The sequence below is a fragment of the Sciurus carolinensis genome, unplaced genomic scaffold, assembly GCF_902686445.1.
Source record: "Sciurus carolinensis unplaced genomic scaffold, mSciCar1.2, whole genome shotgun sequence".
In the NCBI taxonomy this organism is placed as follows: domain Eukaryota; kingdom Metazoa; phylum Chordata; class Mammalia; order Rodentia; family Sciuridae; genus Sciurus; species Sciurus carolinensis.
In genome coordinates this window covers 1-72,089 of record NW_025920138.1, presented here as the reverse complement: position 1 = coordinate 72,089, position 72,089 = coordinate 1, and the positions used below count along the sequence as shown (strand labels likewise).

Sequence of the window (72,089 nt, the reverse complement as noted above, 5' to 3'; positions counted from 1 at the left end):
AAGTAGTAGAAGACAGGAAATAGTTAAAATCAGAGCCAAAATCAATGAAATTTAAACAAAAGTAACATTCAGAAAAATTAACAAAATAAATAGTTGGTTCTTTGAAAAAATAAATAAAATTGATAAACCCTTAGCCACATTAACAAAGAGAAAGAGGGAGAAAACTCAAATTACTAAAATTCGGAATGAACAAGGAATATCACAACAGACACGATTGAAATACAAAACAAATTTAGAAGCTATTTTTAAAATCTATATTCCCAAAAAACAGAAAACCTCGAAGACATCAACAAGTTTCTAGAGACATATGAATTACCTAAATTGAATGAGGAGGATGTATTCAACTTAAAGAAATCAATTTCAAGCAATGACATAGAAGAGGTCATCAAAAGCCTACCAACAAAGAAAAGTCCGGGACAAAATGGGTTCTCAGCTGAGTTCTAAAAAACCTTTAAAGAAGAGCTCATTCCAATACTCCTGAAACTATTCCATGAAATAGAAGAGGAGGGAACCCTCCCAAACTCATTCTATGCAGCCAATATCTCCCTGATACCTAAACCAGACAGAGACACATCAAGGAAAGAAAATTTCAGACCAATATACTTAATGAACATGGATGCAAAAATTCTCAATAAAATTTTAGCAAATCACATACAAAAATATAGTAAAAAGATAGGGCACCACGATCAAGTGGGTTTATCCCAGGGATGCAAGGCTGGTTCAACATCCAGAAATCAATAAATGTCATCCACCATATCAACAGACTTAAAGTTAAGAATCACATGATAGATGCAGAAAAAGCACTCAATAAAATACAGCATCCCTTCATGCTCAAAACACTAGAAAAAATAGGGATAGGGGAACACTTCTTAACATTGTAAAGGCCATCTATGCTAAGCCCATGGCCAATATCATTCTAAATGGTGAAAAACCGAAAGCATTCCTCCTAAAAACTGGAACAAGGCAGGGATACCCTCTTTCACCACTTCTATTCAACATTGTCCTTGAAACTCTAGCCAAAGCAATTAGACAAACCAAAGATATTAAAGGGATAGGAATAGGAAAAAAAGAACACAAACTATCCCTGTTTGCTGATGGCAGGATTACACATTTAGAGGAACCCGGAAATTCCACCAGAAAACTTATAGAACTCATAAGTGAATTCAGTAAAGTAGCAGATTACAAGATCATTGCTCATAAATCCAATGCACTTTTACACATAAGTGATGAATCTTCAGAAAGAGATGTTAGAAAAAATACCCCATTCAAAATAGCATTGTAAAAAATAAAATACTTGGGAATCAATCTCACAAAAGAGGTGAAAGACCTCTACAATGAGAACTACAGAACACTAAAGAAAGAAATTAAAGAAAAACTTAGACTATGGAAAGATCCCCCATGTTCTTGGATAGGAAGAATTAATATTGTCAAAATGGCCATATTACCAAAAGTGTGATACAGATTCAATGCAATTCCAATTAAAATACCAATGATGTACCTTATAAAAATAGAGCAAGCAATTATGAATTTCACCTCGAAGAATAAAAAACCCAGAATAGCTAAAGCAATCCTCAGTAGAAAGAGCGAAGCAGGGGGTATCACAATAACAGATCTTCAACTCTACTACAAAGCAATAGTAACAAAAATGGCGTGGTATTGGTACCAAAATAGACAGGTAGATCAATGGTACGGAATAGAGGACATGGACACAAACACAAATAAATACAATTTCCTCATACTAGACAAAGAGGCCAAAAATATGCAAGGGAGATAAGATAGCCTCTTCAACAAATGGTGCTGGGAAAACTGGAAAACCATATGCAACAGAATGAAATTACACCCCTATCTCTCACCCTGCACAAAACTCAACTCAAAGTGGATCAAGGACCTCGGAATCAGACCAGGGACCCTGCATCTTATAGAAGAAAAAGTAGGTCCAAATATTCAACTTGTTGGCTTAGGATCAGACTTCCTTAAGAGGACTCCCATAGCACAAGATATAAAAACAAGAATGAACAACTGGGATAGATTTAAACTAAAAAGCTTTCTTTCAGCAAAGGAAGCTATCAGTAATGTGAAGAGACAGTCTACAGAGTGGGAAAATATCTTTGCCACTCATACTTCAGATAGAGCACTAATTTCCATAATCTATAAAGAACTCAAAAAAACTCTACACCAAGAATACAAATAATCCAATAAACAAATGGACTAAGGAAATGAACAGACACTTCACAGAAGATCTACAAGCTAACAACAGATATATGAAAAAATGTTCAACATGTCTATTAATAAGAGAAATGCAAATCAAAACTACCCTAAGATTTCATCTCATCCCAATTAGAATGGCGATTAAAAGGAACACTAACAACAATAGGTGTTGGAGAGGATGTGGGGAAAATGATACACTCATACATTGCTGGTGGGTTTGCAAATTAGTGCAGCCACTCTGGAAAGCAGTGTGGAGATTCCTCAGAAAACATGGAATGGAACCACCATTTGACCCAGTTCTCCCACTCCTTGGCCTATACCCAAAGGACTTAAAATCAGCATACTACAGAGATACAGCCACATCAATGTTCATTGCTGCTCAATTCACCATAGCCAGATTGTGGAACCAACTTAGATGCCCTTCATTTGATGAATGGATAAAGAAACTGTGGCATATATACACAATGGAATATTATGCCACCATAAAGAATGATAAAATTATGGCATTTGCAGACAAATGGATGAAATTTGAGAATATCATGCTAAGTGAGATAAGCCAATCTCAATAACTAAAGGATGAATAATCTCGCTGATAAGTGGATTATGACATAATTGGGGGAGTGGTTAGCATTAGGGTTAGGTTTAGGTTTAGGGTTAAGGATGGTGGCAAGAATGGAGAAAGGAAGGACTGTATTGAGGGAAAAGAGGGGTGGGAGGAGTGGGGGGAAGGATAAAAACAAAATGAATCAAACATTACCCTATGTAAATTTATGATTACACAAATGGTATGCCTTGACTCAATGTACAAACAGAGAAACAACATGTATCCCATTTGTTTACAAAAAAAAATACCCCAATTGAGAAACAGCAATAGTTCCTTTCATCACACCCTTGTGACTACATCTGGCATGGAGTACAATGACCGGAGCTGCTAGAGCAGGTGCCAGCTGCCTAGGAGAGAAGTGTAAATTTCAACAAAGACTGAGGAAAATACAGAAATAAATAGGTATGCTCCTCTCTCCTGGGTAAAGAGAGTATTGAGAAAACAACAATATTGTATTTTAGGATTCAGAATATGAGTTTCCATAGTCATTGGCAGGTAGAAGAAAAAGTGACTTACAAGGATCTCTATTTTGTTTCTAGCCTTCTACCTTTAAACTTTCAAATGTATGGCCAGTACCTGTGCACAAACCCAACATCAGAGCATTTGGACATTCCTAACTCTTGAGTAGAGACTGAGATCTTGGAGAGGTCCCCTCGTCCATTCAGTGGGGAATTAGTGATCCAAGAGTAGCAGTTTATACATGATTAGCAGTGGTTGCTCTAAGAGAAATGAGTATGAAGAAACAGAATTTAATTTTTTCTATGTATTTTCTTGTATCATGTGAGTAACTTACAAAAAGTACACATACATGTGTTCCTTGTGTTTAAAAAGATAAAGGAAGAAAATAAGAAAAAAGAAAGAAGATTCTGATGACTATTAAAGGTAATTTAATTGGGGAGGGTGAGGAATTTATTTAGAGAGACAATACTGAAAGGCAGCCAAAGTCCTGATAAGATCCTAGGGAATAAACCTGGAGCTCTACACAGACAGCTGGGGCAGAGGAAGGTGATTTGTGCCCTGGACTAAGTAACCTCCCCCTGCAAGTGTCTTTTTCTGGAAACCATCCCCACCCTCTTCTTCTCTAAATGGCTCTCAAAAACACTTTCCCCTTCCTAAAGCTGGTCTGTACTTGTGGAAATATTATTTGACCACATGGGTTAATGATTTCATAATAACTTGACCCTATTTCACACATTAAGAATGACCCAGTCACATATAAACACAAGGGAGCACTTTGCAGCCTTAAATGTGAGAAACTTCTCTTGGAACTGGCATGAATATGGTATTTTATGTGAGAGGGGAAAAAAGCAAGGTACAAAGAAGTGTGTTAAGGGAAAAGGGGGTTATAAAATATTAATTAGATATATTGTTTCTTCAGGAGCAATAGTTTGCAGAAAATGGAGTGTTTTTTTGTTTTTATTTTTTTGTTTTTAATCTAAGGGTACATGGGAATGGATCTAAGGCATAGAAGTAAAAAGAACTTTCAGGACTGGAATTGTGGCTCAGTTGTAGAGCACTCACCAAGTATGTGCAAGGCAGTGAATGCATTCTGTTCTCAGCACCACATGAAAAATATGGAAAATGGAGATATTGTGTTCAACTATTGCTAAGAGTATTTTTTTAAATGACTTTTATAAGTATATCTTAATCTAGTGATTTTTAAAACCACAACAATATTTTATGTATCCAAAAAGAGTGGAAAGGATAACCTTAATAACAAAAGCAGAACAAATGAACAATATATCAAATAATAATATAACCACATAAAATTTAGTTCAAGTAAATTTTGAAGGCAGTTGTTGTCTTTCTATAGTTGAGTATATCCTGAGGACATCTTGATCTGTATTTAGTAGGTTTATTGGTGGCAGAGGAATTGGCTTAATAATTCTGGATCTGTTTTGTAAACCTTACAGGATACAGCAAATCAGTAAATGCTTTGAATTTTCTTTGGAGCAATGTTATCAACTTTGGCAGAGGAGGATGAAACTATTAAATGGGAAAAGTTAGAGAAGAACCCTATGGTGTTGGGTTGGAGTTGTAGATAGCTATGTCAATTCATGATACCCACTATTAGAGCCTTGAAGCAATGGGTATCCAAGCAACAGTGAGCATATATAGTGCCCACAGTTTGGCTTCTGAATACCATTTCCTACTAAAGGAAAGTCAGATTCCTTGTCTAAAAAAATAATCTGTGCTTTGGGGTTGTGGAAATAAAATTGCAAGATAAACTTGGAACACCTTCTTGTGCCCAGAGATTGATAGGGACATTTTCTAATGTCACAGATGCCAACTAGAAGTCCCTCTAGTCAAATCAAAGACCACTGGAACATCAAAAATATAATAACTATAAGGTATTGCAACATGTTGAATAAAAAATTATTCCATATAATATTCATGCTATATACACATAGTGGAATTCATGTAGCATCCTTACAGAAAAGAGGGAAAACTACTAAATAGAAGAATATCAGTTAGATCATGAAGGAAATCATAAGACTGTCTTCATTCAAGAATCCAAGCTTATAAGTAATGTTCAGGTTTTAATTTATTTTAGAAGCCTAGTGATAAACAGGATGCAACTGATTTTTTTAATTAACTGTTTATTTTTTTTTCTGTAGAGCATGGTTTACATGATCATTTGTAGTAGTGGTAGTCCAATTGGTTAGTTTTGCTACCCTAGTCCCTCTCTGTAGCCAAAATTTTATTCCTGAGGCATAGTTTCATTTACCTAAGTTTCTAGTGAAAGACCCTATGACCCCCTGTCCAAGGAAGAACTCACGTAGTCACTGGCTGCAAAAGCAAGAGGCAGTTTATTGTCACACAGGCGCCTGCGGGTGCTCAGCAAAAACTTCAGCCAGAGCTTCGGTGAACTGGCACACCGGGCTTTGGGGTACAGGTTTTTTATAGGGTAAAGGGGCAGGTTTTGTGCACGTGGTAAGCAGCAGGTTTCTTATCTTCAGGTTACCTCCCTTTCCCGCTGAGACCGCTGCAGCCAACATTTCAATGCAGGCTTCAGCAAGGCCAGGCAAGGGGGAGGGAGGATCACCCAGGACTTTTTAGCCCTTTTTCTTAGCAGCCCAGAAGTTTAAAACAGACACCCTTTCTTCTTTCTTTTTTTCCTTATGCCTCGGGAAAAAGACACAATTGTTGCTTGGTATTTTATGGTTCCCGCTTATCAGTTCCTGATTGTGCAGGCACTCCCTAGGACCCGATGATCTATGCTTTTCTCCAACCGCCCTATTCTTTTTCAATCTATTTATCAGTTTAAAGACCTCCGGGGAGGTTGTGCAGCCTCCCCTGTGTCATGGGTTTAAGACATGGAGCTGGGGCCTTTCATTTCCCCCCTTTTTCTTTATCATGGATAGAATCTTATATCCATTCATTCATTCTGCTGTGGCTATGGAGAGTATTCATGAGTCTGCTTAATCATTTGGTACTGTTGAGTGAGGACCATAGTCTGGATTGTGGAAAGTCGGTCCTTCATAAACTGCACTAGTCTGTTTAAGATACAGGGCCCAAAGGTGAAAATTAGTATTAAAATGATTAGAGGGCCAGCTAGAGTAGATAGCAAGGTAGTCAACCAGGGAGACTTACTAAACCATTGTTCAAACCACCCTTGTTGTGCTTCAAATTCTTTTTGCCGTTTGACTAATTTTTCTGTTACTTTTTCCATGGTTTCTCTGACTACTCCTGTATGGTCAGCATAGAAACAGCATTGTTCCTTTAGGGCCACACAAAGGCCACCTTTCTGTAGGAACAGTAGGTCTAATCCCCTTCGATTTTGCAACACAACTTCAGAGAGGGAAGTAAGAGATTTTTCTAGGTCTGTAATAGATTTTGCCATAGCAGTTAGGTCCTCATTCATGGCGGCCTGTAGATATAAGTATTGATTTCCCTGTACTATTGCAGCTGTTCCTGTACCGATTCCTGCAGCAATTCCCCCAACTCCTAGCAACAGGGCTATAGTTAGGCTAATGGGCTCCCGGGGGTACCTTTTTTGGCCTTCTAGGTGACCCAGAACATACTCTGATTGTAGGTAGGATATCCTAGGCCATAGCTGGACTAATACACAGAAATCGGTTGTTGCATTTAGAACGGCAGTGGACACACAAGGGGTTAGTCCTGTGTTACATGTCCAGTAGGTTCCATTAGGTCCCCAGATATATTGATGGTCGTTCTGAATTGGGAGGGTCTGATTACAAAGGGAGCGATGTGACCCAGGTACCTTGCCTACACATAGGCCTTGCCCACTGACTTCAGGGATCGTAAGTTTGGAGCTAGGTAGGGATGAACACTTACTATTAGGGGTACTACTATTCGTCCATCTAGCTGTGGTGGCAATTCCCTCATAATAAGGTGGGCTAGAGGCTAGACATAACCAACAGTCCAGGGTTTTATTTGGATAGGTGGTATTGAGGGCTTGATAGGCTCCCTGGACTAGATTGAATAGCCGATCTCCGGCTTCAGGAATAGTGGGAGATGGAGTTGAAACCACAGAAGTAGTTGATGTTATTGGGGCCGGGGCTACCTTGGGTGGTGTTCTGGGTGGCAAGAGAGCTTTCTGATCCCCTAGTACAGGATTTGGCCCTATGGGAAGGTTTACTTTTGGGAGATGTTTTAATTTAATTGTAAAAGTTACTCCTTTATCGGTCCCTGGTAAGTACCACTTAAGCCCCCATGTTCTTCCTGTAATCCAGGGCTTGAGTTTTGTTTTACCCTGGGGGGTGAACTGGATTTTAAGGGGAAGTGAGAGGCTCAAGGAGAATTGGGAGCTTGACTCGGCACAGGGGTGGGGGTCATTGTCTGAAAAACTGGGGTAATCTTGGGGGGTAGAGAAATTTTTGGTTACTCGTATTAGATCCCATGAGGAAGTTGGTGCCCAATATGCATCTCCAGTGGTTTCACACCCCCACTGGGCACAAAAATATTCTTTATATTCTCCACATTTATGTGCTAGGGACCTGCTCCTGCCGTCTCGGGGGCATACATAGAAATCAGATTGGGCCAACCGGCACCTGGCGGTTGGGGTTGAGCATCCTGGAACGGTGTCCTGTTGGGTCTTAGGGGCCATATTAGAACTGAGTTGATTGGGTTGCTGGTTGGGTATATCCCACCAGTCTATGCCCGCAGCTAGTTGACAAAAATCCGGAGTTAGATCAGGCCACCTTGTTCCTGGGGTATGGACTGCAGTAGTAGTCCAAACTATTTCTCCAGTTTGAGAGTAAACTTGCCAAGTTAGTTGCGTAGGGGTATGGGGACTACGGCTGGTGACTATGAAAGGAAAACAAACAATAAGGACAATTAAACGTGAGCAAGTCTTATCTTTAGAGGATTTTGAGTGCGTTGTAATTTCCATGTTGATTCTTGGGATGTAGGGATGGAGTCTTGTGGGTGTGCCGCTTTCGCGTGAGATGCGTGGATCCAGGCTGCAATGCCGTCTACCTTGATGGCGGTGGGGGTGGTCAGCAGGACGGTGTAAGGTCCTTTCCAGCGAGGTTCAAGGTTTTTGCTTTGATGCCTGCGGACCCAGATGGTGTCTCCTATCTTGAAGGAGTGTGGTACTGTTGGTTTCTCTAGTTGTTCCTTGTAGGCTGCCACTAGGGGTTTCCAGACTTCATTTTGGACTAACTGCAATGCACGTAAATGGGTCTGCAGGGTAGGGGTAAATAGAGCAGAAATCTCAGTTTCATAGAAATTAACAGCAGGTGGTGGGGCACCATACAGAATTTCAAAGGGGGTTAGTCCCTGAGGGCCAGGGGTGTTCCTGGCCCTGTACAAAGCTAATGGCAGGAATTGCACCCAGTCTCCAGTGCCAGTTTCAAGCGTTAATTTAGTTAAAGTCTCCTTGATAGTTCTATTTATTCTTTCTACTTGCCCTGAGCTTTGGGGTCGGTAAGCACAATGTAATTTCCAATTAATCCCCAATGTACTGGCCACTAACTGACTTACCTGGGAGGTGAAGGCAGGCCCATTATCTGAACCAATAGCCCCAGGTACACCATACCTTGGAAAGATTTCTTCTAGTAGCTTCTTTGCTACGACTTTAGCAGTCTCATGCCGAGTAGGATATGCTTCTACCCATCCTGAAAAAGTGTCCACAAAAACTAAAAGATACCTGTATCAATACATACCAGGCTTGATTTCTGTGAAGTCAACTTCCCAACTGGTTCCAGGCTTGTGGCCTCTGGCCTGGATTCCAATTCCAATTTTTATTTTACCTGCATTAACCTGAGCACAAGCTTGACAATTTCTTACAACTTGCCTGATGATTGAGTCTCTGTGGGGTAGGTATAGATTTTCTTCTCCACGATCCAAGAGGGTTCTCATCTTTTTAGCTCCCAAAGGAGTAAGTTTGTGCAAGGACCTTATTAATTCTTTGGTGTTTTTGATAGGCATTATAGTTTTTCCCTGGTATTCCCATGTGCCTTTAGCCGGGTTATAGGTGGCTTCTAAGTGTTGCACAATGTCCAAATCTGGGTCCTCATAGACCCAATGTTCATTGAAGTTCTCAGGTGGCTTTTTAACTTTTTGTGGCAATAGGGTGGTTACTAGGAGTTGTGGCCCTAGAGCCGCACTCCTTGCAGTTTCGTCTGCCAGCCTGTTCCCTATTGCCTCCAGGTGATTCCCCTTCTGGTGACTAGGACAGTGTATGATGCTTAGTTTCTTTGGCAAGAATAAGGCTTTTAGTAAGGCTAAAATTTCAGTTTTATTTTTGATCTCCTTTCCGTCTGAAGTTAGTAATCCTCGCCGTTGATAAATTTCTCCATGAATGTGGGCGGTGGCAAAGGCATACCTACTGTCTGTATACACATTGAGTTTTTTTTCCTTCAGCTAGTTTTAATGCTTGTGTTAAGGCTATTAATTCTGCCCGCTGAGCTGAAGTTCCTCCCGGTAATGCACTTGCCCAAATTACCTCTGACTCAGTGGTGATGGCTGCTCCCACCTGCCGTTCCCCATCAAGTAGATAACTGCTTCCATCAGTGTACCATACCAGCTCTGCGTCCTTCATGGGTTGATCTGTGAGATCTGGTCGTGTTCCTTGGGTTTCTGCAAGAATCTGCTGGCAGTTATGGGGGGTGGGTCCTCCTGGAAGGGGCAGGAGTGTTGCTGGGTTTAAGGTAACAACGGGTCCGAATCGGATTCGGTCTGTGTCCAGCAGCAGAGATTGGTAGTGGGTGAGCCGGGCATTAGAAATCCAGTGGTCGGGAGGTTGACGAATAATGGCCTCGATGGTATGGGGTGTTAGTAAAGTTAATGGTTGTCCCAGAGTTAATTTGGTGGCATCTTTAATTAGGATGGTGACTGCCGCCACCATCCGAAGGCAAGGGGGCCATCCTGATGCTACAGAATCCAATTTCTTGGACAAGTAGGCTATAGGACGCCTCCAAGGTCCTAATTTTTGGGTTAGGACTCCTTTAGCATAGCCTTGTTTCTCGTCTACAAACAGATCGAAAGGTTTGGTGACATCTGGCAGACCCAAGGCAGGGGCAGATAGGAGGGCCAATTTAATTTGATCAAATGCCATCTGATGTTCCTCAGTCCAAGTAAATGGGTTGTTTTGTTTCGTCAGTGGATACAAAGGGGCTGCAATTTCTGCGAACCCAGGAATCCATAGTCTGCAAAATCCTGCAGTTCCCAGAAATTCCCGCAGCTGCTTGGGGTTCTTGGGGACTGGGATGCTTGAAATAGTCTCTTTTCTGGCTGAAGTTAGCCACCTCTGGCCATTACGTAACTCATAGTCAAGGTAAGTAACTTTGGTTTTACAAATTTGTGCCTTTTTAACTGATGCCCGGTACCCTAGTTGCCCTAGGGTTTGCAATAACGCTTTCGTTCCTTCCAGGCACTCCTCCTTGGAGGTGGCTGCCAATAAGATGTCATCAACATATTGGAGCATTATTAAGGAGGGGTGTCTTACCCGGAAGTTGGCCAAGTCCTGGTGTAAAGCCTCGTCAAAGAGCGTTGGGCTGTTCTTGAATCCCTGCGGTAGTCTGGTCCATGTCAGCTGCCCAGAGAGCCCCTTCTCAGGATCCCTCCATTCAAATGCAAAGAGGGCCTGGCTTTGGGGGCTTAACCTTAGGCAGAAGAATGCGTCCTTTAAATCCAATACTGTGTACCAAGTGTGAGTGGGAGGCAGGGTGCTCAGGAGGTTGTAGGGATTAGGCACCGTGGGGTGAATATTTTCTACCCTTTTATTTACTTCTCTTAAGTCCTGAACTGGCCGGTAATCTTTAGTTCCAGGCTTCTTAACTGGGAGTAAGGGGGTATTCCAGGGCGATTGACAAGGGGTTAGAATGCCTTGGTCTAAGAGCCGCTAGATGTGTGGCTTAATGCCTTGGTAAGCCTCCATTGACATGGGGTACTGCTTGATGTTAATAGGGGAGGCAGTAGTTTTAAGTGGAATCACTATAGGGGGCTGGCGTATTGCCATCCCCATTTCCCCGGTTTTTGCCCAAGCTTCTGGGAAAGTAGTAATCCAATAGTCCATGTTTTGATCGGGTTGTGGGGTGCTATCAAATAGCCGATACTCATCTTCCAATTTAAAGGTTAGTACATGTAAAGGATCCCCGTTTGGTCCGCTGACTGAGGCTTTCCCATTTTCAAAATGAATTTGGGCTTTCAATTTAGTCAGTAAGTCTCTTCCTAGTAGCAGGTATGGACAGTCAGGTACATGTAAGAATGAGTGGGAGACTTTACCTGAGGCAAGATGCACTTCTCTTTTGGTGGTCCATTGGTAAGATTTGCACCCGGTGGCTCCTTGGACCCATGTGGTCTTGCTGCTTAAGGGCCCTGGAGTTTGGGTTAGTACCGAATGTTGGGCTCCGGTGTCTACTAGGAAAGTAATTGGTTGCTCCCCTACTTGAAGAGTTACCCGGGGCTCAGGGGGGAGCTCCTGGCCCTGACGCCCCTAATTTTCATCATTTAAGGCCAGCAATTGGGGGGCTCGGTTTGGGTACCTTCTTAAGTTGGGGAGCCTTTTTGGATTCTTTGGACAGTCTTTATCCCAGTGTCCTTTTTCCTTGCAGTAGGCACATTGGTCACGTTCCACGGGGGGCCTGCTTTGCCTTTTTTCCTTTTCTGGTTTATTCTCCCTTTGTCCTGCCTGCGTGACCGTGGCCAGTATTTTACTTAATTCTTTATTTCTCTTTCGATCTCTTTCCTTTTCCCTTCTATCTAATTCCTCTTTGTATTTTATATCTTTTTCCTCTTGCACTTTCCTAATTCTTTCTTCCTTTTCCTCTGGAGTCTCCCTCTTATTAAAAATTTTTTCTGCTTCCTTCAGTAAATCTGCCAAGGAATAGTCCTGCAGATTATCCAATCTTTGTAACTTGCTTCTTATATCTGGGGCTGATTGCCAGATAAATGCCATGGAGACGTTACCTTTCTGTTCCTCACTATCTGGATTGAAGGGAGTAAATCTTCGATAAGCCTCTTTTAACCTTTCTAGAAATGCGGTCGGGGTTTCTTCCACCCACTGGATAGTCTGTCTTACCTGGGCCAAATTAGTGGGTCGTCGCCCTGCTCCATGGAGACCTGCTATAAGTAACTGGCGATAGAGATGTAGGTGGTTCCTACCTTCATCAGTGTTATAGTCCCAATCTAGTCGGGTCAAAGGAAAAGCTTCATTGATCAGGTTTGGCAGCTGAGTGGGATGCCCGTTATCCCCTGGAACATTTTTTCGAGCCTCTAGTAACACTTTTTGTTTCTCCTCAGAGGTGAGGAGAGTTTGGAGAAGTTGCTGACAATCATCCCAGGTTGGCTGGTGGGTCACTAGAACAGACTCAATCAGAGAAGTTAAGGCAACTGGGTCACTAGAGAAAGAAGGGTTATGAGCCTTCCAATTATAAAGATCAGAGGCAGAGAATGGCCAATACTGGTATGGACCATTGGGACCTCCGGTCTGGCGCAAGGGGAAGGCTTTCGAAGTTTCCCCCAGATTTGGGGGTTCTCGGCATCCCCGGAGTCGCCCCACCATGGGGGATGGGTCTGGAGGGGCACCGGCGACAGGTGATTTCTCCTCTTCTTCAGAGGAATCTGAATGGGGAGCTAGAACTGGAAGAGGTTGAGGTGGATAGGGTGGGGGTTCCTCTGTCATCAGGTCTATCAGGATGGACTCCTCGGGTGGAAGGATCGTCTGCGGCTTTGACCTGCTTGAAGCTGGGGGTTTAGACTTATCTAATATGGGGTACAATCTAGAACTTTGGGTAGATGGTGCTGGAATGGGAGCAAGGGGTGCAGACGGAGGAGGTGAGGGGCTAAGAGGAGAAGGGGGAGAGGGCTTAAGTGGGGAGAAAGGGGTGACCCATGGAGGTGGGTCAGAGACTAGATTTTCCCAGATCATGATATAAGGGACTTGATCTGGATGTCCTCTGGGTCCTAGAATGAAAACTTGGGATTTAACCTGTGAAATGAGGTCAAGATTAAAGGTTCCTTCTTTGGGCCAACCGACATTAAAAGTTGGCCATTCAGAGGTGCAGAGTGCTATCCATTTTTTCTTCATGATCTCGACTGACATGTCGTTGGCCCAGCTCCGGACATCCTTCCAATGGTCGAGGGTGAGACTTAGAGGGGTTACCAAGGATTGCCCCATCTTTGTTCTAGGATGTAAAAGGAGGTAAAGAAAAGTACACAACAAGACAAAGATAAGACCTCAAAAGGCAAATGCTGCGCACTTTCGGCACAAACCGAAAGTATTCAAGGGTGCCAACGAACTGGGGAGTTCTTGGCCAAATCTCAAAGTGGTGTATCCTTCGGAGACACCTAGATCCCTGGGACATCTCCCAGGGTGGCAGGGGAGAAGTTAGAGTTCGTCAACTCCTTCTCAGACTGCCCAAAAGTTACAAATGGATCACGCATGTCCGTACAATCGCTGCGCTTCAGAACTAACAAGACAGAGCAATTACACAAACCAAGACAGACAAAAATAAAAATTCATGCTGGCCAGCTTACCTCCCAGAGTACTTTTGGCCGTTCCTCGGGCAGGGGTTCGGGGTGTCGAGGGGATATCTCGGTGGAACCTCCAAATGAAAGACCCTATGACCCCCTGTCCAAGGAAGAACTCACGTAGTCACTGGCTGCAAAAGCAAGAGGCAGTTTATTGTCACACAGGCGCCTGTGGGTGCTCAGCAAAAACTTCAGCCAGAGCTTCGGTGAACTGGCACACCGGGCTTTGGGGTACAGGTTTTTTATAGGGTAAAGGGGCAGGTTTTGTGCACGTGGTAAGCAGCAGGTTTCTTATCTTCAGGTTACCTCCCTTTCCCGCTGAGACCGCTGCAGCCAACATTTCAATGCAGGCTTCAGCAAGGCCAGGCAAGGGGGAGGGAGGATCACCCAGGACTTTTTAGCCCTTTTTCTTAGCAGCCCAGAAGTTTAAAACAGACACCCTTTCTTCTTTCTTTTTTTCCTTATGCCTCGGGAAAAAGACACAATTGTTGCTTGGTATTTTATGGTTCCCGCTTATCAGTTCCTGATTGTGCAGGCACTCCCTAGGACCCGATGATCTATGCTTTTCTCCAACCGCCCTATTCTTTTTCAATCTATTTATCAGTTTAAAGACCTCCGGGGAGGTTGTGCAGCCTCCCCTGTGTCATGGGTTTAAGACATGGAGCTGGGGCCTTTCACTAGCAATTTTCTCATTCAACATAATTACTCTGAATTTTAATTTGATAAATTTTATTTATATAGATTTGTAGAAGTGCTAATTATGAGACTGGGTTGCAATTCAGTGGTAGAGTGCTTGACTAGGTGTGAGGAATCAGGTTCAATCCTCAGCACCACATAAAAATAAAATAAAGGTATTGTGTCCATCTACAATTGAAAAGAAATTTTAAAACAGAAGTGCTAATTATGTACGTAAATATCCTTGTTAATATGTAGGCAATATAACTAGATACTAAAGACTGAGAATTAACTTCTTTTTGGAAACTTCATAAAGTCTATAGTTTGTAGTTTACTGTTTCCTGTGAAAGCAGTGTTTTCTTTTCAGTTTTACTAAGATTAAGGATTCAGAATCAGTATTCACCAGGATTTATCTGTTCCATCTAATTCCATAAGACTCTTTCCTCCCTCCACATTCACATTCTTCAATGTTACAAGCCAATAGGAAGAAACACCTTTTACTACCTATAACAGAATCTGGGAATCTGTAAGGAATACACCAGGTAAGAGAACATTTCTGTGACAGGAGCTGGCAGGCATCATTTCTATAAATGAAGCACAGCTCTTTTTCCTTCATAGTAAACTTTTATGTCAAATTAAATAAGGCTTGTGCCTTGGTCATTGATATAATATATTTAATTATGTTATTGTTTTAGTTTTCTTTTGCTATGACTAAATACCTGAGAAAAACCAATTAGAAGAGGAAAGACTTGTTTTAGCTATTTATTTCAAACGTTTCAATCAATGGCCTATTGAATCCATTGTTTCTAGGCCTGAGGCAAGAAAAAATATGGTGGCAGAAGTGACTAACAAAGAAGTCAGCTCATCTCATGGTGGCTGGGAAGCAGAGTGGGAGAGTAAGGAAAGGGCCTAGGAAAAGATATACCCTTCCATGGCATACACCCAGACACCTACTTCCTCCTACTAGACCCCATCTCCTACAGTTTCTACCACTTTCAAATCCATCAATGTATTGATTCACTGAAGAAGTTAGAGCCTCATGATCCAACCACTTCACAGAAGGTCCATCTCTGAATACTACTGTATCAGGAACCCAACCATTAACATATGAGCCTTTGAGGGACATTCCAGGTCCAAACTGTAATAGTTATGAGAGGAAGACTAAGGATTCTTACTGTGCATTTGTAAGTAACTATAGGATCATGAAAAGTAAAAAAAAAATTAGTAAATGCACTTTGCATTATATTTAACCATTGTTAAATTGTTCTGAGCAAATTTTAAGACCAATCAGCTATTTAAGAATAATTCTTGGTGATTAATTAGTTTATAACCTATATTAACACCTTAGGTGTTTTCACAAACTCAAAGGATCAATTGACACAGATGACATTAAACAATGTTTCTTTCAAATTTGTACAAATTCTTCTAAATTAAACATTTGTAATATATTTTAAAAGGGAGTTTCTCATATACATTAAAAAGAACATTAGTCACAGTTTGATTAGTTATTTTGATCCATTTAGCTTAGTAATTAATTCATATTTTGTTGATGTCAGTGTAAGTAGTCTACTTCTTGAAGTCTTCATCTTTTGATTTAAAAAAAAAGTTGGAGAAATTCCGATACCATCAGCTATATAACAAGTATCTGAAACAATCATGCTCCATTATAGTGGATGTTGTTTTTGCATGTGATTTACCAGAATTTTGTTAAGAATTTTTGTCTCTATATTCATCAGAGATATTGGTTTAAAATAAAATACTTGGGAATCAATCTAAACAAAGAGGTGAAAGATCTCTACAATGAAAACTACAGAATACTAAAAAAGGAAATTGAAGAAGACCTTATAAATTGGAAAGATCTTCCGTGTTCTTGGATATGCAGAATTAATATTATCAAAATGGCCATACTTCCACAGGTGCTATGCAGATTTAATGCAATTCTAATTAAAATACCAATTACATTTCTCATACAAACAGAAAAATCAATCATAAAATTCATCTGGAAGAAAAAAAGACCCAGAATAGCCAAAGCAATCCTGGGCAGGAAGATTGATGCAGGTGGTATCACAATACCAGACCTTAAACTCTACTATAGAGCAATAGTAACAAAAACGGCATGGTATTGGGACTAAAACAAACAGGTAGACCAATGGTACAGGATAGAAGACATGGAAACATACCCACATAAGTACAGTTATCTCATACTAGACAAAGGTGCCAAAAACAAACAATGGAGGAATGATAACCTCTTCAACAAATTGTACTGGCAAAAACTGGAAATCCATATGCAGTAAAATGAAATTAAACCCCTATCTCTCACACTGTGCAAAACTCAACTCAAAATGGATCAAGGATCTAGGAATTAGGCTTAAGACCCATCACCAAATAGAAAAGTAGGCCCAAATCTCCATCACATTGGCTTAGGACCAGACTTCCTTAACAAGACCCCCATAATGCAAGAAATAAATGCAATAATCAATTAATGAAATAGACCCAAACTAAAAAGCTTTTTCTCAGCAAAGAAAACAATCAATAATGTGATAAGAGAGCTGACAGAGTGGGAGAAAATCTTTTCCACACATACTTCAGACAGAGCACTAATTGCTAAAGTTTATAAAGAACTTAAAAAACTTTACACCCAAAATACAAAGAACCAATCATTAAATGGGTTAACGAACTAGGCAGACATTTCACAGAAGAAGATATACAGGTGATCAACAAATATATGAAAAAGTGCTCATCATCCCAAGTAATTAGAGAAATGCAAATAAAAACCACCCTAAGATTTCATCAAACTACAATTAGAATTGCTATTATCAAGAACACAAGCAATAATAAGTGTTGGCATGGATGTGGGGGAAAAGGCACATTAAAATATTGCTGGTGGAGTTGCAAATTGGTGTAGACACTCTGGAAAGTAGTATGGAGATTTCTCAGAAAACTTGGAATAGACCCACCATTTGACCCAGCTATCCCACTCCTTGGTTTATACCCAAAGGACTTAAAATCAGCATACTACACTGATACAGCCACATCAATGTTCATAGCAGCTTAATTCACAATAGCTAGATTGTGGAACCAACCGAGATGCCCTTCAATTGTTCAATGGATAAAGAAACTGTAGTATATATACACAATGGAATATTACTCAGACATTGAAAATAATACAATTATGGCATTTGTTGGTGAATGCTTTAATCTTAGTACCTCTAGTAGCAAGTGTTTTAAAGCTAGAAATTTGTAATTTTATTACACAAAGGACCACATGGAAAGGCAAATGAACTGGGGTCATCAGTAAATTAATTGCAGGATCAGAACCAGCACCCTGGTGATCATGGCTAGCTGTTCCTCCACATTTGGACCTCTCTCTTAAGGCTGACACTTCAAGAAACTCTCATTTCTCTAGAGATCAAGGCTTCCCAAGGACAGAACTCGGGAAAACTGGTTCAAACCCCCTGTTGTGTGAAACATGGACAGTGGTCTCTATTGTCCTTCACTTCCAGAATGCAGTGGTTAATGGGTCTTTCAGGAATGTTGAATGGGGAGATTGCAGAAGCAGAACCCAGATGTGGTACAACACCTCCATCTATTGGCCAAAAGAGATGCAGCCTCCTGGGCACCCGCCATCCATTGGCTTCCCCAGGTCCAGGAAAGAATTAGCTTGTGAGGGTGTTTGCTTTTACACATGCATGCACTCTGGCTTGCTCTACTCTCAGAAGCAGGTGCTCTCTTGTTCAGTTCTTTCCTAAAGCCAAGTACTCAATCTTCACCCACACATTGTACCTTCCCTCAGTGGCTACACCCCACTCTCCTTCACACACACTCTCCCCCACATGAGATGGCTGTGTCTAGACTGGGTACTGAGAGCAAAGGCCTTGATCCCATCTACACCCTTCACTATCCCTCAAGGAGAAGGCCTGGGAACAAATGGAAGCCATGCGGATCCCCACCCACATGGCTTCATTCAAACTAGTGAAACCATGCATGAAGATGTTTCAGGGCTTAGCTGGATTTGCAACTAATTGAAGAATGATGATGTACATTCATTGTGGGGGAGTTTGTAGTATGTAACAATAGAGAAAGGATATTCTTTTTTTCCTAAAGTTTTTTTGTTGTCAAGGTACCTTTATTTGTTTACTTATATGCAGTGCTGAGAATTGAACCCAGTGCCCCACACATGCTAGGCATGAACTCCACTGTCCTACAACCCCAGCCCTGATCATGGTTTTTGAAACTTGTGGGAAGTGATAAACACCTCATAACTAAGTAATCTGAAGGATGTGCATCATCCAGGCCTCCTGCTTCAGGAAGATGCCCACCAGTCTGGGGAACAACCAAAGGCCACCTATATAAGTCATCTTGGATCAGCTTCTTGGCAAGAAGGGCTTTGTGACAAGAGTTCCCCTTTTCTCTTGTTGAGTTGACTTTCCAAATAAATGTCACCTTCCTTGACTCAACACTTTGCCTCTTAATTTAATTGGTCAATCATGAGACAGACAGAGAGTAATTCTGGCAGCAACATGAGGTGCATTGATTATTTTTTTTAATCTAAGCAAATTTGAATCCTTCAACTGGTAAGTATCAGATAAACAAACTGTTGCATCTATACTATGGAATTCTATTATGCAATAAAAAAGTAACCAACTACTGATACACACAACAATAGAAACTTTTTGTTTCAAATATACTATTATTTTGAGCACAAAAAGATTAAAAAGGGATGTAGCTTAGTATGGTGCACATGGGCAAGACCCTGGGTTCAATCCCCAATATGTTTTTTTAAAAAGTCTAGTGATAACTCCATTCATATGATGCCCAAGGAAAGCAAAACTATAGCAACAGAACAAACAAATGGGTGATTGCCAGTACATAGGAGGGGTTGGTCACAAAGAGGTAGCACCCAGGGACTGTTTGAGTGATAAAACTATCTTATCTCTTGTCTGTGGTTGTGGCTACACACCTGATGCATTTGTGCCCCCCAAAAGATAAATTTTACTACTTGTAATTATACTTCATAAAACTCATCCTCAAAATAAAGAAATAAAAAAGGACATCAGAAAAAAAAAGAATAAAAGAAACAAATCTGTGTACATATATATGTCCATGAACCAATCGGCATAACACACACACACACACACACACACAAAGAAATTCCTAATGAAAGATTAAGGCACCATTTCCACTGAGGTGGTCAAAATTGTCAGTTAGAATATATATTCACTGTAGTGCTTAGTGGGCTGCCTGGTGAGCAGACGCAGCATGGCAGGTCCACAGTTGCTGATGCAGCGCTCTGCCTGTGTGAACCTGCCAGGTGTCACCTGGCTGTGGCAGGCAGGAGGCAGGCACTGGGTTTGCTCTGCAGTCTGGCTTTCACCTTGGGCCTTGAGCTGCCTACAACCAGCGCACCTTAAGACCTCATGGGGCTTCTTCCTGGGCAGTTGGGCACAGAACATGCCTGCAGGGGAAGGCAAGGAGGAATGACAGCACCCCCAGCTGTGAGTCTACTATCCAAGCCAGCCATTGGCCCAGTTGTCAGCTTGCATTTGGCAGCCATTGACTTAATCTGTAGCCCACAAATTTTAACTACTCAGCAATTGACCCAATCATCCTTAGCACGGGCAATTCAAGTACATAATCAAAGCTCCCCCTTCACGCTGTCTCTCACAGGCTGCTCTCTCTTCAAGGCAGACACTATTAGTCTGCCTAATAAAAACTCTTGTGTGAGTTCCCCCATCTGGAGTGGTTTGTCTGGGTGCCTTTTCACTTTTCATTCACTGTCTATGTCCAACTGTCTTTCTTTCCATTTGTTCTTGAACGATGTACTGAGCATGAGCATAAGGGCAAAGGATTGTTTAAACCTTCCTCTTTTTGTGTTGCTCACCAAGTTGCCAGTTGGAGATAAAACATTCTCTGCTTCACTTCTCACCAGTATGAGGTAGGATGGGATGGGAAGTCCTGTCAGCTGGAGTTCTGTCTGCACAGACCAGATCACTGCACTCCCAGGATGTGACTGCTACAGAGTTCTAAGAGTGCAGTTTCTGTAGGTAGGGCTTAGGTCTAATCAGGTCTCAGGGGTGGTGACTGCTCTGGAGAAACTGGATCAACATGTAGGTCCCAGCACTTACCCTATCTCTGCTGGGAGTCTGGATTCCAGGAGACACCACTTGTGGGACAGGGAAGCCAATCTTTCACCCCTCTGCTGCCCAAGGATACAACCTTTCCAGTCTTCTTGGGTTTGGTCCTTGAACTCATACATCTACCTGTTCAAATTTCTGACCTGGTTCTGCAAGCCACCAGACTCAAAGGGAAAGTGAGTCAGGCTCCCCATCACCTTTCTGGTTTGAATTCCCCTGGGTAAAATATGCTCCGTGCCTCAAAGCAAAGGGCAGAGGGCAGTTTTCTAATAGAAAAGGGAAAACAGATATATGGACAGAGAGGGAACCAACTGATAACAGTAAGGCATGTGTGGACGGGGAAGAAATAAGGACAGGAGAAAATATCAGAGACCATGAAAACAACAGGACAAAACACACCCAATGGATTCCCAGTTCTGGGGTCCCTTCTCTTCAGAAAAGTCTATCTCTGTTACATTTGGCAATAAACCTGCTTCTTGCTTGCTATCTCTGTGTGCTGTTCTTCAATTCTGTGCTGAACATAGACAACACATCTAGCACCCTGGATAGTAACACAGCTGCATTTGCTCAGATCTCCCAGCTCCTGCAGGAGGTACTGCAGCATGGCCACCTCAAGATGACTCCTGCCTCAGCTCTTTGGCACCAGTTGGTAAACACCATGTACAGTGCAGCCTCTGGATCAGCTAAGGGCAGGCTGCTTTTCTGATCTCAGAATTTTCTTACACAATCTGTTGATTCTCTGCATTCTCTCTCCCTCTGTTGAACAAGCACTGCAAATGACTTGACTCTAATGTAGTCTTTTTTTAAAAACTATTTATTTTTTTACAGACTGCATTTTGATTCATTGTACATGAATGGGGTACATCATTTTGTGTCTATGGTTGTGCATGATGTAGATTCATACCATTCATGTAATCATACATGTACATAGGGTAATGATGTCTGTTCCATTCCACCATTTTTCATAACCCTCCTCCCTCTCACTTCCCTCTACATTATCTTGTATCCAAATTTCTGAGTCTCTAAGATACTTTGATGGCCCAATTCTGTTTTAGTGAAATACCTCTTTCACCAACCTCTCAAAGCAGTATTCCTGCTGCTCAAATCCCAGTTCATGGAACAACAAGGAATACAGTATTCCCCTAGCCTGCCATCTTGAATTCCCCTGCATTGTTCATTTTTAAAAACCTTTTTCACTTGTTTTATTTTGAGTGTTTTGCAATTGTTAGCACAAAAAGACTGGTGTGGACACAAATTTCACAGATCAGCTATTTATTCAAGAATGAAGTATCATGCAGAGATGGATGAGGGGTGGGAATGGGGTGACACCTCTGGACCCATAATCCTGGTGGAAAATGGGCCACTGAATAAAGGAGGAGACTGGGTTTATATAGGTTATACTGACAGGTAACTTAAGTAATGAGCATGACTGCTTGGGCACTCAGAAATTTGGGGTCTGTCTTACTGGGTAAATTTGGAGGGGGTCTGGAGTCAGCAATTTGGGCACTCAGGAAACAGCTTTGTGAGAATTTGAAAATTTTTTACTGGGCATTATTTTTACTTGAAAAAGAATGGAGGGTCTGGGGTTAGTGTTCAGTACTTAACTCTTTCCCTTCAGGGTGCCATTGTACTTCCATTGGGAAATAATTTATCTGGGAGAAGGATCAATGCTTTGGATTCCATTCTATGGCATTTTTCCATCATTGGGCAGGAATGCACTGGAAAAAGATCAATGCTATTAATGTGTGGCTTTCTTTTTCACTCCTTTTTCTCAGGCTTCACTATTTTGGGATCTTTCATTTTCCAAATCTAACAGAAATGTTTATCTGAGTATTTTTCCTCTCATGATTTGTAGTTCTAATCTCTTGAAGCTCAAGTGATATAAATATGTACATGTGTGGACATATAGTTAATCTTTCCAAATATATAGAAAAAAATTATATTTTTCAATATTCATTGTCTGATGTGTCTATTCTCTTTAAGTTTTGAGTCAATTTCAATTATTTTTTTCTCATTATGGTTTAATATTCCTATTTTTTGAATGATTCATTTTTTAATTAGATATCAGATATGATAAATTTTATCCTGCTCAGTGCTCAGTATTTTTGTTTTCTGTACATATGTTTGAGCTTTGTTTTGGGATGCAGATATGTTGAAGTAACTTGATCCCCATGACTTGGCATTTTAAGATTTAGACTTTGCATTTATTTTTCTATGACTACTATGACAAATTACAGCAAATTCAGTGGCTTAAAACAAAACTAATTATCTTACATTTCTTTGGTTTCTAACTCCAAAATGGGTATCTCTGGGTTAATATTAAAGCTTCTCTTTCCTGGAGGCTCTAGGAGAGAATCCATTTCCTTAATTTCTAGTTCCCTACATGACTTGATTCATTATCCTCTTTTTCCAACTTTAAAAACAGCAAATAGGTCAGGATCTTTTCATATCACATCATTCAGAGATTCTTCCCCTTTATAGTTGGATCCAACTGAATAATTTAAGGCAAACTCCCCATTTTGCACTAACCTTAATTCCATCTATAATCTTAGTTACACTTTGGTATATAAGCTAACTTAATCATAGATTTTGGGAATGAACACAAAGATATCTTTGGAAGGTCATTTTTATGCCTACTATCAGCATTCAGTCCTCAGAGAAATGTTCCCTACTTCTAATGGAAAACCCTTCTGCTCTGTACTCTGTGTTCTCAACTTAGGCAGTTTGGTAGGCTGGAAATTCACAACTCAGAAATTTCCAGTCATAACTCAAAAATATTCTCAGGGTAGTAAGCTGAGGCAATCAATTAAAGGGTCCACCTCATTCATTTCCCATAATACAGAGGTCACCATTCTTCATTGTTTGGTATTTAATATCTATGGTAGTTTGAATGCATCTCCCAAAAATTATGTTACAAAATTAAATTCCATTATAGTAAAATTAAGAGGTGGTTAGGCCATGAAGATTATGTCTCATTAATAGATTAAAACTGTTACTGTGAGAATGGGTTTATTATCATAGGATTGAATTCCTTATAAAAGATTGAGTTCAACTTCCACAAGGGATGACACAATACAAAGGCCCTAGTCAGATACTAGCCCTTTGTTCTAGACTTCCCAGCTTCCAGAACTGTATTAAATAAATGTTTTATAAGTGTATGTGCACATATACATATATGGTGTGTGTGTGTGTGTGTGTGTGTGTGTGTGTATGTGTGTGTACCTAGGATTGAATCTAGAGGTACTTAACCAGAGCCATGTAACCAGCCATTTTTAAAATTTTTGAAACATTTCTCTTTAAGCTTCTTAGGACTTCACTAATTTAGAGACTGCTGGCCTTGAACTTGGGTTCTTCCTGCCTCAGCCTCCAGGGTTGCTGAAATTGCAGGTGTGAATCATCATGCCTGGCTTCTTGGCAAATTTCTGAATCTTCAGTATTCTGTTACTGCTGCACAAATAGACTAAGACAATGCCTGAAAACTATTGGCTCATATAATGTGTCTAGAATATTGTTTTTGGTGGCAGGGTAAATCTAGATTATGTTATTCCATCTTGCTGAGAAGTCTTCCTAGTAATTTTTGATTGTCTGTCAATCATGGTAGCTGTTTACCATGTTGAGAGGTGGATACTTTTGATTCTGACAGGGATCCTTGAGTTTTATTCTGGTATTCAGTTTGCTTCTTCAAAAACATTTTGGGAAGCTCTTCAGTTATAATACTCTACCTTACTTTAATTCTTGGAAAATGTTTTGGAACCATGTTCCTCAGTTGAGTCCCCTTGCTTTAGTTAGTCCTTATGACCTTGGCATCATACATCTTTAAGATATTTTACTCTGTTTCTTATAAGCTGTCTCTTTACACTTCCCATATAGTAAGTGTCCTTTGGGGGAAAACCAGCTTCATGTCTGAAGTCTTCAAGTTTCCAACTCACCCTCTATTAGCTCATACTTCTAGGAGCTTTATTACCTTAACAGATATCCTCTGACTAGGCAAAGGTCATACACAGTCCAGACCCATAATCAGCAAATGGCCCCAGAGGAAAAATGACTATTGATCTCAGTTCACCTTGGACAGTTCTACCTTTTCTCCTGAACTTTTAGTTCATCTAGCTGTAGTCACTAACACAGTAGTCTGCTGCATCTGAAAATAAGATGCTACCCTCAGAATCCTCTGAGCTCAGACTAGCTCTTGATCTGGTGAATCTCTGGATTGTCAATTCCTTTTATTTCATCTATAGATACTCTAACTCTAAATCACTCTCCCAGACAAACTACAGAATGCAACTCTTCTAACTGGGGAAGAGAAACACCACCTTCAGGTTATCACAAACATTTTCAAACATTTGTGTATTTAAAATGTCCTTAGCCTGTCCAAATTTCCTTTCTCTTATTTTCTAAGGCCCTGTTAAGTATAACACCCATGCCATTATTCAGTTCTAACTCCCAACTTGTAGTTGTGACCCAGAACTTCAATTTTGTAATTGATAACAGAAATCCCTGAAAAGAAGAAGAGCTGTAGGGTCACAGTTCTGAGTTATCAATGGGAATGGAATTCAGAATTTCCCCCCTTAAGATCCAGGTACACAGGTCTGCAGTAATTTTGACTCCTTCAGATACCCAATATCTTTACTTGATCTTTTCACAAACTGTCACTATTAAGGATTTTGGAAGAAGTAGTGAAGGGAAATCAGATCCCAAGTAGTAGAGAAGTATGTGAAAAACAACTTGGGGTCTTAAATTACATAGCATATTACCTTAGGCCTTCTGATTTCTGACAAAAGGAAAACTCAAAACAGGAACTTCTTTCAGAATATGAATGAGTGCATGAAAAGTGTTAACTGGGCATAAAACATGAAGCAATCCATCTTCAGTCAATTTAAGTGCCCTGGAGCCAGGGGATGTTAGGCAAACGTAGGTGGCACTCCAGAACTGCATATGTGTGACTGGGTGGTTACCACAGAGGCCAGAGGGAAAGGGGAAGAGAGATTCAGGATATCTCTGAACCACCTCTGTCATTGGTCCTTGTCACTGCCAGAGAGGCAGGGTACGTTTAGAAGGAATAAAGCAAAAGGTCACAAGTCAAGTAGACCAGAAAAAGATGCTTTAGAAAGCACAAGCCAATTCAAGTTTGGCCTTGATGGAATCATGGTGTCATTTTTTTTTTCAGTAGCCAAAGAATCCAAGTCAATCTAATTTAGAAACCAATATATTTTCCTACCTTCCCCCCATACTGTGTTGTCCATAATAAATGCATCTCAGATTAACACTTTGACCAGAGTATGCTGATGCATAGCCTAAATATGACAGAAGGTGGGTAAAAATTCAACTTCAGTTGGGCATGGTAGTATATACCTGTAATACTAGTTACTCAGGAGGCTAAAGCAAGTTTGAGGTCAAGTCTGGGCAACTTAGCAAGATCCTTTCTCAAAATTAAATAAAAATGCTGAGGTGGAGCTCAGAGGTAGAGTGCTTGCCTAGTATGCACATGCCCTGGATCTGAAAACTAGTAAAACACACCAGCACACACAATTCCAGCAAAAATTTTATAGAAATGAGAAATAGGTCAAAGAAAGACCTATTTGGTAAACATGGCATGATGACACAGAGGGTATAACATGGAATTAGGATAAGGAGACTGAATCTCAGTCCTTTCTGTTAATTACCAGCAATTTGACCTTCTCTGAGCCTTAGTTTATCTATAATACTGGGGTTAAAAATAATAGTTCACAAGGTAATTATAAAAGTGAAATTCAAAAATATTTTAACATTTTTTATATTACCATATAATCTATTACAGTCGCTCTACCAGTAATTTTCCTACTCTAGCTACACACATCTATGAAATAAAAGCAGTGTGCCATGCATGGTGGTGCATGGCTATAATCTCAGTGACTTGGGAGGCTGAGGCAGGAGGATCACAAGTTCAAAGACAGACTCAGAAACTTAATGAGACGCTGTTTCGAAATAAAAATAACACAAAAAGGGTTAAGGATGTGACTGGATCTCGATGTTCTTATTTGAAATCTTTGGAGATGAAGCCACTGAATCTGTATGCTCACAAACTTTTCCAGGTCATTCTGATCACAATCAGCTTAGTTTGACAGTCACAGAGCTATATAACTTTATTCTAACAGCCTAACCTCAGACATGACAAGATACAGCAGAATAGAAATTTTTATCCCAGAATCTAAAATAGCAGAGAAAGCAAGGAGGACTCTAGAGATAGAGGGGACAGGGCAAGTCTGTTCACATTTCTCCTTTACTACTACACAAGATAGAAGCAAGCTTTTGGATATATACATAGTGGCACCTAAAAGTAGCTGAATTCCACATTTAAAATGGGAGAAAGAAGTCTTACTATCACATTCAAGTATTCTTTGAACAGACGCTAAACCTGACTTTTGGCAAATGATGCCTTACTGCTAAGAATTCAAATAAGTAGGTGGTATAAAGGTTCTAGCCACCCAAAAAGAAACTGGGAAATAAAATAGACCATTCAATCATTGGAAAAGTCAGTTAGCCAGAACACAGAAAGAGAATGAAATTAAAAACAAATGACCCATTGGCTAAAAAGTAAGTTCTTCTTAACCATTACTGTCACCTTCAGGTAAAATGAAGTAGCTGAGCAAGTAACCACTGCACAACATGTTACCCCTAACCTTCCATATAGCTGAGATATGAAGAACCAAGGACACCACTTGCCTTAATAGATAATGCATAGAGATGGTTCAGCATAACATGGGTGGGTCCAGAAAGTAAGGCTGGATCACACTAAGAGGAACAAAAAAAAAAAAAAAAAGAAACAAGAATACATTAGTTGTATGAACATACCATCAGCTTACACTTTCTTAGAGGTTTCTGGGACTATTAAGAACACCTTATCTTTATCTCCTTTTAATAGTGTAACTGCTCCAGTATGTATCAATAATACATTCTTATTACAGAATATTTGGAAAATTCTCAGTTCATGGCAGAAACTCTAAGAATCAAGATCTGCTAATCCAATAGAGCTAAAACAAAAACCTTACCTACAACAACTATGGAAGATTTGCATTAAATGGCAAAAGTAATCTTAGAATCAATGAGAATAAATACAGAAGTCAATTATATGCAAGCAAAAATTGTAACTCTTTTGTGTATCCCCAAATGATAAGTATTCCTTACCTCATGTTGGAATAGAAATCTCAGAAATAGGTTCTCAAATTCACTGTGGTCCTGAGTTTTTCAGAAACAGAGACAATTATAAGCTTTGATTTTAGTTCCTGAATAAGCTAACAAACCAGACTTGATAAAAGCAGTCTATAGTGCTATTCCTATGTATATAATTTATAATCTCAATATACCTTTATAGCAATCCCAACCTCTAGGATTACTGAATTTTGGCCAAATTAATTCTACAGTTCCCCAGATTCTCCAGCAATATTCTCAGGATACTTACAGAAATATTAGTGTCCTTGTTAAGAATAACTTAGAGTAGGTGAGGAAGAAGGATGGGTGGGGATTTGAATCTCTCTTCAGATAAAAATACATATATTTCTTGACCATAAGGCCCAGGGTGTGAGCTGGAAAGATCTAAAAGATATTTCCACAAATATGAGCAAAAGTACAAAATTAGGACAATGCATAGAAAAATACATGGCCACTAATGTTAAATATATAAGTCATGGATCAGAATTTTTAACCCATTGGGTCTACAAATGTCAAGTAGTGCAAGGAAAAATTTGCCTAAAATGGCAATGAGATTCCATGAAGATGAGAAGGGTCATAGACTTGAGGTAAGGAAAGAGCTACCCTATTTATCAGCTTTACAAACTTGGAAAATGCCTTTACCACAATCAGTTTCCTCATCCATAAAAATAAAAAGAATCCTTTCCTTATTTCCAATGTTTTTTTTTAGGAAACTGAAGAGATAATGGATGTGAAGAGGCATTGCAAATTTTCAAACAATGTGAACAAATTAGACTTCATTTTTCCTCCCACCCAAGAAACACATAACAATGCTACAAATTCTAGATTTCTGATACTACAATGACTGCAGCAATAAGAACAAGAGCTATGTAATAGTCATTAGGGAAATGCAAATCAAAACCACAGTAAGATGCCATTTCATACTCACTAGGATGACTATAATTAAAATGACAAACTAATGAATACTGGCAAAGTTGGAGAAGTTGTAACTTTCAAACTACAGTATTCCCAATGCCAGTTGGAATCTACAATAGCATAGCCACATGGGAAAACCGTTTGGTAGTTCTTCAAAGAGTTAAACAGAAAGTTAACATGTGACTCAACAATTATATTCCCAGGTATATATCCAAGATATATGTGTCCACATGAAAACTTGTATGTTAATGTTTATGGTACCAAAAAAAAGACACAATACAAATGTCTATCAATAACAAATAAACAAAATGGTATGTCCATACCATGGAATATTTTTGTTTCATAAATATATACATGTTTCAATTTGGATGAACCCTGAGACATTAAGCTAAGTGAAAGAGTCTCACAAAAAGTAAGATGAATAGACAAATCCATAAAGACAGAAAGTAGACTTATGGTTGATAGAAGTATGAGAGAGAAAGAAATGGAAAGTGACTGCAAATGGGTACAGGGTTTCTGGGGATGATAAAAATGCTCTGGAACTAGTGGTAATCTAACACAACTCTGAATATACTTAAACTTATGAAACTGTACAATTTAAAAGGATGAATTTTATGGTATGTAAATTATACTTCAAAAATGGAAAAAAATAATGCATCCTTGAAGGAAAAATTTAACAATAAAGAAAACTGATTTTGTTTAAAAATTTATAAAAAATGTTTTATAGTCTCCAGTGGAAGATTATAATAGTTCATTTAAAGAATGGATTTCAGTTAAACATACATGAAGCAAAAGCAAAATTAATAAATACAGTGATATTATACAATATCTTAAAAACTTTTCAAAGCACATCCAGTTATTATGTCATGTAATCCACAAAACACTGCTGGGAAGTACACAGAATAGGTTTTTTTTATTTCCTTGTCATCATCATCACCCAAAAAATAAATACAAATTGGTTAAGTAACTGGCTACACTAAACTTAGTGCAAATTAAAACCTAATAAAAATGTATTCTAAGGCTGACCTGAATGGATTGGAAAATTAGGTGAAAGAGGGAAGTGAGAAATATCAAAAGTATTCTGGTCTTCTCTCTGTATAGTTATGATTGACTATTATTCATTGGTGACTTTGCCAGAATCATATAATGCAAAAATATAGTTACCAGTGGCCTCATAATTTAAGTTGGTATCTTTAAACCCTTTTAAATCTCTGCCCACCAGTCAAAAAGTATGTCTAGCTTAACTTTGAGAGCTTATATAATGAAAACATTATTATCCAAAATTTCCTAAATAATTATTATACTATGCAGTTTTAGAAACAACATGTCACACTTATGACCTGTGATTATTAATATGCTCCACTTCAGGACTTGTGATTGCTGAGAAACACTGAGTTCAACCCCTGATTTTACTGTTATGGAATACAGAATGAAAAGAATTGAGGGCCTTGTCCACAATGGTAAAACTACTTAGTACCAGAGGCAGGTTTTGAACACAAAGCAAGAAGAATACTCAGTGTAAGTACTGTGCACAGTTCCTTAGACAAGCATAGCTCTTACTGTAAAGTAGCAAAACAGTAATTATGAATGTGGTTTGGAGAATATTTGCATTACTGACATAGTAAATTAAGTAGAGATGAAGGTCTTAGAAAAAATAATATTATAGGAAACAAAAGGAGCTGGGGATATAGCTCAGCTGATAGAGTGGCCTTGCAAGCCCAAGGCCCTGGGTTAAATCCTCAGCACTGCAAGAAAAAAAAATTGAAACTAAAGTATATAGAGATCTTTTCCAACACCAGGAGATTTTTAAATCAAAAATTTACAAAATTTTGAATATATGCAAACAAATTGCCTGATATTGTGTGTGTGGTTGTTGTTTATTAAGGTACTTTTCCCCAATGACTACTATACTTATAGGGTCTCATAAAACTACAGAACTGCCAACTGATTTATCGAACTGGAAGATGAGGCTGAGGCAGCTTAGTAAGACAAAGGAGGCACATCTAGTCTCCGCTGCATGATACCACCAAAGGTCAATGGAAAACTTGAAATATTACTAGAAAGATTTTTTGAACAATAGGCTGTAGCCCACTATTGGACTTTAAAAAATACAATAGCAGCCATGTGCTATGGCACAGGCCTGTAGTCCCAGTGACCCAAAAGGCTGAGGCAGGAGGATCTCAAGTTCAAGGCCAGTCACAGCAATTGTGAGACCCTGTTTCAAAATAAAAGGGGTTGTGGTTATAGCTCAGTTGGTAGAGGGTCTCTGAGTTCAATTTCAGTATCAAAATAAATAAATAAGCAAATAAATAAATGAATAAATAAATATTTTTAAAAAACAGAAAAGAATACATCACAGGGAATAAAGACAAACATTATACCACAAATTATACTTCTGTATATCTGTGTATGTGTGTATTGGGCTGCAATGCAAAATAAATGTCTTACTGTAGATACTTGGTTAGAAAGTTAAAATACACTAGACTGAGATTTTTTTGGTATAAAGAATAGGATCTAAATATTTATATAAGAAATATGTGCACATATATAAAGGATTCAGAAGATTCCTGAAAAGAAATGGAAATAAAAAACAAAATTAAAAGATTACTTTCAAGGAGGAAATGTAAAAAACACTTCTCTGTTACAAGAAAGACAAGGCAAAAGAGAGCAAATATTATAAAATTACCTCAACAAAATGTTTCACAGCTTTCCATGAATCTAGTTTTAAAGCATTAAACACCTCAAAATCAGATTTCTTGACATGGGTCAAATTGTTAATCATGCCAACATGACTGGTAACCATAGGCTGAAACAATAAGCAGAAAAAAATTCTTGAATTTCCTTTTTGAATTCCTGTCTTCCTCCCATCTTCCTCTCAGCATCTATTAAAGGTTACAATTGATCACACTCAGCATCTCTGTCTTTTATTGAGAGGAATCCTTTAGGGTAAGGGAACTGCTACCATCAATTCAGAGAGCAATGATAGTTAAAATGAGGCTGCTAAGTCATGGTGACCTTTGGAGATCAAAACCTTACCTCTGATGGATCATGAACCCACTGTCCAACTACAAAATACTTGTATTGGTTCTCTCCCAGCAGGGAGATCCAAGATGGCAATGAAGTCATTATGGATGTAGAAGAAAACAGAAGGTCAGTCAAGTTCCTTTAAGAAGACAGAATATAGAAAACCAAGTAGTAATTATAGTATTATACCAATGACTTCACATATTCCCTAAACCACTGTGTCCCTTGTATAAAAAATAATGTATACATTCAATCTCTTTATCTATATCATCTTGGACACATGTTTCCAACCCTTCCAACAACTTGTTTCTTAAACCAATGCCTAGAAAAAAAATAGTCAATGATCTCCCAAAATGGTTCATCTTGGTATAACTATTTTGCTCTAGCAGAACAGATCCCTCACAAGTATAAGCACCTTAACAGATTTGGAATATAGGAGTCCTTAATGTACTTCCCATATTTTGGTGAACCATTACTGGAAAAAGACCTATGTGGTTATCTGGGCCATTCTAATAATCAGTTAATTCATCATTTCTCTGCAAGTACCACATAACAATACCACCTTGAATTTTATGGTGCATTTTGCTTTATTGCAGAAGTCACAGCAACAGATTCTGTCAGTTACAAGCTTCCTCCAAGCATAGAAAAGACCTGTGTAACACTATCCTAAAGAATACACCCACAAAGCTATTATAAATTCCCTTGAGGTAATGATATCCTAAGTGGTAAAGCATCTGACTCACAGTGAGGTAAAAAAATAATGCCATAGATACTAAGTGGTCACAGAATAGGACATATTCCAAAGAAATCATCTAGTGAGTGGAGATGGAAAGTTCAGCCTATTCTCTTATTAGAAAGGATAACAGGTCAGGCTGTATTCCTGGACCCCTCAGTCTCAACCAAAACACCTGTCTTCACCTCTTAATCAGTAGAATCTCGGTGCTCCAGTTGTTGAAAGACCCAGAAATGAAGACCTCCTTGCCTCCTTCAGACCGGTAGATAACAGTAGGCCAGGTCTGCTGGGTGAACTTTATGGAGTCATCCAAATCCTGCTGCCATGATACAAACTCTTTGTCCCCAGATAGCTGTAAGAAGGAGTAGGTTATCTGTAGAATAAATTGTGACCCAAGAATTCTTAAAAAGATCATTCTCCTTCTTAGAGTAGAGAGGGGTGCTAGGTAGGTTTCAACTAAGGAAATAAGCCTTAAAATTAGAATAAATCAGATTTTTACAAACCATAGAAAAAGAATTAATCTTGAACCAAAAATGGTCAAATGGCTTATGCTCAAGTGCTGCATAAATCATAGTCTCTTTTGATTTTGCATATATTACCCTTTCAGAGCCTCAAGATTGCCCTTAAAAAAAAAAGAAAAGAAAAAGAAAACCCTACTCCCTACTGCCAGTTTAATTCATAGGCAGGCAATTATAACATGCTTCTGAGTACCTCTTAAGAGAGAGAAAGAAATGAAAACAAAAGATGGTCATATTTTTAAAAATTAAGTCAGGTGTATATTTTTCACAAGAAACTATAAACAAATCTCAATTATCAAATGTAAAGAAAGTTAGAGATACCAAACTTCATAAAAAATTATAAACTCTATTTTTGTCAATAAGTTACACAAAGAAGGGACATTAAAATTTTAATATTAAAGGTTTTGGGAAGTAGCCCAGTGCCAGAGCACTTGCCTAGCCTATGTGAGGCCCTAGGTTCAAGACCCAGAACCACAAATTAATCAGTTAATTAATTAAAATTTTAAAAAGACCATTGATTTTATAAAATGGAGAAATAGTGAGTGGGAATGTAGCTTAGTGGTAGAGGACATGGCCTAGCTAGTGAGAGACAGTACTAGAACAAAAAAAGTGATTATGAAATTATACTTGCTCACCTATAACAGGTTTATTCTATTTGAGGTATAGGAATGCAAATTTTGGTGCCTCAAACAATGAAAGACAAAAACAACATTTTCCTTTAACAAAAACAATTCTATAATCAAAATATAATCAAATAAAGTTTGCAGGATTCTGAAAAATATTAACTCCTTAGTTTTTTTTTTTTTTTTTTTATTACCATCCCTTTAGATCAGTAATTGGCAAACTGCAGCCAGTAAGCCAGGGGCTTTTATAACATTTTTACTGAAAAATAACTACACTCATTTTATGCCTATTATCTCCAGATGTTTTCATGCCACCATGGAAGCAGTTGTGAAATACTGTATTATCTACATAGTCTAATATATTTACCATGTGGTCCCTTACAGGAAATATTTGCTAAGCCCTGCCTTAAACTGGTAACAGGTAAAAAGGACTTTACACTGTTAAGTAAAGATATGACCACACAAAATAAAGTGCATTAAAAAATACTAGCATATTTAATTAGGATTTTTTTGTGTGTGTGGTGGTGTGGGGAATAGAAAAGTCTACTTTCCATACTGTCTCTCACTATTATTCAAAACTACAGTCTGAGAAACCAGGCACATGATCTAAAATAAAATTCAAGGTCTGGGGATATACCTTGGTGATAGAGCACTTGCCTAGAATGCATGAGGCCTTGGGTTTCAGCCCCAGAAACACAGATTAATTCCTTAATTAACTAAAAGAAAAAAAATCTGAAAAAAGAAAACTGAAGAGGCTTTTACAATATTACAAGAAATTAGCATAAGAGAAAACCTAGTATCCATATTCTAAAAACAATGCATTCTGTCTGGCTGCATTAGACAGAAATTTTTGCATATGCCTAAGAATAACCTAAGATTCTGATTCAGACATAGGATCTGGGAATTTACTTTTAAAATCATCCCAGATAAGACTGTGATTATGTTAAAAATAGAGAAAAATCCTCATTTTTGAGGTTCATCATAATTTGTTATGACATCTGGAATTTGCTTCAAAAAACTGGTGGAAAAATTGATGGAGGAATAGTAGATTAGGGTATGGATGATATACATTCATTCATGATTTGATCAATCTCTAAACTTGGTGAGAGGTACACAGAGTTCATTATACTGTTCTCCCTACTTTGCACATGATTCAAATTTTCCATAAAGTATTTAAACAAATCTCAGGTGATTCCAATACATAAATAAGATTGGGAACCATTTAATTAGTCTGCTGCAAAAGGCTGGCATCCAATGGAGTCGCCACTGCCACTGTTTCTATCAATTATTTTACAACTTAGGATTTTTCATTTAGAATCTGAAAGCCACAAACTACTAATGCTCCAACATTTGGAGCAAAGACCTTCCACTTATGACATGACATTTCTGCGGTAGGATTGAATGCAGCTGACTAGAAAAAAGGTTGATAGTTTAAGTAAAACAGCAGAACCACTGATAAAAGAGGCAAAACAACAATTAAAATTATAGTTTGAAGAGGCTAGTAAAATACAGAGGGAAGAAAAGGGTCAGTAAAAAACCCTTAGATTTGGGTGGGACCATAAGAATTATATGAACCATTTTCTTGTTTTCCAAATGGCAAGATTGGAGTTAGGGAAAGAATGATCCAGAATAGGCCCCATTTCATGCAGAACAATTTGGCTTTAATTCAGGACACCAATGACTTCAGTCATGGTTTGACAAATACAATGTACTTAAATCCTGAGTCATTGATGTAGGAAAAGGGGTAAAAATAAAATGAGTTTGATCACCTTGGGAAAGTGTTAAAGAAGTAAATACAGATAGCTCTGTAGACAGACCACATGATGAGGAAAAAGTTATAAAGTGGGAGAGGAAGGAAAGGAATGGAGAAAAAGTCCCATGAAATGCCCATTTCAACCACCCTTATTCCTACCTCTGTGATGATGTTCTCAATTGGGATCCAAAAAGGTAAACCATAGCATCCAAATTCCATGTACTACTACTATGGCAAATAAAACTAATTTCTCTCTAAAACCTCAAACATATCCCACAATTGCCTCAATCCCTCCATTTTTCTATTTCACCCATGAACAGCCTATCAGAAAGAATTAAATGTATTTGTGCTGACACTTCTAAGTTATTAGAAACATTAGGATGGTAATCACATTGCTGTCAACTCCATTTGCATTTTCTGTTAGGGGGGAACACAATTGACCTCTTCCTGTAACTCTTTCAATTGAAAGCAAACTTTTCAGGGAAGCAATAAATTGTTGCTTTCAGGATAAGGAAAAATTTTGAAGGACTACTGTGAAGTGGAGCTATCTGGGAATCACTGGCTCTCCCACTTGAGAAGTTGACCTAAAAGTATAGCTGTCCTGAAAGCACAGTCACCACAACCAGAAAATATAGGACAAAAACTGAACAGTCAACTAAATGATGCCCTTTATTGATCTCCAAGTCTAGGCACACGTATTCTAGTTAACAAGTGGTGGGTGCTCACAGCCATGCCAAAGGGAGAAAGAACCTAAACTGCAGAGTTCCTAAAAGAGCAAAAAGGATCCAAACAGAAAATTCCAGGAAAAAAAATCACTTAGCCATTTCAAGGAAAATGTAAGCAACTGAGCTAGGGCCAGCAGCTCAAACATCTACCCGCTCAAGTTTTCCACCAAAGTTTGCAACCTATAAATTGTTAGAAGAACCAAGGATGGAAAGGACGGGGGACATGTCTATGGTTTCTGCCCTAAATATGTAGTTAAAGGCTTGGTCAAACCACCAAGAAAACAAGAATTCCATGTCTGCCTTATATGGAGGCGGCACCACAAGAAGAATTTACGATCCAGCGCCACCCTCCCTGGAATATCCCTTTAATTTAAAAAAAAAAAATTCTCATAACCCAGTTTAGTGTGATGAAAAGGAGCCAAGGAAAGGAGGAGGAGTCCAGAAGCCAAGCAGCAGCTGCACCACCATGGTAGGGGGCCCGGAGAGGGTACCTGGGAGTACAGCAGGCTGAAGACGCCTGGGTCACTGATGCTCCCCACCATGATCTTGTGCTCCTTTCCCAGGGCATGGCCGCATGGCCCTTTGAGCGTGCAGTCTTGCTGCCGTGATGCTCCCCAGACATCCGGTCGCTGGTGGTGTTTCCCATGGCTACAGCTCGATTGGGGGCCACTTGGTGCAGAGAGCTACACCAGCGGGGAACAAACACCCCAGTGGCCACATAAGGGTCACCCCGGCCCCACCGCTGTGCCTGCAGACCCAGGAAGGGAATCCCCACTGCAGAAAACCATGCCCCGTGATTCCGTCCTCCTGGCCTACAGGGACTCCCGCAAGCCCCCCGGGTCTCCGCCACCCCCACTCTGGAAAACCGCCGCCCCCACTCTGGAAACCCGCCCTCGGGACTCCCCAGCAGTACCGCACTCACTCCCGCACCCTGATCACCTCCAGTGATGCGCTCCATCTTCCCGGGACCACAGGCGCATTGGCCTTCGGGCAGGCAAGGCCACCAATAAAGTTATTGAAAGTAAAGCTGCACCCCTGGCCAGGGATCTGGGTTTCCTCCTAAAATGCCTACAAGGCCCGTAGCACAAGGCCTCTCCTGCACATTCCTGCCACCTGCTACCATGGTTCCCTGGCCCGCAGGCCTCTCTACCTGCCACAGCCTGGATGGTGGGCATGCACAGCTTCCAGCGCCGTGCTGGACAGGGACCAACCTGTGGGGACGCCACTCCCGAAGCTCTAGTGCTGTGGACACCGCGCTGCCTGGCGAGTGTACAGCTTGGAGGATGCCAGGGTCTCAGTGCCGCAGGACCGGTGCAACTTTCTCATGGCTGCCTCACGCAGTCTCAGGTGTGCGGAAACATTTTATGCGCCGCGTCTCTCTGAGTGGTGACCAGGAGAGGAATAATACCATAGACTTCATCTCCAGGCAGAGGGAAGTAGAGGTCAAGGTTCGAGCCTGATACTGTGTAGAACCACAAGAAGAACTAGTCAGCCTGATTTGGGTTCTTGGGGAGTAATTCAAGATGGAATGTCTAATAGTAGATAGACCCTGACAAATTAGTTAATTGTTAGAAGAAGGAGAATGCTCTTATAAGCTAAGAAATAGCATTTTTGCAATGATTGTCTCCAGAAGAAATAAACTCCAAGAGAAAGAGCAATAAAAAAAAAAAAATTAGAAGGCACTAAAAATGTATAAAAATGTCACAGACAATTCTAGGGTTGAGAGGAGTCCAAGATTTTATAATGGTCTTATCGTACCCTATGAGAAAACTTTATTACTCAATATGTGTTATATATACAGACCAGTAGCATTCATGTATCACCTGGGAGCTTGTTACAATCTAAACAGGATCCGAGGTCCCATCCTCGTGTACAGAACCAGAATCTGCTTTTTTTTATTGTAAACAAATGGGATACATCATGTTTCTCTGTACATGAAGTAGAGGCATACCATTTGTGTAATCATACATTTACATAGGGTAATAGTTTTTGACTCATTCTTTTATTTGTTCCCTTCACACCACCCCTCCAACCCCTCTTTTTCCTCTATACAGTCCCTCCTTCCTCCATTCTTGTCCCCCTCCCAACCCCCTTTATGTATCATCATCCACTTATCAGTGAGATCATTCATCCTTTGGTTTTTTGAGATTGTTTCATCTCAGTTAGCATGATATTCTCCAACTTCATCCATTTCGTACAAATGCCATAATTTTATTTTACTTTATGGCTGAGTAATATTCCATTGTGTATATATATATATATATATATATATATATATATAATGATAAGTTATATACAGTTTCTTTATCCATTTGTCAATTGAGGGTCATCTAGATTTGTTCCACAATCTGGCCATTGTGAATTGAGCAGCTATGAACATTGTTGTGGCTGTATCTCTGTAGTATGATGATTTTAAGTCCTTTGGGTATAGACCGAGGAGTGGGATAGCTAGGTCAAATGTTGGGTCCATTCCAAGTTTTCTAAGGAATCTCCACACTGCTTTCCAGAATGGCTGCACTAATTTGCAGACCCACCAGCAATGTATAAGTGTACCTTTTTCTCCACATTCTCGCCAACACCTATTTTTGCTTGTACTGTTGATAATTGCCATTCTAATTGGGGTGAGATGGAATCTTAGGGTAGTTTTGATTTGCATTTTTCTTATTACTAGAGATGTTGAAGATTTTTTTCATATATCTGTTGATTGCTTTTAGATCTTCTTCTGTTGAAGTGTCTGTTCATTTCCTTTGCCCATGTGTTGATTGGATTATTTGTATTCTTTTTTTTTTTTTTTTTGGGTGCTGGGGATCAAACTCAGGGCCTTGTGCTTATAAGGCAATCACTCTACTGACTGAACTATCTCCCCAGCCCCGATTATTTGTATTCTTAGTGTAGAGTTTTTTGCAGAATTCACATTTTAACAAATGTATTGTAAAGTGTGAGAATCACTGCTTTGACAGCTGATAACAGCATAGACCCAGATTTGATCCTTTTCATATTATGCACACACTGTGTAGACAGTAAGCTTTCAGTAAACATTTGCTGAGTGAAGAGTACAGGAGTACGACTCCCTACATTTCTAACAAGATATGCCACTTAGGTGTAGTGATGGGGAAGGCAACCAAAGCTGGGGAACTCCAAGTCACACAGACCAAGGTTTCTGAGTGAGTGGCACTGTTTGTTGTAAAGTCCGTTCTTGTATTATAAAGTTGGAAAATCTACTTAATACACACTGCACCCCCCATTCTTTGCTGTTTCTTTATGAACTCATCTTCTTGCTGTTGATCAAAAACAGTTTAAGGGAAGAGGTGCAATTTTACCACAACTGCTTGCTCACCACTCCAAATTCTTGACTGCCTTTGTACCTCCTTTTGATTATCCTTACTTTTTCCCTCTCACCTCCAATTCCTTTGTCTTTCCCTGGGGACTGACTGGGGATTGAACCCAGGGCTTATGTGCATGTGAGGCAAGCACTCTACCAACTGAGCTATATCCTGAACCTTGCTTCTGTTCTCTTAGAGGAAGAAAGCAGCAGCAAGATGATTAGCTGACTGAGGAGAGGAGACAAGTATTTGAAGTTTGAACAGGTAGGAGATGTGAAATAATAAACTAGAGTAGTAAGATAGAGAACTAACTAGAAAACCTAAGTGTGAATGGCAGATTTTATTGAAGGTCTAAGTATGTTTGGTGGTTATGAATTTAAGACAAGCCAATTCACCATAGTGGCATTTTTGTCTTACCATGTTTAGCTTTTTGGGTGCAGGCATATACCAAGGTAAAGTTTATCCAAGCAGGTATGGAGAAGAGCAACAAAGGAGTTGAGAGTGCATAGCAGGGTGGGATTATAATGCTGGGTGGAGGATTTTAAACCTTTTGGTCTGGGAAATAAACAGAAGATTGATGGAGGGCCCAGTGGAGTCAAAGAACTGACTGATAGCAGTAAGTAACAGAGGGGTTGAGCTTAGTAGGTAAGAGATGGTTTGGAGAGTAGGGTGTTTGACATTGAGGTTTCAGTGGTGTTGCATTTATTAGCACTGTCTTAGATATGACCATAGGTGTAGGTAGGTGAGCTGAGATGGATCATAAAATTATTGGAATAAGGTTACAGAACTGAAAATGAGATGATAGAGAGTGTTAAAGGCCCACTTTAACATTCATTTCCTCTTCCATTTTAATAACCTTGGTAAGTTGCCTTTCTGTATAAAGACACATTTCTTAGCTTCCCTGGTAGCTGGATATGTGATTACATTCTTCCAGTGAGATCTAAGTGGAAATTCTATATGGAACTTCTGTTAAATCTCCTTAAAAGAAAGGGTATGTATGTCCTTACATTTCTCCTCCCTTCTGTGACTGTTCATTGAATGGCTGAAATACAGCAGTCACCTTGGACCTTCAGGTAGCTGAGAATAGTATAGCAGAATAAAGGACTATGGAGTTGTTATATATCAGGCCTGTCTACCTCTGGACTTTTTTATATGAGAGGGAAATAAGCTTCAGTCTTGTTTACATCATTTTATGGGGCTTTTCTATTATATATAGCCAAACCTAATCTTAACTAATATGTTGGATTGATGAAAGTTACAACCTAGATACTAAAGTCAACTGCAGAAGTAGTTATGTTTTACAGAGAAAGGCACAAAGCTTGATACAAAAATATTTACAGAATGAAGGGGAGTAAATGGGTCTGAAAATAACTACAATGAGGAGAGGTGGTGGCCAGTACTTCAAAGTAGCAGGAGGATTTGAGAAAGTAAAGAGAAACAGCAATGAGGAACTCTACACAGCATGAGGAATAAAGAAGACATATACCCCACTTTGCTTTTTTTGTTGATTCTGACTTTTTAAAGGACCTGTTTGATTGAGTAAATAAGTTACAGACAGACACTTGTGTTTCAAACCACAACAGAATATTAGAAACTGACTCAGATCAGTGATCTATTCCAGGATATCTTCTGAAAGAACGTTTGTCCCACAGACATTTCAAAATGTTTGATCTCCTTACTGTTTTCTCAAAGTGTTTAAAGTGTTTAAGTCTTTAAAAATTTGATTTTATCTGCGATGTTACATGTATTCATTCAATTAATTAATCTATGGAAGCTTCACTGTGTTCCAAGCATTACACTAGGCAGTAAGAACACATAAATTGATTGCAAATTGTCTGCCTCCCAAGAGTTTATAATTAAAAGAGGAACCATGTAAGACAACTGTTACCACATAGTTTGATAAGGATATACAACAGGTGTAGTAAAAGAAAAAAGGAGCCCAGTATTTCATACTGGGTTCAGGGAAGAGAAAACAGATGAATTGAATCTTGAAGATGTTGGAGGTATTATTTAGCTGGAGAATTTACTGAAAGTACAACAAAAGAATATATAGAAGCATGGAAAATCATGCACTTTGAGAACTTCCAAGAAGGTAGTCTAGAGAATGTTTATTACTGCATTACTATTAGCCACAGTAACAAGGCAGAACAAGCATTATGTAATATTACCTTAGTTATGTATGAATTTTCCCTTAATATAAATGTCATTTGTGGGGACTGCTGGCTTCATGTTCTCAGATACAAGAAAACTTATCTAAGTGAATTGAAGAAATTGTCTTTTGATGTTGTATCACCATTTCTCAGTCAATAAAATTACAGTCAATACTTACTCAGCAAAGGTGGCAAAATTTGCTGTGGTAAGTTAGATTATGTTTTATTAGATCAACTTAATTTGAGAGTAATCAGGTAAACACATAGTAAGAGAAATGAATGGTATATTTAATGTTCTTCCTCTAAGAAAATTTCACTAGACTAGCTCTGGATCAAATCCTGAATCAAATAAATACATTTCTTTTTTTAAAGTAATTTTTAATTTTGAAATAGTTTTTGATTTAAGAAAGGTTGCAAAAATATTTCAAAGTTCTTGGATATACCACACCTAGTTTTCCTTATTGTTTACACATTATTTTGATACATTTGTCACAACTCATAAACCAATATTGACACATTATTATTAATCAAAATGCCTACTTTATTTATTTTCACTCATTTTTAAAATTGATCCTCTCTTTATTCCAGAATACCCATTACATTTTTATGACAGATCTCTTTAGGCTCCTCTATACTGTGACAGTTGCTAAAAATTTCCTTGGTTTTGATGACCTTGAAAGTTTTGAGGTGGTCAGGTAGTTTGTAGAATATTCCTCAACTTGATATTACTGATACTTTTATCATGGTTAAACTGGGTTATGGTTTAGAGGAGGAATACCAAAGAAGTAAGTGACCTTCTTGTCATATCATTTCAAGGGTACATACTGTCAGTATGACTTATAACTGTTGATGTTAATCTTGATCACCTAGCTGCAGTAGTATTTTTCAAATTTTTCCACTGCAGTCACTTTTACTCCTTTCCATACTGTAAGTTTTGGAAGGAAGTCCTTCTATGCAACCCATTTAAGAAGTAGAAGATTGTGTTCCATCTCCTTGAGAAGAAACTATGTATATAAATTCAGAATTCTTTGTATGGGAGAGTTGTCTGTTTCACATAATTTATTAATTTATTCATTTATTTATTTAATCATTTATTTATATCACTATGGACTCATGTATTTTTATGTCTTATAGTCTAATACTAGGTTATCTATTTTATTGTTCAAATTTTCCACTATATGAGGCTTTGGTGTCCCTTTGACATATGCCTATTCAGTTTCTGTTTTGAGCACTTTATTACTCTCTGGCATTGCAAGAATGCATTTTTCTTTGGTAACCAGATTTAATACAATTGGAAAAATTTTACATAAGTATATATAAATACATGTACATGATCTTAACATAAAGAGCAAAATATATAAGTACAATATTAGTACATACACATCAATAACTAAGGCTTTGAATCTTGAGTTGTTTTGAGTGCAATATTCTATTCACATCTTGCCTTCAGCTTGGTTGAGAAAATGAGCGATGATTTCTTTTTTGGTAGCCTAACATAATAGAAATCAAATCAATTTAAAAATAAACACTTTAAAGAGAAAATTGGGGTGTTATTAGTAATAATTAGTAATTAATATAGGATTATTAATTCAGTACATTTACATTCAAAACAGAGGTAAGTTTATATTATAAAAGAAGAAAATTTAAGAAGAGAACTTCAATTTACTTTTGAACAAGAATAACCTGCAGATCAAAAAATACTAATTCTACTATAATAGATGAAAAATCCCCTGTATCATAAATATTAGAGAAGGAAAAAGACCTAAGAAATAGTATAAACTTTCAGTACTTTAGTTCTTGAAAAGGTGAAATGATAGGCAGCTGTCCAAATAATTATGTGATTAAGAAGTTTTAGCTCTCACATTTCTAATTCCCTGATGTACATTTGTATTTGTTGGATGTCCTTTTAGTTGTACAAATTTATCCTGTAGTTAAAAAATTGGCAGGAATCCAAACTTATAAACATATTGCACAACAGCTATTAATGAATATACACTTGACTCATGCTTTTGGCACCTTTCCCTAAGGAGTTAATTGTGCTTGACAGCTGACAATTTCTCATGAACTAGAACAAAGCAAATCTTCAACATATGAGAAAAAAATAGCAGCAGCACTGGATGTAAACCCAAGTTCCTGCTTTCTATTTCTTTGCTCTGTTTTTGAGAACTATACTGTATTACATAAGAAAAAGATGTATTAGAAAAAATATTCCTGTGTTTTAGACATAACCTCTTTGAATTCATATTGTTTAGCATCTACTTGAAGTAATGGGAGAAAATTAGAGTAGGAGGAGACAAAACACATTTGTAGTTCACATTACAATAGTTGGCAGATACTTATTTCCTAAAGTAAAATTCTGATTAGATTCATTCTGGGAACTAAGAGATTTAAAAAGATAGAACATCTACTTTAAAAAAATCCCAATTGTCTAAACCAAGTAGAACACATGGGTTGATGCCAATCTATTAAAACAAGCTATGAGCCTAGAATGTTAAAAGTAATTTCTTTATTAAGAAAATAAAGACATGTTGCTTAGGAAGAGGAGCAAAAATGACCACTTATCAGGTACATTAGTAAATAGTAAGTAAAACAAAATGTCTTATCATAGACAACTATTTAAAGACCATTATGTATCTTATGTCTCAGAAAACATATGTTTAGTTATAATATTAAAAACAAACAAAAATTGAGCTTTTAATAGAAAATCAGATCCTATCAGAATAATTACATGGAGTCAGCCATTTTTTAGAGATGCTGACTTAGGGTCCCCACCATAATATTTGATAATCAACATGCCTAAGGACATAATATAAAAATGACTAAAGAAGTCCCTAAGCTCACAGTCTAGAAATTATTGAAAGAAAAAAGTGGCAGATTACAAGAGTAAGGGGGGATGAATCAACACAAATGAAAACCCAGGATTTCACTGTAGAAAGAAGCAGAAAGAGGATCAATGATTCTGAAAGAGAAATAAAAGTAATTTCTGGGAAATTTGAAGCTGAGAGTTGTTCCATCTTGTGAGGTTTGGAAGCCATCTCTAGATTGAGTTTCCCAATGAAAGTCAGAGCATTGACATCTAAAAATAAACCATAATCACCTCAAAGAAAATAACAGCTATGTAAATCTGCCCATTGTCTTTGTTGAAGCTATGGAATTACTCTTTTCAATTCTTCTGTCTTCATAGGCTTACTGATATGATCATCTGTGGTTAAGATGGTTTTTCAAACCCCATTCCACTTTCCAGGGATATGTAGATGAAACTCGAGCAGAGTACAGGGTTCCAAAAATAACTGTAATGCTAGCTTGGGGTCAGTAAAGGCCAGAGACAGATTAGGCTTGACTCCCACAAAATCAGTAATCCCTTCCATGCTATCAATGTAGTCTCCCTGAATGGTATGATGTTGGCTCTCCACATACCTAAAAGTAGAGAAGATAGAAGCCATGGCCTGTCAACAAGACAATCAATTAGATTGTCAATCAATCAGTGATTTCTGAGTGCTGGTATTGATTTTATATTGGACTATTAGCTGTAGTAAATAGTGAAAAAAGATATTTGACACCATCCTTGAAGACCTTACAAATCTACTAGTAAGAGATAAGATATTTATACATGAAACAGAACTCAAGGGGTTTGCTAAATATTGTGGATTTGACTCATAATAGAAATGTAAAAAAAGGCACTCAAAAGAGGGCTATACTATACCCTTGAAGGATGTGAAAGATATAGATAAGATGAGAAGAAAGAAAAGTATTAAAAATCAGGGAACAGCAGCAAAGTGAAAGAATAAAGCAGGAATGGGTCAAAGAATATTTATGGTCAATGCCTAAATTAGTAGAAAACAAGAATGGACAGCATTCCAGATTCAGAAAACTGATACTAAAGAGGGAACTCACCAAAAGAATCATAAAATATGGGATTCTCAATTATTTTATGAGGGCAATGGTGGTGGGGTGTTGAGTGTCCACAGATTAGGGCTTCCCAGGGAAAATGTTAACTTGGAATCCTGAAAGGATGAGGAAGGGTGACTTTTCCTACAAAAGGAAGTGGCCCTCCGGATGGAAGCAGATGAAATGACTATACCAAGTGATTTTGGAGAGCTAAAAAGATTTTTTAGTAGGAAAATGAGGTGAACAGTAAAATATGTGGAAGAAGTGTTACTAGGAGACTTTCACTTACTACTTTCTGTAATAAAAAGAAAAAAACAATGGAACACAAAGGAAATAAGAGGAAAGCCAAATTAAGCTGATTGAGGGATCCAAAAACAAGGACAGAAAAAAATGACTGAAAATAAATTTTAGGTAGAATTCTTGAGATGGAATTCTGAAGGAACTGATAGATGGTCAAGTAGTACTTAATCAAAATGGGGCTGGAGTTTCAAAGAGATGAAATAGGAAAGAATTTCAGAGCTTTGCTTTCTGGAGATGATATTAACTCAGGTGTTTGTATGCATGCTTTTATTTATCTTATAGCAGTAGGTCAAGACCTGGAGTTTTCATGAAGGTTTCACAAAAGGATTCACTAGTTCCAGCCTTGCAGGATTGTTATGAAGATTAAATAAGCTTCATGTACATGAAATGTTGAATGTAACTGTCAACCCTTAATAAAGTTCAAATTATATCTTTGGGGACTACTTACAGTCAGAAGGTGGTGGGACAAGAATAAGTCAAAGGAAAGAGAACAGAAAGTCCAAATAAAAGAGTTTATTGCCAGAAAAGAAGGGAAAGAAAGTACTCCTAGGGAAATTGTTTAAAAATGCAAAGCTCAGTAGTGAGAGATTGGAACCTGGTCATGGATTACCTTCAAGGGAATAATGTCAAAAGTAAGGACATACTTTTAAAATACATGGACTTCGGGGAGCAAGGGGAGAGGCCTGAGAGCATAGGATATAGAAACTTTAGATGCTTTGGCAATGAAAGAGGGGAAGAAAATAGGAAAGCACCTGGTAAGGACAAGAAGATTAAATAAAAAAATACTTTCTCTTCCTCCAAGATAGGGGAGTTATGTTAGTGTAGTCAATTGCAGAAAACCACAATTTTGGGGACTTCAACAATCAATTTCAACATTTTCTGATTAAAAACAACCCTAGGATTCAGCTCATGTTCAGACTTCCAAATTATTGTGTTCTCCAAAGCACTAAGCATCCAGCTGGTGTTATTACCTTACCATGTCACATGAACTTTTCATGCTCCAAGCAACTCTAACCTACATGTGCTAGTCACCTGATGATAGCCAGCAAAGCAGTCACTTCAGATTTGTAAATCTACTTAACAGACTTGAAATTATCATTAGTTCAACATACTCTTCCTTCCTTTGGCAGCTGTATTACTGCTTCAAGTAATTCCTCCCAAAATAACATATCTAACTTTTTTATCCATCAGATTTTTTTCTACCTAACATTTCTTTTAAGTTCTAAACATAGTCTTTATACCCTTTTCTTGAGTTTTCTCTCCTTCTCTATTCACTGTTGAAACTGTTAGTGATATTTCCCCATTCAGTTGTCACAAATATTGTTCCCTTTTTAATCAGAATTCTCAAATTAACCAGAGGAAACTGAAATGTAGTAAAATGTTGTTTGTATTAAGAAATAGGTAGAAAAAGTTACCATACATCATCCTGGGAGAATTTCTTCCTTTTTCCATTTCCTCTTGAATTTTAGTTATACCTGCCATCATTTCACTTTGTGAGGAAAATTTCTTTAGCCCTAAAGAAAACAATTTAAAATTTGAGTGTATATTACCTCAGTAAAAACAATGATCCTATTAACAATTACTGTGTTATGAGAAATTCAAAGAAATATAGGATAATTTTCTGTACTCAAAGAGATTATAGTTTGCTTGATTATCTGATCCTGCCACCATCAAAATATAATAAGTAAAGCATACCTAATTGGAAAAACAGTAACCTGAAATGTTCCAAACTCCAATACTCTTTGAACAATGACAAGATGCCACAAGTAGAAAATTCAGCACTTGACTTCATGTGATAGCTCACAGTCAGAAACAGGTCACATTAAAACTATTGTATAAAATTACCTTATGGCTAATGTTTATAAGGTATATATAAAAATAAGTGAATTTCATTTTTAGATTTGGGTTCCATCTCCAAGATAGGCCATTATATATATATATGCAAATATTTCAAACTCTGAAAACACATGAAATTCAAAACACCTCTAGTCCTAAGCATTTTGGATAAAGAATATTCACTTGTATCAATATGTATAGCTTACTTTATTCTGCTTTGCCTTAACATGTTTACTGTACTCTGCTTTGCCAACAAATACCTGTCTCCTCCCTAACATGGTCTTTGAATTGGTAAATGAAATATGGACACATGGAAATGACAAATGGTCTTAAAAGCACATAAAAAATGAGATACAAGGTCAAAAGGCAAGTTGGATGTGGTGACCTGCAGTCCCAGTACTAGGGAGGCTGAAGTAGGAGGATAATTTGAGTCCAGGGATTCAGTCAGTCTGAGCAATGTAATAAAACACCATCTCAAAAAAGGAGGGAACTGAAGAAATGCACCTTCACAGTATCTTAATAACAAATGTATTTTATACAATGGAGAGTAAAAGAAGTAAACATAATTTTCAATCACATTTTATGTGAAAGTCCTACAGAAGATAAGTCCTCACCTTCTATCCTCATTTATTAGATAGGAGTTTGTGTGGGGGGTAAGGCCAAGGGTAACTCATAACACCCAATATTGACAAATAAATTTAAGCATTAATGTACAAACAGTTCCTGTACTAGGATCTAACAACAAGGACATGGCTAGACAAAGGCAGAATCACATTTAAGTTCATATAAACAACTTCTAGCTCAACATTAGCCTTTTGTCCAGATATATAGCCTTATGACCAGATATGTAGGCAGCTATGCCATGTAGAAAATTTAAGTCACAATCCTAAGTTGTAGATAGTCACAATCTATAAAATTCTGGAATGTAGAATTTCGGTACAGGAATGTGTCTTACTCAGTCCAATCCTTCTTTCTACAATACAGTATCAAGTGATCATCCCATTCCTCCTTAAAAGCCTCTGGTCTTGGAGATCTCACTGCCATCTAAGGAGATGATATAATTGATTGCTGTAGTTGCTGGAACATTATTTTTTGTACTGATCCCCAAATCTACTTCTATTCTACTTGCATTTTTGGAACTAGCTCTTCCTTCTGGAGCCACAGAATTGAATTTTAACACCTGACATGTCTTAAAATATGTGAAAAGCACCTGTCATAACCACTTTAATCTTCTCATTATCTGGCTAACCAGCACAGGTTCCTTATATAACAGGTTTCATGTCCTCTGCCATTCTGGTTGCCCTTTTCTGGGCACAGTGCATAAACTATCCTGATATGCTCCTCCTAAAACACAGAAGTCATAAATTCAATACTCAGAGTTTACTTTGTTTTTTGATGTGTTTTCTCATTTTAGCTACAGAAATTATTATTTATAATTCAATAAGAAAGAATGAGAATGTTTCCTTTGAAATTAATCATAGGTCTTTTAGGATGCTCAAGAAATACATTCTGAGAGCTTATTTCCAATTACTCCTTACAGGGTATTCATAGAGTTGATATCAAGAAAGTTCTTGGCTACCATTCAAGAAATTTGCATTTAATGTAGGCTATAGAGAACCACTGAAGGATTCTGACTGGGAGAGAACTCAAATCAGATTTGCAATTTAGAATACATGTCAGAGGGAGTAAATAAATACAAGTAAATCTTGCATTTATTAGCTTGAAACTTTACGGAGGAGGAGGGGGTGAATCTATTTATTAGTGGTGACAGGCAGTTGGTTCATAAACAACAAAAATCTGTTAAGATTTGATGGACAAATATTTACAACATTCTGTGATGCAGCTCTCTTTGAATTCATTAACTTTCAGTATTATCATGTTTAGACACATATTGTATCATATTTCTTGTTTCCCTCCAAATCTTTCTCCCCTTTTTATATTCCTAGCTTACAATAATGGCCACAGCACCTGGGCAGATTCTTTTCTCTCTTATCCCAACATATATACTGCCACCAAATCCTTTTAAAAATCCCTATGAAGTTTCATTTAAGTTTGTCTCCTCCTATTCATTTACATTGCCATTTCTTTGGTTTAAAGGCTTCACGAGATATTACTTGGACTGATGCTCCCATTTCACTCCCTCTAACAGTGTATTCTAAATTGCAAATCTGATTTGAGTTCTCCTCTCCCAGTTAAAATCTTTCAGTGTTTCTCTATAGCATACATTAAAAAAAAAAAAAAACTCTTACATGGCAGCCAAGAACTTTCTTGATATCACCTCTATGAATACCCCTGACTTCATTTTCCTTATTTCCTCTTACATTATTTCCCAACATTCTCAATTACTTGTAATACCCATAACTCAATTTACTGTCATTTCCCCTAACTTTATATAAATATTAGTGGTATTCCCACTCATATATCAAAATTTCCTTTTTCTTTTAGTGTATAGCCATGGAAGAATTGGGTCCTTGTTGTCCACTGTTCCCATAGTAACTCCTCTACTTTGTTACTAGACCATCTGCTTAGGATGCAGTAAATATCTGTGAAGTGAATGAACACATTAAATGTTTGTTTCTTGCCTGTCTTCCTTGTATGACTCTGAGTTCCATGAAAATAGGGATTTTCTGTTTTCTGTTTTTTCTGCACCTAGGAGATCATATATACTGAGAGATCAGTAAATGTTTGCTGAACAATGTTTTTGAAGAACAGTGAGGAATTGAAGTTTATTTTCCCAGGGTCCAAAGACAATGCAGGAATGAAAATAGCCTAATTTAAGCTCTATGGTAATGAGTCTTTCAAGGTGTACTCTCAGGAGTAAGGCATGTTGCATTTGTGTAATCTTGACTTTCTGAAATTTTGACTTGCCCTGCACATTTTGGTATAATGTTATAAGAGAAAAGAGATAATGACTGCCGTACTGGTCTTCCAAACAAGTTCAGTCTTTTAACATGAAGAGAAATGGGCCAAGGCACTTGATAACCTGAGATCTTATGAAGTTTCTACTACAGAATTCAGAACTTTATTTGCTTGAGGGCCATATTGTATTCATTAGAAGTGACGTTTATTAGATACCTTCTATGTGCTAGGCTTTGGTCTAGCCTTGGAATAGAAAGGTAAATCAACATGACTATATAAAGAGCTTTCAATATACTAATAAAGGAGGGAGGAAATATGCATAGGTTTTTCCTGTATAAACAGAAAGTAAAGGGAGGGCATACTAAGAAGAGAACATCAGAAACAAAAGCTCTGGGTACAAGGACATCTGCTATATTGTTGCTTAGTGAGTAAGTCATCCAGTGCTTCAAGAAGACTTGATGTGTGGCAAAAACTAGTAAAAAATGAACCTGAAGAAGCAGGATATATCAATCTGTGGTGGAACCTAAATGTCACTTTATGACATTATACCTTCTGGTAATATAAAGAATGGGTATAACTTGATATGGTTTTCAAGGAAAGAAAGTTGCTGAGTGAAAGAACCCTTGTGAGACTGGCAAAACAAGCAAAGAACAAAGAAACTTAATTTCATTCATGGCAAGAATGTGGGTTCAGTGTTATAGAAAAGAGTGGAATATTTCCCTTGACAAGAGAGCAATAATTCCAGAGAATGAAGGAAGAAGGAAAATGGGACTTGGTAGAGGGAAGGCAGACCAAAGCAGAGGACAGACTGAGCTGGGCAGACTTGAAAGATGAGGAGAAACTATGTCAAAGGTGAACTAGTGAAGATAAAATTCAGGGATGAAACAGACAAGAATTTGGTAGGTAGACAGGTAAGCCATGGCTAGAATAAAAAACTCAGGGTTCCTGTTGGAAGTTTGGTAAAGTCATAGGGATTCTTCTAAAGATTTCTTCTTTGCCAAATCTGGAAGAATGTGCACTAGGCTTCTGCTACCATAAGAAGCGGTGATTTTTGTAAATTTTCTTTCAGATCTCATACCTGTAATGCAGATTCTTCCAAATACTCATGGTTCCAGTTCCTCTTAGCAAGTTACTTGGGCCTGGCATAAGAGTCCCATTTGCTTCAAGCATGCTAAGATGAATTTTTCTCTCCTTACATAATTGATCTAATTAAAATATCCATTTAATATGACTAGAATTAAGCCAACCATGGGACCTTGCATTTGGTGGTTCAGTGCTCTTAAATAGTACATGATCTACTGCAGAGACTATAAGAAATTAAGACATTTCCAACATTTGGAAAGATGTTTTTTACCTATTAACTATATAGCACTATATTTTTTCCTCTGACATCATGACGATCTCACGAGTAAACAGTAAGCTATAATTCTGATGAAAACACTGAATAGTTTTAATTAAAAACTAGTAATGATAAAAAATTTTATTATAATAATTATAGGATCAAAGAATTTCTTCTTTAGAAAGAAATTCCAAAGTCATCTGGCTTCTTTCTATTCTGAGGCTTAACTCTCCTCCATTCACCTCTGTTCAAATGGCCACTAGTCATGTGAAATTCTTTTACTATTATGTTTGGATTTCTCACAATTTCAGAGGCTGCTGAAGAAAAGGTCTTGTTGATCTAGGCATTAGAGTAAAGACCCTGCCCCTATTAAAAGAAAAATTAGTTTCAAATCTCTATCATGTTGGCTCAGGACTGACATCCTCCATAAGACTCCTAAAGCAGAAGTAAAATCAAGAATCAATAAATGGGATGGTATCAAATAAAAAATTTCCTTGCAGCAAAGGAAAAAAATCAAAAGAGCTCCTAAAATGGTAGAAAATCTTTACCACCTACACCTCAGAGCATTAATCTCCAGGATATAAAAAGAATTTAAAAAACTTAATACCAAAAGTCCCCAAAAACTCAATCAATAAATGGGCAAAGGAACCCAATAGGCACCTCACAGAAGAAATGCAAATGGTCAAGAAATATGAAAAAATGGTCAATATCTCTAGTAATGAAATGAATACAAATTAAAACTATATTGAGAGTTCCTCTCAGTCAGAAATATATCAAGAATACAAGTAACAATAATGTTGTCAAGGATGTAGGGGAAAATGTTCACTCATACATTGCTGGTGGACTACAAACTGGTGCAACCACTGTAGAAAGCAGTATGGAGATTCCTCAGAAAACTTGGAATGGAACCACCATTTGACCCAGTTATCCCACACCTTGATTTATACCCAAAGGACTTAAAATCAGCAGACTACAGTGACACAGCCACATCAATGTTTATAACACTCAATTCATCATAGCAAAGCTATGGAACCAACCTAGATGCCCTTCAACAGATGAATAGATAAAGAAAATGTGGTATATATATATATATATATACAATGGAATATTACTCAGCCATAAAGAAGAATAAAATTATGGCATTTGCCAGTAATTGGATGGAACTGGAGAATATCATGCTTAGTGAAATAAATCAGGACTAGGGTTGTGGCTCAATTTTTGATCCCTTGGTTAGCATGTGTAAGGTCCTGGGTTCAATCCTCAACACCACAGAAAAAATAAATGAACAATATAAAGGTATTATGTCCATCTACAACAAAAAAAATTTTTAAAGAAATTAACCAGTCCCAAGAAATAAAAGGCCAAAGTACTCTCTGATATGTGGATGATAACTCATAATAGGGGAGGGTAGGGAGGAAAAGTATGGACATTCACTAGATTAGACAAAGGAGAATGAAGGGAAAGGAAGAGGGATGAGAATGGGAAAGACAGTAGAATGAATTAGACATAACATTCCTATGCTTATATATGAATACAAGACCAGTGTAACTCCACATCATGTTCAACCACAAGAATGGGATCCAAATTGGAATGGGTTGCACTCCATATATGTATAATATGTCAAAATACACCTCACTGTCATGTATATCTAAAAACAACAAATTAAGAAAAAACCTTTATATGGACAAAAAAGGAAAATTTCTTGTCTTTTTTATGTTTTAATGTTAAGCTGATATTATGCAACCATCAAGATTTTACTCCTTGGTTATAGTTTGACTCTTTGCCCTACTAAGTAGGTTATTCCTTCAAATATTTGCAGGGAACTCTCAGATCTCCCCTAGATTTTAACTTCTTTTGCCTAAACTTCTCCAGCAAACTCATCTGTATTTCAAATGATATATTTTCACATTCCTTAAATCTTTCTTATCTTTCTCCTTATTCAATTAATTCCAGTTTCTCTTGCATAATGTTTTCAGGTGGTAGTCTGATCAGTTTAGAGAACAATTATGTGTTCTGGGACATAATAATATTTTGATGATGCTAGATTTAACCATGCCTTTTAGAAGCCTTATCCTCTGCTGACTCATATTGAGCCTACTATTGCAAACCTCAAAGTTTTTTACTAGTATTCCTAGCAAAAACTGAAAGAAGGGTTGTAAAGATGGTGTGAGGACTTGAAAGTTGAATATTCTATATTCTGGACTAGTCTCCCACCAGGTGTTAACCTGCTGTCTGAAATTAAGTTACACCATTTCTATATTTGACATTCTCTATAATGAAAGATGGCATTCTTTTACTTCACAAATACATGCCAGTTGTCCAAAAAATAGATGAGTGAAATCATCTGGGGAACAATTTTGTCAAATTTCTTATGCCTGTCCCACCTAGATGTACTAAATAAGCATCACCAGGGATGAGATCAAAGCACATCTTAGTTTGGAAAATATTCCAGCTGATTCTAATATATGTTTATGGTTATAAATTACTACTTTAGAGTCACTTAAATATAAACATTGTAGTACTAACTTTATGCCAGATATTATGCAACCCTCAAGATTTCAGTCATACATACTGCTATTTAAAAGCAAGTACATAAACACAATTAAGCATCATCAAGTAATTAAGTAGCCAATTTTTATAGTCACTTACCTTTAAATGCTTGAGTGGCCCAGTGTCCTTGGAGCTCTGCAATGGACATAATGGCTCCTAAGGTTTGAATCAGGCCTATGATAGCAAGAATTGACTTTTGTAGGTTGGGGGGAAGATCTTTTTTATATGGGGATATATTGTTTTTCACCACTTTGATAGAAACTTCAAGAAAAGCAAAGGCAAACCTACAGCCTGTGGCAAAGATAACAACATCAATGTCATTCTCTCTGGAGCCATCCTCAAATATGGCAGCTGTCTTTGTGAATTCCTTCACTTTTCTTTTCACTTTTACCAAGCCAGAAATTATATATTTGGCAGATCATCTTCTACTATTGGATGCTGACTCAGAGCTCTATGAGTGCCAATAAAGATGAAGAGGAGAAATGAGAGTGACCAAGACAGAAGGAATGAAGGGAAAAGAGAGAAATAAATCATGTAAGTAAATTTTGCTTTGGTGGAGGTGGTTAAACCATATGTCAATGGTTTACACTCAGTCTACCAATGAAATTTGGAAAAGTTCTACTTTATACCAGTTCAACTTTACATCAGTTTTTCAGGGCAAAAATTGAACCCTAGAAGTCACTCATAGGAGAATGTCCTGGAGAAGCGAAGGAAGAAGAGTCTTATTTGAGGAATGCATATGTGGTTTCTTAAGTAATACTAACACTCTGTGGGTATAATAAGGCCATAGGCAAATAGTTTCTGTCCACATATTATTAAGTCTGGCAGAACTTGTCTGTTAATATTCTGTTTAGTTCCATTTCTAATTCCAAAGGCCCAAGAGGTAGATTTAGTATTTTATTTCCCAAACTGTGTAATAAATTACATCCATATAGCAATTTCAAATTTAAATTACATTCCCATGCACTAACTTGACAGTCACAGAAACTCTATGAAGGAGATAGGATAGGCATTATTATCTAGTTTCTATAGGTGTGGAAACCAAAGTCAAGAGAAGTGAAGTGACTTGACCAATGTTATGCAGCCTAGAATTTTAGAATTTCTATTAAAATAGCTTTCTATAAAGTATGTTGGGATACTTTGGATCTGTTAAGTAGTGTTTTCTAGTGACAGCGTGGAATAAGGGTATCAAAATAAGTAAGTCAGGTTTCCAGTATCTTGGGTCTTTTAAAAAAAAAGTCTTAATTCAGGTTTAAAACAGTCTTAATTTCTGAATTTTAAGTCAGTGGGCTCTGACAGTCCTCATTCCATTACCTTCCTGGCCTAGCCTCAGAAATATTATATGTTTTACAACTATACCTGATTTATTGAATTTAATTTGCTTTGATTCTTATCTTTAGGAAGATTCTTTTCTGCATCCCAAACTCATGATTTTATTTTTCTCTCTAAACCTATTCCCTTTCTCTAGCAGTACCACCATTTACAAAGATGGCCAAGTCACAAAACTCTCTCATATCTGCTTACCAAGCTTATGCTCTTCAACCTTTAAAAAGAAAGATTACCCAGTATAGTTTTGTTTCCTCCCTATCTCCCCTGAACTATTACAGTTGTCTTTAGGGCTCCCATTCTATCTGCCTTCTATACCATTTGCCTTAGAATAGAAAGGCAAATAAAAATGATTTTAGGATCCTCAACTTAGAAAACAAAATAAAAAGCTAGAAAGACTATTACTGGGTCAAGTGCTGTGGTCATTCTACAATACTTTTATTAGATTTATTATTATATCTCTCACTTGCTTAAATTTTAGACAAGTGCTCTGCCACTGAGCTAAATCCCCAACCCCCAAAACATTTTTATCTGGCAGAGCATACAAAAAATTTCTTACCTGATAGACCTGGAGATATATTCAATTACTTTTCTATCTTTGCCATATAGTCTAGATATATCAGACTATGTGCAGGTCTCAGGCTATAATGTGTCTTTTGCTATTCTAATATTATATATTATATAATATATATAATATTCTAATATTATAAAATATTATAATTAGAATGCTACATGTTGACACCATTTACCTACCTCTTATTATTCCATAACACCTCAATTTGTTTTGCAACTACAAAAGATATTCATTGTTTAAATAACTATATGAAAAAGTTGTTGGGAAACACAGCATCCAAGTATTATTTCACTAATTAATTTCAAATTGCTGAGACAATTTAGCAAGGCCCTAAGCAACTTAGTGAGACCCTATCTCAAAAAATACAAAGGGCTGGGAATGTAACTCATTGGTAAAGTGACTCTGGGTCCAATCCCTAATACCCACAGAAAAAAGAAAAAATAGTATCAGGACATCTATGGAAATCTGAATATGCCAACATTTTAGATAATGTATTTTATCAATGTTAAATTTCCCAAATGTGATAATTGTATTATGGTATATAAGAGAGTGTCCTTTTTCTTAGGTATATATTAATGATTTTGACTTACTTTAAAAAAATGTATTTAAGTATGTATGTATGCTACATATTGTTTGGATCTTCCTATCTTCTAAAAGGGAAAACAGAAAACACAAATATGGCCATATTTGACAGGTGAATCTAGGTAAAAGTTATATGAATGTTCAATGTTTTCATTATTGAACTGCTTTTCTGTAGATCTGAACAATTTCAAAAGTGAGAAATTAGACAGAAAAAAACATTAAAGTCAGTATATAACAATGATTTCATAATGTTCCTCCTGGCTGTTTGAGAACCTCATTTTTTATATTCTGCATCCTATGCATTTCTTTGTCATATCCTGTTGTCTGTCTTCTCATTTATATTTTTAAAGTAAGATCCATTCTGAAGTCTTCCATTTGTTACTCATATTTTCCTTGGGCAAATTACTTAGTTTCTCTTAGTTTCATTTTTTTTAATCTATAAAATGGACATAAAAAGGTATGGAACCCCAGTGACATTTGTGAGGGCTAAATGAGATAATACATATAACTCATCACTGTGCTTGTCTTTAAAACTCTTCAAAAAAGGTAAGGTATTATTTGTATTATCATGTCTTTTATCTCTGTGTGTCATGCCCAATATAATGTCTTACTCACAACAGATGCCCCATATTTGTTGACTGACTGAATGATGCACTGCCCTGTACTGACTTTTTGTTGTTGTTGGGCACAATATAAAAATAATTGATACCTGAAAGGATAAGAAAATGGTTAATGCCAATGAGAATAAGTGACAGAAATCCTCTAGACCAGGAGATCTTTATCTTCTGTAGTTGATATGGTAAAAATTGAATTTCAAATTGTCTGGGTTTTCTTAATGTATGGGTAGAGATAGCTCTGTTAGCCTGTGTGAACAGTCCTTGTTCTTGTATCTTAGGCATTACCAACTCCATTCCCATCCTGAGAACATACCTGTGTTTAGGCTTCAGGCCAAATGTTTCATAATCAAATCTTTGATTCATACCTTTTCCAAAAATGTATTTATTTAGTGCTTGGCCACATATCTTTGATATAAGATAATTAAGTTGAGAAAAGTGTACCACATCAAAAGGATATCCATGGTCCCCTACACAATTCAGGATCCAAGCCCCACTCCTGGTGCTGAGGAATCCTAAGTTATGGAAAATATTGTTTACTTTTATCATTCTGGTTCACAATCTGATAGCACTCCCACTTTATTCAAGATTAAGTTCAATCTCAGTACTGTGGCATTTTAGTTCTTTACAATCTTTTTAAAAAATTTCCTGCCATTTTCATTCCCAAACACTGTCCAAGAATATATCTCACTGTGATCCACTACTATGTTTCTGTTTAAAGTTAATGTACTTGAAAAGTTCTCCTCCTTTAAATTCTCCTCAGCCCATTCATTTTTAAGATCCAGATCAAGTTGGCTTCCTCTATGAGAACACCACTGACTTTAAGGCTGAGAATTCTCTCTCCATTCTCTGAACTTCACTAGCACTTACCACCTATAGGACTCATTAAAAACCATGGAATAGGCTGGGCTCAGTGGCACATGCCTATAATCCCAGTGGCTCCAGAGGCTGAGACTGGAGGATTACGAGTTCAAAGCCAGCATCAGCAATTTAGCAAGGCCCTAATCAACTCAGTGGGACCCTGTCTCTAAATAAAATACAAAAATGACTGGGGAAGTTGCTCAGTGGGTAAGTGTTGATATCCATATGTTTATGGAAAGATTAGATTGCTTCTTTTTTTTCCATTTGAGTGGCAAAAAGGAAACTCAACCACCATCCTGTTAAGTAAACATTTTTAATTACCAAAATGTACCTTCCTTTAATATGAGAACATGGCATTTCTTCTGGCCAACGGACAATTAACACTCTCAATTTTGCCTTTACACAACCTCTTCCAGCAAATACCTGGTCTACATCAAATCCAGGGAGAGGCTAACTAGGATTCTTTAAAAAAAATTTTTTTGTAGTTGTAGATGGACAGTATGCCTTTGTTTTTTTTTTTTATATATATTTCTGTGGTGCTAAGGATGGAACCCAGTGCTTCACACATGCCAGGCCAGCACTTTGCCACTGAGCTACAGCCCCAGCCCTAACTGGGATTCTGAGTGCAACCTGAAGCAGTGAACTTATTCCTTAGTATAAAGCCAACTGAATAGTGGAATTCTAACCAGTAATCATGCCCCTCCATTAGCATCAATCATATGCCAATTGAGGCAGTGAAACCAAGCCTCATAATTGCCACTGGTACTGATGGGCAATGTGCAGCCATCCATACTTTGTTGGTTCTACCTTCTTGATAAAACTGAAGATAGAATGAAGCAAAGTAAATCATTGACTCAAACCTGTTTGACTGTGTAGCTAATCTCTGCAGCCAGATCTACTCCAGAATTCTCAACAATTATAAAGACTCTTTTTCCAGCCAATGCTTCTGGGTTTTTATAGTCTTGACTATGGAAGTATTGTGCTTTGAACTTCTCAATTCCTTCAAGAGAACAGAAAATAATTTTTGGATGATACTTTATGTGATGGATATCATTTGTAAAATCATTCTTTTTTAGATTTTAAAATTGAAGTACATATTCTCCATATGATCTCCCTTTATTCAGCTATTCTTGTCATTCTGAATACTTTTGCTTATTTTTTTCTTCCATAGCCCCAGAATAGTAACTTGTGATTGCTTTATCATAAGTAACTTGTATTTTGTATTTGCAGTCTCACAAATCCAAACTGCCTCAGAAAACTGCCATTCTCTTTTGTCTTTTCATTCCCTTAGATACATACTCCCATTTCAATTAGAGTATATATGTTTCTGTATACTCTAGAATATACATAAAGTGCATTTTTTAAAAAAGAAAGTTCAGACCCCAAACTGAAACTAAATTATTCAAGCTTTCATTTACCCTTAGAAACTCAATATTTGTTTGTTTCCTCAATCGCTGAAAAATTCCACATCTGAACCAATGCTGTGTAACAGTTCCACAGTCTTCCTTTTTGATCCTTAAGAAGACCAAAGTCATTTTGAAACTAAATACAATCATGTTCTACTTGTCAGAAATACATACGTTTTCAAAAATTAGCTGCAAGTTGGTTTCATTCCTGTGAAAACATCACAAAAGTACTTACATAAGCATAGATTGTTTAGGCCAGTCACTCGATGTGGCCTCTTGATGCAATCAAGACCCACAGTAAACATGAGACATGTGAGGCTAGTTCATGTAACATGGCAGTCTGCTTCACAGTAAATGTTTCTATAAGTAGAAGCAGTATACTCTACACTAAATGTAGTACAGTAAATGCATAAACCAGTAACATGGTTGTTTATTATTATTATGTACCACATACATAATTGTGTGAGCTATAATTTTATACCACTGATAGTGCAGATGGGTTTGTACATCAACATCACCATGATATTACAATGACTATGATACGACTCAGTCAATAGAAATTTTTCAGTCCACATTATAATCTTATGGGATCACCATTCTGTATGTATTCCAGACTTGACTAAAATGGCATTACATGGTTGCATGATTGTTCACAGACCTCTAAACTCTACAATTACCATTGCCCAAGTGGCAATAATACAAATTATCTCATTTTCAAGGGAACATGCACAATTAGGGTAAGCCTTATTTTACCACAATGTAAAAATCACAGACCACAACCTTCTATTCCTCAGTGTCAAAGGCATGGCTTAAGGGTTAACATCCTTTCTGGTAGGTCACTCACCTGGAAAGCTTTCCAGGGATAAGTGAGCATTAGTGTGATGGTCAGTGCAAACCATGACTCCATCAAAGACATTAACCTTCTTTTTCCCTCACACTCAGTGACCACCTCCCATTGGCCTGAACTAGAGAAATCAGGCCTCTCCTTCACACTGTACACAGTGGTCTGAAAGAAAAGTAACATACACAGGGGACAGTAACCATAGGCAGTACACTGTATATCTTCCCAAATATGACATATCCTGCAAAATATTACACAAAAGGTTAATACCACAGGCACCATCACATCATTAGCATCCTTGGAAGAATATTTGATTTTCACACTCCATAAAGAACAGTTTTGTTTGAGGTTGTGGTCCGAATGAGAAGACTTCTATAAGGCAAATAATGTAAAATGGAGTTGACAGACTAATGTACTCTCCTGTGCCTCTAGAAAAGTAGGATTTGTGAGGATTTTTAGTCTCTGCTTTAAGGCATTGTAGCACCTGAATAAATCCTGAATTTCTCCTGTACTTCTGTGACACTCTGTGCACTAAACACCTATTCCTCCACTAACCCCAGACATCCCCAAACTCTCTGATGTATTCTGACACCCAAATCCTGTTCTCTTTGACTAACCTCAAACATGTGACTATGAGGTTCCCTTTCAAGTTAAAGCAGGAAAATATTTCAGTGGTTCTTATTTTTTTAAATAAATTTCTCTTTGCCTTTCACATATGCCCAATTTACAAGTAATTATAGAGAAAGAGGCTGTGAGATAGGGCAATCTGTGATATAATTTTCAGTTTTTCAAAAAAAAGCAATAAATATGGGTTACTCTGCCAGCCTAAGGAAACATCAAGAATGCATTCCAATGAGCTTCTATGGCCTTGGCTATAATGTCTTGGTTGAATAATAGAGACACTAAGCCTTTACCATTCTGTATGATTTATAGTTCCTGTAATGTGTTTTTCACAAGCTGGTGCTTCTACTTGGATCATCCATTTATTCCTTCTTCATTTGGTAGACTCCTTTCTACTCAAGACAGCTTGAACATTATCTTCTCTAAAAATCTTCCCTGGAACTTGACTCCTCTTCCCTGATGGGTTAAACATCCCTCTTCTGAGCTGCAATGTATAGATCTCTATAGCACTTATCACTTAGTTTATTACTTATATGCATGATAATAATTTTCTCCATTTTTCTGTGTCTTTAAATACAGTTACTTAGTTAAGTTACTTATGTGTTTTTTTGTCTTTGCATCATCACTACTTAGTACACTAACATACTTGTTCAAGAACTGTCACTTAAACAGGTCAGAGATGCACCACTGGGCTGTAAATGACTGGCTTTGGAAATTGTCACTGATATTACCATTTTATTATTGTTGATAAACAGAAAAAGGTGGAAGGTTGGCTTTAAGTCAAGTGACTTATCTGTTTATGGTTATGATTATAAATTATGGAAAAATCACAGCAGACTTTAGAGAAGGAAAGAACCAAAAGTCATACAGTACAATCATATTTTTTTTACATAAAAAGAAAATTACAATAAATTCAAGTTGAGAAATTAACTCATCTCAGGTCACAAGTTAATTAGTGGTAAGAACAAGGGCCAGAATTCAGGGTTTTGTTTTCTAATTCAGTGTTCTACTCTCTCCACTGGATTTAACTTTTTTGCTTCCTCAATAAATTTCCAGTCCCTAAGTACTTCACCAGGTTGTTTTGGTGATCATATAAAATAATGCATTAAAAAGTGCCTCAGAAAGTATAAAAGAATAAAGCAATAGTGAAAAAGTTGTGGAACCAGAAATATTTAAAGTTCCCATACCTATTCATTCCCCTCATCTTCTTTATTATAAGCAGAGTGTGAAATGAAGACAATGAAAATACTGGTAGCAGGTATCTTTCTGTACCTGCAGCCAAAATATATGAGAGACTTTCCCAGGAGTATTTTAGAGAGAGAACAAAGAGTGAAGTCTTTGTACTTGAGAATATCAAGCTAATACTTACACATAAGCACTGGTAAATGAAGCCACATTATTCATTTACTTGAAGAAGAACTTCAAACACAAAGACACGCAAAAGCTGCTTACCTTGAACTGGATATAATTTAAAAGGTTGGTCTTTGACATACATCCTGAAATACTGGGAATTGTGCATGAAGTTAAGATAATGATCTGGGATGGTGTTGTCACTGAAGCACATCATCTCCTTAGAAATATTGATGATCACCAATTTGTAAATACTGACTCTCCCTTCTTCAGAATTTTCCTGCAGTAAATTAGAAGTATTCATGGCAACTTGAGAACTAATTTCATGATTTACAAATAGCCAGTGAACAGTTAAAATTTCCTGGAATAAATGCCAATTCAAACAAATGACACAAATACACCACTTCCACACATCTCCCAGTACTTGTGCTTCTGTGTACATCCTTCCCCTTGAATCTCAGTATCTTTATGACTTGCTTTTGACCAACAGTATACAGTTGAAATGGCACTGAATGACTTTCAATACTAAGTAATAAGTAGACTTGCAACTTCCACCTGGGTGTTTTAGAAGGCTCACTTTGGTGGAACCCAGCATCCATGTAACAGGTTAGCTTTTGTAGCTCTGACCCAAATACCTGACAATGAGAAAGAATTCTTTTGGCTAATGGATTTACAGGTTTCAACTCCACTGCTTTTGACTTCAGGCAAGGCAGAAAATTATGGTGGAAGGATATGGCAGAGGAAAGCTTCTCTGCTCATGATAGCCAGAAAGCAGGGGTTGGGGGAAGAGGCCCAGGACAAGATAGAGTCCCCAAGTGTAACCCCCCTGAACCCATGATCTGCTTTTCAATGATGTCCCACCTGCCTACAATTTCTACCACTGCCTAGTAATCCATTCAGATGTCAATGAATTAATCCATTGATGATGTCAGAACTCTCAGAACTCTAATTAATGAATCACTTCCCAAAAGACCCACCTCTGGAGAATGCTGCATTTGATACTAAGACTTGAACACCTTGGCTTTTTGGGGATAATCTAAATTTTTACTATAGAAACTCCAACTACATTGAGACCACAATACTGTTAGGAAGCCCAGCCTAGGCACATGGAAGAAAATATCTAGGATAGAGAAATATTCAAATATCCCCCAGAAATTGTAGCTATCCCACCTAAAGTTCTAAACATGTGAACAAAGTAGTCACATCAAATTCAGTCTTAACTCTCATCGGATGGCAACCACAAGAAATTCCAAGTGAGAACTTTCCAGCTGAATGAATAAGTCTCAAGAATTTTCATATATATTGAGACATTACTCTCAAGAAAGTGTACTAAGTCTCTTTCCAGTATAAGTTGTCATTTACCCCATTGTTACTATGGCTGGGTTGCAGTCATTTCAATGAGTAAAAATGGGTTAGATCAAAACATACTAGGGAGAGTATAAGTTAGTACAATATTTTCTGAGTAATTTTGCAATGTATATAAAAATTCTTAAAATTTACATAGCCTTTTAAAGAAATATTCAGACTTGCAAATATTATTGTTAAAGGATGTTACTGTCAGCATTATTCATAAAATAAAAAGAAAACAAGTTAAATGCTTAAGAAAAAATAACTGAAATTTGAGAACCACAGTACTAGATCCTTGCTACCCAAAGTATGGTCTGTGAACCAGCACAAAGGGGATCACTAGGGACATTTTTAGAAATGCAGAATTTTAGGCCCCTCTGGAGACTTACTGAATCAGAACTAACATAACAAAATCCTCAACTGATTCAGATGCACATGAAAACCTAGAAACACTGATTCAGATGATATTAATCCCTAATTCAGTGTCTTCCTTCCTATAACAAACTTTTTGCTTCCTCAAAAATCTCCAATTAATTACTTCATGGGGTTAAGGTGGTAATCCAATAAAATAATGCAATATGAATCCAGTCTATTATTCTGTCACTGAAATGTCACAAACCACAGGTTTTCAAATCTATTACATTTAAATTCTTTATGGTTATAGAAAATCACCTTAACCAATTTGGACCCTCTCCTTCCTTTATATTACAGAAATAAATAAATATTAGGAGATTGGGTATTACAAAACATTAAATATGCACAAAATAGAGTGTTGGATTTGTCCACATTCAGGTTTATTTTCCTCCCAATTCTTATTAAAGAATTATTTAGTCTAGAAATCCAAAATTGATCATGCTCATTTGTCTGCCCCATAATTATTTCTTTCTGACTGCCAATAAGGTTTTCAGGAGTCTCCTTTCAAGTCTTTCTTATTTATTTTACCTATTTCAACCAAAGTATTCATGTAAGGTGTGGTTATGACTATATCTCTGCCCTAATTAACATTTTAACTGCTCACATTTCCTATATTACCTAGCAGAGAGCTTTACTGGGACTCCAGATCAACACAACCAGAATCTCATGAATGGGCTGACATCATTTTTTGTTAATATTCTCCCAGTGATTAATTCTTAAATATGTAGCAAAAGTGGACAACTATATACTTTTAAGTGCTTTTCTATCCATTTATTGTCTTATCTCTTTTTTGCCATCTTTTGAGAAAGGAGGAGTTATGAAATTTATGTTTTCTTAAAAACATATTTCTTTAAAGGGTGTATTTTATTTAATTTTCTGATTAAGCAGTAACAGTAACATTTTATATTATATTGTGCCCACATGGCATATATTTGTCTATCTGTCTATACTTTAAAACTTTACTATGTGAAATAGTTATCTGGTCATCAGCATAAATATCACTTAGGGCTTTTCAGAAATGGAGAATTTTGATATACTCCAAATTAATTCATGAGAATCTCTAGTAATTCATGTGTACATTAATTTATACTATTTTGAAAATATTAATAGCACACAACAAACATAAAAAATGTTCAACATCTCTAGTGATTAGAGAAATACAAATTAAAATGACATTGAGAGTTCATTTCACTCCTGCCAGAATAATAATTATCAAGAATACAAGTAAGAATAAATGTTGGCAAGGATATGGTAAAAAATGTTCACCCATACATTGCTGGGGGTACTGCAAACTGGTGCAACCATTCTGGAAAGCAGTATGGAGATTCCTCAGAAAACTTGGAATAAAACCACAAATTGACCCAGTTATCCCACTGCTAGGTTTATACCCAAAGGACTTAAAATTAACATACTATGGTGGCACAGCTACATTAATGTTTATAGCAGCTCAATTCACAATAGCTAAACTATGGAACCAATGTAGATGTCCTTCAACAGATGAATGGATAAAAAAATGTTGTATATATACACAATGGAATATTACTGAGCATAAAGAAGAATAAAATTATGGCATTTGCAAATAAATGGACAGAAATGGAGACTCTCATACTAAGTGAAATAAGCCAATTCCAAAAAACCAAAGGCTGAATATCCCTCTGATATGCATATGCTAACACACAATAAGGTGGAGGAAGGGAAAAATAGAAGTACATTAGATAGAGGAGAATGAAGGAAAGGGAGGAAAATGAGATTAGGAAAGACAATAAAATGAACTAAACATAACTTTCCTATGTTCACATATGAATTCATGACCAGTATAACTCCACATCATGCACAAGCACAACGATGGAAAGTTATACTCCGTGTATGTATAATATACCAAAATATATTTTAGTGTTATGTATAACTAAACAGAACAAATAAAATATAAAATTAAAAAAAAGAAAATATTAATAGCAGATAATTTCCCAAACAATAAATACAACTCTAGGTGCTAAGGGCCAAACACATGTGCAAGATAGCCATTGAATTAAACAACAGTTACCTTTACCTTATTAGCAGAAGACCTAAGGTGGAGACTTAACATGGAAAGGAGATATGGGACTCATAAAGAGGCATGATGAAGGAGAACACACGCACAACTCTAGTTCCACCTCTACAGGTGATGACATTAACACACACACAAAATCTATAAACATATACTTTTTGAAATGATATGAATTAAAATTTACATGGAAGTTTAGGAAAATATTTAATCACTATGGCACTTATTTGATTTATATAACTTTCATAGCAGGCAGTAGGAACAAACTAAGCAGGCACATTTAAAGCTTCAACTCATACATCATGTTCATAAACATTCCAAAACAAAGCACATGGGTTCTGTACATTGAGAGACACAGAAAGTCACATGACTAAGGGTCTGGATGCACAGTAATCCTGTAGGGGAGAAGATGGAGAGTTGGGAATAGGAATATAATCTACCAAAGTTGGCTATGCATGAACTATAATTGAGTAGATAAAGTACATTCTGTGGTTCTGTTTGCTTTTAGAGACCACATCTATGAGTTATGAAAATGGGAAAAACACTATGCCTGTGGACTTCACAAGCTAATGAGATTATCATGGAACCTCAACCATAAAGGATAGCCCCTGATCTCTTGAGTCTTTACTGGTGAGATGCAGACAGTTGGGTGATCTCCAGATTTATTTCCAGCTACAGTATTTTGGTCTTTTACAATACCCTGGAAATTCAAATTTGTGTTTTGTTTCTTATTTAAAAAAAAAAGGTGGGACTAGTGTTCTGGCTCCCTGGTACAGCACTTGCCTAGCATGTGTGAGGCACTGGGTTTATTTTTCAGCACCACATAAAAATAAATGAATAAAATAAAGGTCTATCAACATCTAAAAAATAATTTTTAAAAAAGTGGTCTATTTAGTGTTCTCAACAGTGTTATAGGACAACTACTAATGTCCCCACTATGAATTATTATGTATCATGGGCCTTTCGGAAGCACTCTCAGATTACTTAAGTCCTCTGAGTTTGAAAATTATTTTACATGTCATTTTTGATCATTTTGGGGTATCAAAATGGTAAACTTCCTTGGCTAAATGTTACAACTGTACCTCAGGAATACAGATATATGTGCAACAGGTATGTTCATTTTTCAAACCTAAGACCAAGGCTTTATGGATTTAGGGTATAAAATGGCTTTGGGTTCTCATCAACCCAGAGGAAGAGAAAGGGCACAGACTGTTCTTAGCATTTCAGTATAGGCTGAATGAGGAGGAACATTTGGCTTTATGCAATTTTACTGCTGAGATAACATGCTCCTTACATGAAAATCTGTGGTAAAAGTTAAACTCCAGGAGTAGTACACTCAAAGGCTTCAGGGACTAGCTAGGTGGATTGCATAAATGTTTTCCTGTTGGACCAAAAAGAGTAAAATTGCTTGTAACCAATTTTAAAAAAGTATTAAATTAGAACAACAACAACAAAAAGCTGGGCACAATGGCACAAGCTTGTCATCATAACTACTCAGAAGGCTAATGCAGGAAGATCACAGTTTGAGGCCAGCCTTGGCAACTTAGCCAGACTACCCATGCCCCAAATAAAATAAAATAAAAATGAATGGGGATGTAGTGCAGTAGGAGAGTGTTTGCCTGACACACATAAAACCTTGGGTTCAATTCCAGTACTTTAAACAAATGAAATAGGAAAACAAAACTGCTCTGTCAAACAAAAGACACACAGACAAGTTTCAGTGCAAAGCTATCTACAATGTCTGACCTGTGTTCTCAATGATTTTCTGATAATTTTTCAGTGTTTACCCTTACCTTTGGTATTAAAAGGGAGTGAGAATTCTCAGAGGTGACTGGGCAAGAGTTCTGTAAAGCACTTCCTGCTATACTTAAATGCACAGTCTTGGTATATATTCTTAGGCTCTTGGGCTGTCTGGGTTTTACATTTATTATATAAATCTGATGCATAAGATATATAATTACATCAAAGTCAAGTGTAGTTCTTTCTTGCCTGGAAGAAAGAAAACCCAAATTGCTTTCAACTCTGTAGGGCACTGACCTAATCCTAACTTTAGCCCAAAAGTCCAAGTTTGTGAATTCAAGAAGAGGTCTGAAATATTTTCCCCTATGGTCACATCTTTTACTGAGGCTCCATATCTGACTCACTAGATGCTGCCAACTAGTATCCTATTTTAACCCAGTAGACCATGGACATAGTGGACAGCAAATATAACCTGTTCACTAACCTATGCTTTAATCATTCTTGTTTTGGTAGAGTGCCTGCCTTGCAAGCACAAGGCCCTGGGTTCAATCCCCAGCATTGCAAAAAAAAAAAAAAAAAAAAAAAAGACATGATTTGGTTACTGTTAATTTTACTGGGTTGTTGTTATCAGAGGGCATTCCCTTTTGTGGAGGAATAAAACAGAATTAATAAAAGCATTATGACTACATAACCTGAGCAATGAATGGAAAAGGAATTGAGCTAGACTTCATTCTGGAAGCTAATACTGACTCACTAGAAAATATTGAACAAGTTTTCTAGACTTTCTCTGTCTTTGTTTGCCCATTTGTTAAATATTCTCTCTTTTCCTCAAGTTTATAACAATCATAGGTCCTAAGTTTTTGAACTGCTCCAAAGGCCCCTCACTCAAGCATTTACCAATACTTTTTCAGTGGTGCCTACAGGCCAGACATTGTTCTAGGTACAAATCCAATACATCCTAAAGGTGAATTTATTATCTTCCCTCCCTCAAACCAGCTTTTATCTCTTATAGTCCCTCAGTGGTGGCACAAACATCCATATCCCAGGGTAGACACCTGTGGGAGTCTCCCCGGAATCTGTTTCTGTCACCTTCAACCATGTGCTTATCAATGGCCAAATTCCTTCATGTGCATCTTCACTGTTTTTTTTTTCTTTCAGCAGTAGAGATTGAACACAAGGCCCCACATATGCTAGGTAATTTTTCTACCATTGAGCTACATAGCTTTTTAATTTATATACCTTTGATTTCATTTTACAGTCATTTTTATTTTTAGACAGTCTCACAAATTGCCTAGGATTACCCAGAACTTGCCATCCTCCTATCTCAGCCTCTGAAGTGGCTGGGATTACAGGTGTGCTACATTGCACCCAGCTCTGTCACCAATTTTTTAAATATATTTATTAACCCTTACAAATCTTATCTCAATGACTTTGCCTTTGTGATCCCTTTCACCTATACTTTCTTCCTCTGATTTTACAATGCTGGCTTCCCATCATTCAGACCTTAATTTGAATGTCACCTTTCCAGTGCTATCCTCTTCAACCCATTCTACTCAGCTGGTACACAGCCCTATTCTCAATATCTTTACCTTCTTAGCACTATTCTACCTGATAATTTATTTGTACTTTCTTTTCTTTTTATATTTCTTCATCACTAGAACCTGAACTCCACAAGTACAGGGATCTTATCTATCATGTCCACCTCAATTCTAGACACTGGGGATATGACCAACTTTATTATCACTCTATTGTATTCATCTGGCAAATATCCAACCCTGGTAAGACTCAATTCTCTAATTCTTCCCCACCTGCAGCCAACACACACCATGCTGCTGGTCTCCTGACCATCAACTTCAAGTGGCCCTCACTGCTGCTTGGCAATTGTACCATATTCCTCCTGTCCATTCACTCTCCTCTTCCTTAGACAACTGATTCACATCTTTCTGTTCTCAAACCTCCCACAACCCTCCTGCACAAGCTCACCAGATTCCATTCTTATTTCATTTAGACAATAGAGTCAGGACAGTTCAGGTGCTATCACCACCAAATTTTTTTCAAACTGTGCCTTGTACTGTCTAGGCCAACCCCTCTACTTGTGCATTAGATCCCACCTCCTCTCACTCAAGAACATTACCCTGGTATCATTAGATTTTATCTCCACTGGATCATTCCCATCAGCATTCAATATGCTCTAACATCACCATCTTAAAACAAAATAATAGTTACTGATGCCAATTTTCTGCTTCCTTTTACATCAAAACTCTTCAAAAGGGGTGAAATAGTTTGTCTCCACCTTCTTTTCTCTCCTTCCCTTTATTTAATAACTCCAGTCAGGCACTGAACCTCTTGCCAAGACCATTGAAAACCACAATGTTGTTCAATTTAGTGCTTATTTTCTATCCTACCTTTACTCCACATCTTAACTGCATTTGGTGCAGACCATCACTCTTGAAACCTTTATTCATTTGGTCTTAGGGATATTATATTCTTAGCTCTCATTCTATTTTACTGGTTGTTTTTAGTCTCTTTTGATGCTTCCACTTCTCGATTTCTAAATATTAGTTAAGCAAGAATTAGTCTTTTTTTATAGTTCCAGTCATGGTCTTGGGGATATTAGAACTTAAGCTCCATGAAAATTATGATTTCCTTATCTGTGCTCAGTTCTAACCCTTTCCCTTGAACTCTAGAATAGTCCATCCAGTTAATTATTCAAAATATGTACTTGGATCTGTATTACTGTCTCATTGTACTCTGTTCAAAATTGAATTTTCTTCTCAACATGAATTCCTTTTGAAAAAATCTTTTGATACATATATTTTAGAAATTTTAATGGACATAATAATTGTACATATTTATGAAATACAGTGACATTTTGTTATGTGTATACAATGTGAAATAATCAGATCAGGGTAAATGATTTATTAAATCATCTCAAAAATTTATCATTACATTGTGTTAGAAACATTCACTATCCTCTATACTATTTTGAAATATTCAATTAATTATCATCAACCATAAGAAGACCATTGTGCTAGAGAGCATTAGAAGTTATTCCTCCTATCTGCTGCACCTCTGTGCCCATTAACCATTCTTTCTCCATTTCCTTCTTCTTCTCACTCTTCCTAGACTCTGGTAATCATTATTCTACTCTCCACTTCTACAACACCAACTTTTTCAGTTTCCACATTTAAGTGAAAATATGCGGGGTTTTTTTTGTGTGTGTGTGTAAGACTTATTTCACTTAATTGGCCACAAGCTCATCCATGTTGCTCTAAATGATAGAATTTCATCCTTTTTTGGTGAAAAGTATTCCTCTGTATATATATGTCACATTTTCTTTATTCATTCATCCACAAAGGGGCACCTAGGTTGATTCCATATTTTGGCAATTATGAATAGTGCTATAGTAAACATGGAAGTGATATCCCTTTGACATACTGATTTCATTTTCTTTGGCTATACACTCAGTAATGTAGTTGCTGGATCATATGGTAGCTCTACTTTTATTTTTGTTATTTTTTTTTGAGGAGCCCCATAGTGTTTTTCATAATGACTGTACTAATTTATATTCCCACCAGCAATGTATAAGATTTCTCCTCTGTCTGCATACTTGCCAGCAAAAAATGAACTCATGATGCTTCCGAAACTCTTCATTCTGTCTTCCTCCTTCCATATAGCAACACCATTCTACCACATGAAAATGCCAAATCCTTGAAATCATCTTTTATTTTCCTATTTCTCCCCAATTCTCAATTTCTGAATCTTCTAGGCATTACCTGTTCAATATATCTACTCACCACACCACTCTTACCATGCTGGCCCCCAAATTATCCTCTTTTGCCCAGACTATTGCAATAGCCACCAACCTGAAGCCTCTGCTTCTCCCCTATAGGCTCATTTCATACAGAATTCAGAGTAAAACTTCTAATTGTTTTACATGACTTGCAGACCTGGGGTCTCTCAGCTAGCCTTTGTCAACTATATTTTAAATGCTAGACTCATTATATCAATGGTCTACTTAGTTTGTTAAAGTTAAAAATAATCAGCATCCTTTTGTTTAAGTGGCAGGTGTTTGATATCATTACT

The 72,089-nt window shown here is 37.4% G+C and overlaps 2 protein-coding genes and 1 pseudogene across 2 annotated transcripts; all 3 read right to left on the bottom strand.

The window, feature by feature from the left end:
* Nucleotides 1–8,113: 8,113 nt before the first annotated feature.
* LOC124974225 (uncharacterized) lies at nt 8,114–13,400 on the bottom strand. The gene is given in 3 exon segments (XM_047537656.1): nt 8,114–9,634; nt 9,636–11,990; nt 12,024–13,400. Coding segments are annotated over 3 exon segments (5,253 nt in total).
* Nucleotides 13,401–27,213: 13,813 nt separating this feature from the next.
* On the bottom strand, nt 27,214–36,684 carry LOC124974224 (5'-AMP-activated protein kinase subunit beta-2-like; annotated as a pseudogene).
* An 8,048-nt stretch (nt 36,685–44,732) lies between these two features.
* Nucleotides 44,733–62,762, bottom strand: LOC124974223 (flavin-containing monooxygenase 5-like). The gene is given in 10 exon segments (XM_047537655.1): nt 44,733–44,928; nt 47,120–47,213; nt 54,383–54,691; nt 54,694–54,734; nt 57,696–57,893; nt 59,099–59,240; nt 60,491–60,568; nt 60,571–60,652; nt 62,561–62,588; nt 62,590–62,762. Coding segments are annotated over 10 exon segments (1,341 nt in total).
* Nucleotides 62,763–72,089: the final 9,327 nt, after the last annotated feature.